The sequence below is a fragment of the Jaculus jaculus genome, chromosome 5 (assembly GCF_020740685.1).
Source record: "Jaculus jaculus isolate mJacJac1 chromosome 5, mJacJac1.mat.Y.cur, whole genome shotgun sequence".
Lineage (NCBI taxonomy): Eukaryota > Metazoa > Chordata > Mammalia > Rodentia > Dipodidae > Jaculus > Jaculus jaculus.
In genome coordinates, this window is record NC_059106.1 from 140,317,009 (window position 1) to 140,389,097 (window position 72,089).

At 39.2% G+C, this 72,089-nt stretch overlaps 1 protein-coding gene and 1 non-coding gene across 6 annotated transcripts; one reads left to right on the forward strand and one right to left on the reverse strand.

Moving 5' to 3' along the window:
- Positions 1-340: 340 nt before the first annotated feature.
- Positions 341-16,803, forward strand: Rbm11 (RNA binding motif protein 11). Of its 5 annotated transcripts, none has more exons than XM_045148717.1 (7): positions 342-469; positions 660-948; positions 3,557-3,719; positions 7,518-7,590; positions 11,530-11,626; positions 13,821-14,064; positions 15,825-16,803. In XM_045148717.1, the coding sequence occupies exons 2-7, from the start codon at positions 913-915 to the stop codon at positions 16,004-16,006; spliced, it is 795 nt and encodes a 264-aa protein (XP_045004652.1). In that variant the 5' UTR covers positions 342-469; positions 660-912; the 3' UTR covers positions 16,007-16,803. The 5 variants fall into 5 exon arrangements, with proteins under 5 accessions (XP_045004653.1, XP_045004652.1, XP_045004649.1 ...); XM_045148714.1 differs by having other exon boundaries at positions 3,589-3,719; XM_045148718.1 differs by lacking the exon at positions 660-948 and having other exon boundaries at positions 341-406.
- On the reverse strand, positions 10,772-10,900 carry LOC123461356. Its single transcript, XR_006637641.1, has one exon. It is a non-coding gene; the product is annotated as a small nucleolar RNA SNORA40 (small nucleolar RNA).
- Positions 16,804-72,089: the final 55,286 nt, after the last annotated feature.

The following is a 72,089-nucleotide window of genomic DNA, read 5'->3' on the forward strand; positions in this document are numbered from 1 at the left end:
TTTGTCTTCTATGAGCCTATAGGAGCTTAAGTGGTAACTAAATCTTAAATCTGTATTCACTTTATTTCAAATGTTGGTTGACTAAATCTAACACCAAACAACTGCGCTGGAGGCAACCCATGGACACCTGCCAGTGCAAACCTGCATTACAGCTTGAGTCTCAGCACTTCCGGTCTCCCAGTCTTCAGCCGGATAGGGAGGGGCAGTAGCGTGGTGGGCGGGTCCAAGGGCTGGGGGCGTGGTCTCACGGCCCTTCCCCCTAATGCGCATGCGCCCGCCCGTCGGCCCCGCCTCCCTCGCGGGTGCTGCGCTGAAGGCCGGGCGAGGGGGCGGGGCCTCGGGGCCTCCTCCATCCGAGGTGCGGCGCGCAGGCATGTTCCCTGCTCAGGAGGAGGCCGACAGGACGGTATTTGTGGGGAATTTAGAGGCCCGAGTGCGGGAAGAGATTCTTTACGAGCTGTTCCTCCAGGTAGCGTCCGCGGGGGAAGGACGGGGACGGGCGGAAGTGCCTCCGCGGGGACCCCGGATCCTCCAGGGTGGGCAGTGCCTGTCCCCGTCCCCAGCCTGGCAACCCCCGGGCCGGGCCTCCCCGGGCTCAGCGGGCCTGGGCGGTGCTCCCGAGGACTGGAACAGCCCTGTCACTCCCTGTGTTCCTTCAGGATGGAGCATCCTGGTGCTTAACGTCCTGCAGAACCGGGGGTCCAGCTCTGTCACGATGCCGCGGACAGCACTCCCTTCCCCAGTCCTTTGATGCAGGCCAAGTGGGGTTGAGATGGTGGGCATCATGACTGTCACTAGTTCATTCCATACCCAGAAGACCTTCGGGAACTTTCTGATACCCGGTGACTCCTGTGAGCACACTCACCTGTTGTATACACCTGCCATTCATCTAATGTATAGTGACCCTGAATTATGGTGCAAACGCGAAATAGGGTGCTGGGCACACAGGTATGAGAGACACGGTGTCAAAACTTGTTCCCCATGATTAATGATAATCTGCAAAAGAGATGGGTAAGTCGTACAGAAAAGGGGTTGAAAGTGAGCTCTGCAGTCATCAGTGATTAGATCCAGTAAGTGACCATCTCAGTGTCTTTAAATGTCCAACGGGAGGAGGAGTGCTTATAACAGTGTGATTGTGCAGAATCAACAAAGTAGTTAAACAGCTACAGTCGTCACTCTTGGCTGCTGCTGCTTAATAGTGTGATTAGGACTAGTGCTACTAGTAAAACTATTAGCATGTCCAGACAAATGAGTGCCTTTGCTCTCATACAAGCGACTAATCTGTAAGAGGCAGTAGCAGAGTGGAATGGCCGACTGGATTAAGTGTAAGTACCCGAGAGGAAAATGATTTAAAAAAAGTTTAAATGACTTACGTTTGTCTCTAAATTGAACTGAAGCATAGACACACACTACTTGGTAGGAAGCAAGGAGTCTCTCCAGAAATAAAGAGTTCCCTCCTAGATGTAAAACTTTTATTTGAGGAATATTGTTAATTAAATTTTTTTTTTACCCTTTTAATTTTCTGTAAGTTTTCTCTTATAAATCCCCCACTTTTTTTTAATATTTATTTTTATTTATTTAGTAGAGACAGAGGGAGAGAAAAAGAGTGAGAATGGGCATGCCAGGGCCTCTACCCACTGCAAACAAACTTCAGAAGCAAGTGCCACTATGTGCATCTGGCTTATGTGGGACCTGGAAAATCGAACCTGGGTCCTTAGGCTTCGCAGGCAAGCACCTTAACTGCTACGCCATTTCTCCATCCCCCCACTGTCTTTTTTATTAGTCAATATGATTTTAAACTTATCATGAAGGAGGGGGAGTTACAGTTTCTCCAGAATTCTTCATTTTAGTACATATTATAAACTATAACACATGATATTTTAATCATTTAAATTTATGTTTAATTAAAATGTATATTTCATTTATCAAATCACAAAGTAAGCCTATGTTTTTACTTTTTCCCAGGGGGAGTTTGATATTTTATATGTGTATACACACATACACACGCACACACTTTTTTTTTTTTTTTTTTTTTTGGTTTTTCGAGGTAGGGTCTCATTCTAGCCCAGGCTGACCTGGAATTCACTATGAAGTCTCAGGGTGGCCTTGAACTCACAGCAATCCTCCTACCTCTGCCTCCCATGTGCTGGGATTAAAGAAAGGTGTGCACCACCACGCCCAGCCACATATATCTTTTTGAAAGACTCAGGATCAACAAAATTGGCAAAACTCAGAAAAACTAGACAGCTGCCACAAAAATGTTTATTTAAAAGACTGAAAAATGGCTTTACAAAAGACTACAAAATGATATGATTGTGGATATCAGAAAGTCTTGTTGAATTTTATCTTTAAGAATTCTTTAATGTGGGCTGGGGACATGGCTTAATGGGGCGGTGGGGGGGGGTGTCAGTGGGGAACAATGCTTGTTGCACAAGCCTGATGACCTGAGTTTGGATCTCCAGAACCAACAAAAAGTCAAATACAATAGGTGGGCATCATGCTTAGTGTAAGATTGGAGTTGGAGACCAGAGAATCCTCCAGAATGTCATGGGTCTGCTAGCCCTGCATAAGCAGCAGTGAACTACAAGAGACCCTACCCTCAAACTAGGTGAAAGATGAGGATCAACACCCTAGGTTGTCTTCTGACCACATGTGTGCTGTGTGGCATATGCACTCACATATACACTCACACATACACTCACACATGCACACAAAACACAATTTGTTTTAATGCTTTGGTGATTCTGGGATGTAGCTCAGTGACAGAGTGCTTGACTAGCATGTGTAATAGCTTAGTTTCAATCTCTAGCACTGGGGCAGAGGGAGCTTTGGCCTATGTGTGTTGGAAGATTGTATCTTCACATGCTCCCATATGTGTAATACTAGGGATATAAAAATGCACATTGGGCAAGGGCGATGGCTCAGTGGATAAAGAGCTCAGTGCCCCCACTGAGAACAACAGCAGAACAAGGTCCAGAGAGAAAAACCCTGCCTTAAAAAATGAAGTGGAAAGTCAAGGACTCACCCCAAAATTGTCCTCGAACCTGGTGTGTTGTGGCATGTGCACACACACATTCTCACTTGCATGCTAAACATTCACATTCACATGAACACAAAAAAGAAAAAAAAATGAAAATTGTAAATAACACAACATTCTTTAAATTACTATACTCACTACTTTGTTTCTTTCAAGTTTCTGAATATCAGAAAATTAAGCTTCTTATTGTGCATTTAATGAAAAAATAATAACATAGAGATTTATGGGAGCCAAGAAAATCAATTCAGGATGTCAACGTACTTCTAACTCAACATATTTGCAACTGAATTGATAAAAGATAATCTTTCTGTTTGAATATGTGTAACTTCTTTGTCCATAAATGTTTCTTTGATATGCCAGAAAATAAAAAGCATGAGTAATTGTCATTTATTAAGAAAATGCAATTTTAGCAGAACTATTGCTAATAGATATTTTAACTCAAAATTGAATTTATTTGATTTATCTCAGTTTAAAAAAGTCTTTGGATTTATGAGAAAATAATTTTAAAGTTTCTCATAGGCTGGGCCACTAACCAAAGTGACTATATGCAGAGACAGAGATGGAAAGCCGAAGTCCTTTGGGTTTGTCTGCTTTAAGCATCCAGAATCAGTGTCTTATGCCATAGCTTTGCTGAATGGAATTCGTTTATATGGAAGACCAATAAATGTGCAGTATCGATTTGGTAGGTCCTCTCACTAATGAATCTTCAAAGTGTCTTTTGTGTTGTTGCTATTCTGAGAGCCATAAGCATTTTGTTTTCCACATAATGTGGAATATAAAAAGTGTCTCTGTGGTTGCTGTGAAGTTTTAATATAGAACACATATCTAAATGTCTAATTATGTAATTAATTGGTATTTCATATTATAGTGCTAAATCTATATCATCTCTCTATTAAATTTAAAATGTTCTATTGAAAATCAGCCAAAAATAGCTATTATGGTTTTCATCAAATTGTAATTTTAGTAGTTCTACATGAGCTAGGAATAAGGCATTCTAGATCTGATTTCCATTCCATTATGTGCTCCTGAGCATATACTGTAAGGACTTCACATTCTACTCCACACTCTATTACAGAGATAATGGCACACCCATGTTTATTGCTGCTCTATTTACAATAGCTAAGAATTGGAATCAGCCTAGATGTCTATCAACAGATGAATGGATAATGAAAATGTGGTGTGTATGCACAATGGAATTCTCTTTAGCAATACAGAAAAATGAAATGATGAAGTTTGCAGGAAAATGTATGGGCCTGGAAAGAATTATTATGTAAAGTGACCCAGATGCAGAAATATCAAAACCACATATTCTGTCTGATATATAGACTGTAGGTGGTATCTATAAGTATGTATAAGGAGAGGGCAAATGTGGATAAACCTATAAAGGGAGAATGGTAGTCAAGAGTGGGTATAAAAAGAACAGGAAGAATGGTGAAGGAAGGGCAAAAAGATACATGTGACATGTAAACAGAATGAGGGAAGGAGAACTGGGGAGGGGGTGAGAATCAACTGAAACAAGTTGTATTTGAAATTGTAAGAATAAATGAAAACTTAATCTCTGTATGCTAACTAAAAAAATAAAAATTAACAAAAAATTTCAAGCAAAAACCTTCTTGAAGTTTAGATCTTTATAGCAAAGCTATTTGACTTTTTAAAAAAAGCTCTTGCAGTTTTTCATTTTTGTAACTTTCATACATGCATACAATTTATTTTTCTCTTATATCACCCCCAAATTACCTTCTCCTATCCCCATCTCCCTCTCATTCCCACTAAAACCCTTTTTTCCAGCTCCAGTGAATTTTCTTCCCACTTTCATACCTTTAAAAAAAGATTTCATTTATTTGCAAGGAGAGAGAGAAAAAGAGAGGTAAGATCAAGAGAGAATGAATATGGGCACAGCAGGGCCTCTTCGCTGCAAATGAACTCCAGATGAGTGTGCAGTTTGTGCATCTGGCTTAGCATGGGTACTGGGAAATCAAACCCAGGCTTGCAGACTTTGTAAGCAAGTGCTTTTAACTGCTGAGCCATCTCTGCAGCCCCACCCTTTATGTTTTTACCCAAAGACATACATAGATTTGCATGCATGGAGTTATTTACTGGAGAATGGGCAACTTTCCAGAAGCTATACCAGTGAAGAACATGATTCCCTCTCTCTAGCTACTATTAGCTACCATTAACTGCTCTGGGAGGTATGGTGTCATAGGAACCCTTTCCCATCCATGATGAGACATTGATGGACTCAGTTATGTGAAGGAAACCACAGCTGCCATGTGTTCAGGAGACGTAATGACCATATCATACACAGAAGACAGCATCCCACAGCCCTCCCAGTCATCTTCCTATTCTTTTCTTCTTTCTGCCCCCTCTTGCACAAGGTGTCTTGAGCCTTGGAGGGATGGTTAGTTGTCCTATTTAGGGTGAGCACACAACAGTCACTTATTATCAGCATTTTGGCAGCTATTCTTAACTTTGTTAACCTCTGTCCATTGCAGAAGGCAGCTTCTATGATCAAGGCTAAAAGCAGTACTAACCTATGGGGAAAAACTGGTACTTTGGGCTGAGGAGATGGCTTAGTGGTTAAGCACTTGCCTGTGAAGCCTAAGGACCCCATTTCGAGGCTGGATTCCCCAGGACCCACGTTAGCCAGATGCACAAGGGGGCATACGCGTCTGGAGTTCGTTTGCAGTGGCTGGAATCCCTGGCGCACCCATTCTCTCTCTCTCTCCCTCTTTCTCTGTTTGTCACTCTCCAATAAATGAATAATAAACAAAAAAATTAAAGAAAAAACTGGTACTTTGAAGGCAGTTTGAAAGCTGGGTGGGGTGGCACACCCTTTTAATCCCAGCATTCAGGAGGCAGAGGTAGGAGGATCATTGTCAGTTTGAGGCTAGCCTGAAACTACAGGGTGAGTTCCATATTAGCTTGAGCTAGAGTGAAACCCTACCTTAAAAAAACAAGCAACAAAAGGCAGTTTGACATACCATCAGGTTTAGCATAACCACAGTAGTATGATGATTTTGATGATGCTCATATAATATATCAAATACCTACTGTTTTGAAGTTAAGTTTTTCCATATCAGTCGTTCTTGGGAAAACATTGGAATTTAAGCCTTGTAAGAACAAAGCGGCCATAGATACTTCTGTACACATATCATGTACTAGTCACCTATAACTGCATGGCTGCAGCATGTTATATGGTAGGCAATCTAGCCCCCTCTTGTTTCTGAGGTCTCCAAGAGGTCCTCTGCATAGTTTTTACAGTCCTTCTCATGTCTCCTAATAATGTTTTGGGCTTAGTGACATAGCACTTTGTGTTTTCATTTCTCTTGACCCACTGTAAAAACAAACAAACAAACAACCCCCCTCCCAAAACCCAAAAAAATCCCTTGTCCTTTTGCAAGGAAAAGTTCTCTCCCCCCCCTTTTTTTTTGGTTTTTCAAGGTAGGGTCTCACTCTAGCCCAGGCTGACCTGGAATTCATGAGGGAGTCTCAGGGTGGCCTTGAACTCACAGCGATCTTCCTATCTCTGCCTTTGGAGTGCTGGGATTAAAGGTGTGTGCCACCATGCCTGGCTTCTTCCCTGCCTTCTTTACTTCTCTGCTTCTCTCCTTTCTGCACACCAACATTATGCTCTGTTAAGATTTATTATTTTAGGGTTGGAGAGATGGCTTAGTGGTTAAGGCACTTGCCTGATAATCCTCAGGACTCATGTTCAACTCTCCAGGTCCCATGTGATGCAAGCATGCAATGTCACACATGCACAAGGGAATGCACATGTCTGTAGTTGGGTAGAAGTGGCTGGATGCCCTGGTGTGCCAGTTCTTTCCATCTCTCTCCCTCTCTCATAAAAGGCCAGTCTGTTGGACTTCTTTATTATTTGAGGGGTGGGAGAGGCAGAGACAAAGAGAGAATGGGTGTGCCAGGGCGTCCAGTCACTGCAAAGGAATTCCAGACACATGCACCACCTTGTGCATTTGGCTTATGTAGGTACTGAGGAATCTAACATGGGTCCTTTGGCTTTGCAGGCAAGTGCCTTAATTTGCCATTTTCAGTTTATAGTTATGTCGAATCAAACAAAATTGTGTATCTTACATAGTCCCATGTCAGTCTAATTTTCATGTGTATGGAAAAATCACTTAAATTCAATCATTTATAATATACATATTATAAATATGATCTGAGATAATATAAAGATGCATGTGTTTTACATTATTAGGGAATTTTGACCCCTTACTATCCCCTTGAAGACCTAAGTGTTTTATTTGTTATTTTTCGAGGCAGGATCTCACTATATACTTCCAGGCTGTCCTTGAACTTTGGATCCTCTCTGCCTCAGCTTGCTGGCTGCTGTGATTAACCACCATACCCAGTTTAAAATTTTGGATTATTTTGTGCCTTCATGTTAAAATGTTGGAAATCCAAGCATCACACCATGAATTAATGTTACTTTCATTTTTCAATTCTATTCTATTTTTCAAAGGGAGTTCTCGCTCTTCTGAACCAGCTAACCAAAGTTTTGAGAGCTGTGTTAAGATAAACTCATATAACTACAGGTAATTAAAATATATTTCTCTTAGAAATAAAGCCAATAAATGTTTATATAATTTGTATTAAAAACTGATAGCAAATAAATATGTACCAGGAAGAATTTCCTTACATTCTGGGCTACTGAAAATCCATAGTTTTTAGGCATAAGGTAAAATTGAATTTACTTTTATTAATCTATGGCCACTGACTGAAATTATTTATATTTTAAGTACAATCTTAATATTGTCAGTAGTAAGAGGTAGAGTTTTATATTTGTAGTGTTTTTGTCTCTTGCATGGTTTTTTAGTTTTTAAATTATTTCAGTCTACCAGGTCTTACTGTGATAGATTACAAAATATTATTATCCATATCTTATTATTAGTATTTTGGTTTTTCAAGGTAGAGTTTCACTCTAGCCCAGGCTGATCTGGAATTCATTATGAAGTTTGAGAGTGTCCTCACACTCACGGTAATTCTTCTGCTTCTGCCTCCGGAATGCTGGGATTAAAGGTGTGTACCACCACGCCCGGCTCATATCTTATTTTTTAATAAAATCACACAATAGTTTTTAAGGTCACAGGATGATAAAGAAGTAATCTTAAAACTAGATATTTTTTTTGAGGTAGTTAGGAACTGAACTCGGGTCATTAAGCTTTGCAGGCAAGCACCTTAACTGCTGAACCATCTCTTCAGCCCCTAAAACTAGAGTTTTGACTTAACCCATTCAGTTATTTCACTCATTTGTAAAACTCTGATCTTTCAAAATATTCTAGAATTCTGGGTAGCTTGATTTCTTGATGCAAATGAAAACCTCCAAGTATGAGGTCAGAAAGGCTCCCAAGTCAAATTACAATGCACAAACTACACTGTGTCCCATCAGTTGAAAGTTACAGCAGGAAGCAAGAGGAAGATGTTGGATAGGTCATTGCACTTATGATAGGGTGTGAGGGCAAAAGTACCAAGTGGCAGAAGTCTGCTTATACTTATATTCATGTTTGTCTCTGCTGCACCAGTCTTTTTCATTGTAGTGTGGGAATGAGTGTTGAGGTATGACTAGGGGCATCAAACAAGATGAATATGACTCATGGTTGCTCAAAGAGATGCAAGCATAAACAGAACTGCTCACAAATGTCTACTCGTTTTAGTTGTGTTTCTCTCTCTTCTTTCTGTCTTTTTTCTTTTCTTGGTTTTCTTTCTTTCTTTCTTTTCTTTTTTTTGAGGTAGGGTCTCGCTGTAGCCCAGGCTGCCCTGGAATTCACTATGGAGTCTCAGGGTGGCCTCGAACTCATGGTGATCCTCCTACCTCTGCCTCCTAAGTGCTGGGACTAAAGGCGTGCACCACCAGGCCTATCTTTACTTGTGTTTCTTGCTCAGAGTAAAGGCAAGAAGAGAATGATAACTTTTAGTCTGGAGGTGGCTGTTAGGATCTGGTGTCTGTCTCTCTTTGGCATGTCTACAGGATGCTAACTTTTCCCACTATTTCATATGTATTAGAATTTTGCCTTAGTCTCAGAATTTTATTGTTTATTCTGTACTTAATGCAACTTTTATCATTAACTCATAAGCTTGCAGACTTATTCTACACTATTTTTTTTTAGTTTTATCTATCCTGTTCATTTTCTTGTCCTCTGTAGAACAACTGGGTATATTTAAGTAAACTAATAGAGGGTAAAATTCCTGTTAATTATCTTAGTCTTCTGAGGTACAGGGAATTGTCTCTTGGAATTTGAAAATATCTAGGGTCATACTTAGGAGACTTTCACCCCAAAGGAGCACTGAAGTGTTCTGTAGTGTCATTCCCAGCAGCATGTCCACATAGGAAAGTCAGGAGAAGAAAGCTGGTGATTTCACATTGCCCAAATTTAAATTCTGCCTCTGCTACTTCACACATAGCATGACTGCAGGTAAATTATTTCACCACTCTGTAACCCATTTCCAAAATGAAAATAATGCCATAAAATTTTACTCTAAGCCTGAGCCAGTCAACGTTCCTTTGTATTAGGGAAAGGGCTCTAAGACCCACATCTTTCAGAGCAGCTATTGGTAGAATGATTGCTGGGGGAAGGGAGCCATGTTTTTCAGTGGTGTAGCCACTGATAAGTTCCCCATACTATAGAAAATGACCCTTGTCCCAGGCTCATCTAGGCACTGATTTAAATCAAGTGAGTCACAAAAACACAATGATAAGAACAAAAAAAGTAGGTAGAAGATTAGTTGTGGTACAGGAGTTGGTGTGGGATAATGTGTTAGGAAATGAGTATGATAAAATATATTATATGCATATATGAAATTGCAGAAAATAAAAGGCAATTTTAAAAAGGAATAATAAGCAGTTTATGTACCATAACTCAAAATTGGCCAGCATTTTCTATTGTCACTCAAAAATAAGTATTCAAATATCTTTCGAATATTATTTTTAACTAATTTTGTAATAAATGAAAGATCCTTAAAATATTGGAAACATTGTATTTAACAGGTGTCAGCAAAGAGGATAATTTGGTTTTAATAGAAGAACCACGGTAGATTTATAGATTAAGCCTTCTGACTTTTTTTTGAGGTAGGGTGTTATTATAGCCCAAGCTGGTCTTGAATTTCCAGTGATCCTCATTCCTCTGCCTCCTGAGTGCTGGGACTAAAGGCATGTGCCACCATGCCCAGCTCACCTCTGCTTTTATACCAAATAGAATATGATACCTGGCTTTTCACAGGTATTGGGAAGGTAGTGGGAATGGGGTAAAGGGGGAATCAAACTAGACAGGAGTTGGGGGATTGAAGTAAAGCTCTTCTATTCCTAGAGTTGATGTGTAGTTTCTAAATCACCACAGATTCTAGGGTAGAAGATGAGTTGTTTGTATATTTCATGATGTTACATTTCATTGGTAGCACCTTGTTCTTCCAGAATCTGTAAGAAAGGAATAGGTCACTGCACCCTGTAAGTGCTGTGCAGAGAAAAACGGTTCCCTTGTTATCTCCAGTCTTTGATTAGTCACCCTTGTCAGTGAGTTTGTGTGCTGTTGATTGCCTCTTGTATCTTCTGCTGTCAGCGAATAGTTCCTGTGAGAGTGCTGTAGCAATACAATGAGCAGGGTGCTTGAACAACAAACACAGATCCTCCAGCCACTGGAAAAAAACTCCAGAGGCATGTGCCACCTTGGGCATCTGATTTACCTGGGTTCTGGGGAATCAAACCTGGGTCTCCTCCAGCCCCTTATTCCTTCTTATATGCATCAAAACTCATACTTAAAAATGAGCTCTGAGTCACAAAAGAGGATTTATTTTTGCACCTGACTTTATAAGTCTTTGTCCATCAGTCCAACAAAGACATATGCAAGTGCTACAGTTGAGTTTTTAACCTTCCTCCACAGTGTACTGTCTGTGCAAAGGGTTAGTAGTATTAGTATTTAAGTCATGCTGTACTATAGAATAACCGAGCTGGCATTTGTTAATGTCTCTATTAAAGCCAGTTTCACACAAATGAAAGTTTAGATGCTACAGGTTTCAAAATTGCAGACTATTATAATTTTACTTTATAGTATTGAGAGCATAAATTTTAGTTAAATAGTAATGATAACTTTAAAAATAAATTGATGAAAAATTCTGTCATTTACTTGTGTATCTATAGAGAAGTTAACATGCACTCACTCTTAGTGATTATACATGACTTGCTTGTGTTATGTTAATGCCCGAGTTCATTTTTATGTTTCCTCAAATATAAAATTATCTAATATTACTATCAGAAAGCCAAATGTGACTTTAACTATCGAGATTTTAGTACTTTATAATGAAATAATTAATGTATTGCTATATCATATTACCAGAATAACTGATTGTTTTAGTTTATTCATCTTAACTGAAGGTTACTAGAGAAGCTCTTCTAATTATGGAAAGCTGTCAGTTTTTAAAAGAAAAGGACATTTTGTACCCACAAAATTTAAGATTTTATTGGTTCTTTTATTTCTCTAAAGGAATGAAGAAGTGGTGACCAGATCTTCATTTCCCATGAATTTTTTCCCAACTAATAATACTGCTTTACCTCAAGAATATTTTTTCTTTCAGAATATGGTAAGTTTGGTATATATTTGGCTCAATTTATTACATATAAAACATAAAAACACAAAAGCATTCTAAATATTTGGTATTCAGATCTAAATGGGGTATCAATACAGCATATGCCCCAGCATGGTTCTGCTCTGACAGGGTCAGTGGACATCATGCAGAAGACCTCAGCAAGCAGCTAGTTCAGTAAAGGGACATGGTAGTGATGACAGGATTATCCAAGTGAAGTTCAAGTACCAAATTCTCACTGAAGTATTGTTTGTTTCAAGAGGTGTTCCTAGAATTGAAAAATTTCATGTGTTGTATAGTATTTTTATGTAATGCCATCAGTCACAAATAGATTGTTTTGGAAGAAGATTTATAATAATTTTTTTTAAATTAAAACAATATTTATTTATTTATTTGAGAGAGGAGGAGGCAGATAGAGAGAAAGAAAATGGGCACTCCAGGGCCTCCAGCCATTGCAGATGAACTCCAGATGCATGTGCCATCTTGTGCATCTGGTTTTATGTGGGTACTGGGGAATTGAACTCAGGTCCTTAGGCTTTGCAGGGAAGTACCTTAGCTGCTGAGCCAACCCTCCAATTCTAGAATTTTTTTTTTTTTTTTTGAGGTAGGCTCTCATTCTAGCCCATGCTGACCTGGAGTTTCAAGGTGGCCTTGAACCCACAGCAACCCCATTACCTCTGCCTCCCAAGTGCTGGGAGTAAACACATGCACTACCATACTCTGCAGCAGCTCCACAATAATTTAAAGTTCTCAATTAGTAGAATAAACTATTTTATTTCCAAACACTCCAACAATCACTTCTAACCTAAAAATGTAATTATGGTATTAAAAATACTTTTCCCTTTCAACTCTTCAGTTTGTTGGTAATAAAATGTGAGTCAACAGGTATAAGTCCACAAACCCAAGATTATAAGCTTTTAGGACAGTTATGGGACTCATGTAGGTCTTCTTATTCAGGGGCTGTTATTTTCTCAGGTACCAAACAAATGAAAGACTTAGAATTTTGAAATATCCGTTACTAACTCACAAGCTGCAGGACAGTTTCCTGTAAAATTATGCTTTACCTTTTGGATAGAACTTTTCTTAATTACAGCTAAATATTAATGAACCAATTCTTACCCCAAACTATTAAAGTCTTATCCCAGCATTTTTTAATCTTTTGGTAGAGGTGAGGGTACATTGCACAAGCTCATGGTAGCACCATTTCTCTTACCTGATTAGAGTAGTGAGAAATTTGAGTTCTTCTTTCTATCTTAAAAGTGATCACTGTGCTATACAACTAGTAGCCATTGGCTTCTTCTCTACCTACAAAGCTTTGAATCTTAGTTAAATTAAAATTTTAAATCCACACTTTAATCAGTTGTTGGGAATGTTTGTGTATATTTTAAACAGCTTAAGCATGTTAATATGTTTTAGCTATAAATTATATGTAAATAAATAAAAGCAAATAATTTCACTGAAAACTTAGCATCCAAGGTAGGATTTCTAAATATTCCCTATAAAAATAAAATGGCTGAGGATGTAGCTCAGTGGTAGAGTGTGATTGCCTAGCAAATGAGGTACCTGGGGCTGGAGGCCCTGGTGCGCCCGTCCTCTCTCTTTCTTCTCTATCTCTGTCAGCTTGCAAATAAATAAAAATATAAAAATTAAATGAGTTTGCTTATTGAAAAACAGAGGTCCAAGGTTCAATCCTCCAGCACCACACAAAGAAGGAGAAAAAGAAAAGGAAAAGAGAAGAGATACAGAGACAGAGACAGAGACAGAGAGAGAGAGAGAGAGAGAGAGGGAGGGGAAGACAGAAATTAAGAAAGACAAAAGAGGAAAGGGAAGGATGAAGAAATGAAGGATGGGGAAAGAAAGGACGAAAGAATATTTCAGCAATATTTTGGATATATGTTGCAATTATGTAGTGATTTAATTTTCTTTTTATCTTGGGGCTACTGGAAGATTTGAACTGCCCACATGTTATATTCTGCATTTTATTTTTTTGGGCACTGGAGTAAATGAGGGATTGATTGAACCTTTGTGCTTTGTGTTAACCATTTAAGGCAACTCCTATACCCCTTCAATAAAATGTCATTATGTTTGTGACAACAGAATGCAGTTTGGCTCCCGTTATGGTGGTTTGCACATGCATATAAACCATTAGCTCCTCCGGTGTGTTGGATAGATGAATGTCTTTCTTTCACAGCAGTGGTATGGCCAGGGCCCAGTGCTACAGCTTCCTTTCTACGAGGCGGCAGCCCCACTTCCTCACAGTTCTCCTGGCTCTTCCTCCATGAGTCATGCTCCAGGCCTAGAGGCTGGACCCAGCTCCTATGAGTGGACTCACCAGCCGCCAAGCGACCCTGAGCCTTATCATGTGAGCAAACATAAGAGGCAAAGGCAAGCCAGTGACAGCGATAGTAGCACAGAGAACAACAGAGAAAGTGAAGGTAACCAAAAATTCCAAAAGCGTAAGAAGAAGAAAAGATATTAGTATTACCTTCAAGTGAAATGTATCCACATGGGTCTTAATTCTCTTTAAAGTGAATCTGTATGGTATCAAATGACCAACTTCTTGGCTGTCTTGTCTTTTTGAAATATGTAAGTATATGACTACGATTTGCTATTCATTTTTTTTGCCTTGAATCACAAAGCTTTTAAAAATCATAAATGTACAACTTTTATACTTGCTAAGAAATTTTTGACCCATTGACAACAAGCAATATAGTTTGTATCATTTTATTTTAGTATTGGGGATGAAATTTCAGTACATTACTAAATACCACTTGCAATTAAAGCCCCAATGCTCTCTGTAGACTCTCACCTCTGACTATCAGCTCCAAATAAGCTGAGGTTGGAATTGAAGTAGTGGATTGTTGAGAAAAACAATGCAAATATTTAGGATTTTCTGTTCCTAATGAAAATTATGGAGTAAACAGGCTTTTCGTCTTTTGGTTACTAACACTATTTTTTACCTCTAAGTCTGATATTCTGAGCACCACTCTCCTTTGGGCTGATCTCATAATAGTGATAGCCAAGAAAAGATAATGACCTTGGGCCTAGCTCTCACCATTGCCTTTTAATTTCCTTGCATTTGTAGTTTGTTATGAAACCCAGTTAATGATGTCAGTATTTATTATCTCCCTCTTTTGCCAGCAAGGTTTGAGAGGATATAGTTAATGTGATGATGAGCAAACAAGCATGTAAAATGAAAACATATGATATTTAATACCTATTGTCCAAAATATATTTGCTATGTTTTATTCATTTATTTTGGAAGATAAGTAGATGGCAGGTAAAATAAATGATTTGTTTTAACATTTTAATTAATTTTATAGCTCGCTATGAACTAGGATGATGATGAAAATCAGGTATTTGTTAAAGCTAGCTGAAAGAGTCATGCAAGTCCACTGGGAGTTAACCACCTAGTCCAGTAGGATAAACCTTGCTTGAGTGGTTTTGTTTTGGATGTTGCATAGCACTTTATAGATTGTTATTTATTTTAAAAAATAAAAATGTTTTAAACACAAAGAGTAACTGATAAATATGAAATAGAGGGGTTAAATGTTCTCCTGTTTTCATCTAATCAAAATGAAAAACAAAATTCTGATTTATACAGCTTTCTGTTTTTGTATTCTTAAATATTCAATCTAGAATGGATTTTTAAATTTTTCTTTATTATTTGGGGTGAGGGTTGAAGTAGAGTCTCTCTCTAGCCCAGGCTGACCTGGAACTCACTCTGTAGCCCTAGGTTGACCTCCAACTCACAGAGATCCTCCTACCTCTGCCTCCAGAGTGCTGGGATTAAAGGCATGTGCCACCACACCCTGCTATTTTTTTCTCTCTATATATTCACATGCGACTGTCATTTTCTCTCCAGATACTTATCTTTTGCCCAGTTTTGTCTGAGTTCTGCTCCTGATCAGTTTCTCATGGCTCACAATGGGGTGCTTGCTTCAGAAAACTATCTCAGCCCCCTCTGCCTGCTGCAAAAGGGTCGAAACACTCTTTCTTGATGGCAAGCACCCAGCACAGTGAAAGCAGGCCCATTTATTGAGAATATGAATATATAATGCAAAGATGAAAATCACACAATTTGCTCAGTTTCTTGTCCTTTTAAATATTTGAGTGGTAGGCATATTCTTTATGGTGGGCTTGGCTCAGGGAACTGTGGTTAACATAGCTGTTACTCTGTGGTTTGGCTGCGCAGGTCCTGTCCTTCCTGTCCCTGAGAAGGAAAGCAGGAGAGTACCATGCGTTCAGAAGATAACTGAAACCAGTTGCAACTGCTATGGTCCTTTACATTGTCCACAGCCACACCCATTTTTATCCATAAAATATTTTGAATCAGTAGTGTTGATCATTCCCACTCACTTATTATTTGGGTCCTAATAATGTTTTTGGTTCTACTTCCATATTAAAAAAAGTAATATCCTGGCTAGACCATAGCCTTCATCCCAGCAATCTACTTCAGGATAACAATGTCTTATTAATTGTATTCTAAGCTTAAAGATCACTCACAAGGTGTGCATTGCTAATTGTCCTGTTTACAAACCAGAACCCTAAGAGTTATTGTAATTTCCCACTACGGCATTTCCAAGTGTCCCTGTAACCTTGTTTGCCTTCCATATTTCCTGCTTGGAATCAGTCACTTAATGAATGTCATCCTAAGCATGAGTCTGGTACTGAGGCTACGTCATTGATAAAGTATGATCCTGAAACTCAAGAAGCTCAGAAAGCACAAGGGGAATTCATATGTCCCTTAAGGAAACAAACCCTAGGAGGAGGAGAAGGAATAGCTTAACTACTCAGAATAGAAGGGGTGTTTTAGAAGTTCTGTAGATTTCTATACTTTTACCTGTTCCCACATTGTCAGCTCTGCCTTACACCCCTTATTGGAGAGGTGGTTCTGAGTGCTAAGTCTCTGAAGGTCTAACAACCTGTGACAGTTAACTTCTGGTCGTCAACTTGACAATTTATAATCACTGTGGAAACATGTTGCTGGCCATGTCTGTGAGGGCTTTTATACAGGTTAACTGTAGCAGGAGGACCCTCCCTAATTGTAGGTGGCACTATCCCATGGGCTGGAGTCCTAGACTGTATAAAAAGGAGAAAGCTGGCTGAGCTTCCAGTTCATTGCTGTGCTGCTGTGATGATGTGTGCCAGCCTCCTGCTTGTGACATGCTTTTCCTTCCATGGTGGACTGTACCGTTTGGGACTGTAAGCTGAAATAAACTGTTTCTTTCATTAATTACTTCTGGTAAGAGATTTTCCCCCAGCAATGAGAAAATAACTGGTACACAATCTGTTTCATTAAGCCTATGTCAGGGCTTGAGCTTTGGCTATAAAAGAAGTTGATAAGGGGCTGAGAAAATGGCTTGTTCAGTTAAAGTAGTGCTTGCCACAAAAGCATAGGATTTGAGTTCATTTCCTCAGAACTTACATAAAATCCAGGGTATGGTGGCACTTGGCTATAATACCAATGCTATGGAGGTGAGAAGGAAGATTCCCTAGGGCTTGATGGCTAGTATGTCTAACTAAATAGATGAGTTCTGGGCTCAGTGACAGTGAGACTCCATCTCATAAAAATAAGATAGAAAAAAAAAAGACAGAAATTGAGGAAGAAACCATTGCACTGTGGTCTCAACATGCATGCACATGCACCTATATACACATGTCCAACCCCATACATATGCAAACATGCAACACACAGTTACCTGCAAAGCTAAGTGAAGTAATAGAGGAAAATGATAAAAATACTGCTCTAGTAGAATTTCAATTCAAGAGGGAAGAATTAACATACAAATGCAAAAGTAGATTTTAATAAACATAAGTGCTGAGGAAAAAATTAAAGAAGAGTTTAGAAATGAAAGGGCCAATGCAGGAGAGAAAGTGAGGCAAGCCATGTGAGGGTACCCAAGGAAAGAACATCCCAAGCAAAGGAAACAGCAGGTGTATGGTCCATGGGAAGCTTTCTTGGGAGAGCCAAGATGCTAATGTGGCAGAGAAAGTTGGCTAATGGAGAGATGAAGTCAGAAGCTGATGGGTACCTTAGAAACACCATGCTGATGGTGTTTCATGTGTTGGAGAATAGGAAGTGAGTTATGTAAAGAATAGAAGTTGAGAATACTGAATTTACATAAGCAAAGGAAAATAGTTACTAGGATCTAAGGGGGAGAAAGAAAATGTAAAAAAAAAAAATCATGTTCTGGACATACCTTAAAGACAGAGCTGACAATACCCCAAGTATCCCAGTATTGGAAAAGAATGAGTTGAATCCACAGTGCCTCCACATCTTTCTGTCAGACTAATTCAAAGAATGAAGATATTTATCACAAAAAGTGGATTTCAATAATATCAGTAACAAAAGTTTTGGCATGCTAATTATGATTTGCATACAGATATAGGAGATACGGAGATGGTTGTACACACAATTTTGGAGTGTAGGGGGGAATCTAATTTGAATATTAGAATGGAAGTGTAAGTATATGACACCTACTTAAGAGGTTTGGTATTGGATAGGAGAACCTACCAAGCGAATGCAGAGATGACAAGATCCAACCATTGTGCATTGGGGTCTCCTCAGAGGCACAAGGAAACACCAGCAAAACAGCATCACCAGCAGCATGTGGTGTCTCGGAAGCCAAGGAAACAGAAATTCCAGTCCAGCCTGTGTACAAAGAGGCTTCAAGGCCAAACCAAGTACCTAGTGAAACTCTTGTTTCAAACAAACAAACAAAAATAAAACAATTGTATTAAATTTTTGTGATAGAGCATGTGCTGGCCTGTCCTGTGCCTTGTCCCAAAAGCTTTCTCCCAGTGGCACCTGAAAAAGCCAGTTCCCAGGCTTGACTCAGTTTTTTATTTCCCTTCGAAAGAATGGAGTGATGTTGCTCCCTGCTGGCCAGTGATGTGTGGCTGTATCATGGCAAGAGTAAAAAATTAAAAGGCTCGGGCTGCTTTACCAGCTCTCCTGAGACCCTGTAACCTAGATCTGTGGGATATGGAGCTTGGGTTTCTGTATAGTAAGTCACGTGAACACAGAGAGAGGCATTTACTGGCCATTACTTTTTTAATTTTGAAAATTTCTTTATTTGCACGTGTGTGTGTGTGTGTGTGTGTGTGTGTCAGGTGGGTGTGTCAAGGCCTCTTTCTTGACACTGCAAATGAGATCCAGATGCATGTACCACATTGGCATCGAGCTTTACGTTTGAAGCTGGGCCAGCAGGCTTTGCAAGGAAGCATGTATAACCACTGAGCAATCTCCCCAGCCCAAACATTACTTTAATGTAGTCATCTGAGTTTTGGCCTGATGCCACCTCCACCTTCTACCCACGGGCTAGCCAGCCTCGATGAAGATTCTTCCCCTGTCGTACCCATCGAAAGAAAACAGTCATTCTCACCCACTGTGCCCCAGAAGTAATTGGAACTCAGTGAAAGAATTTGTCAGGGTGCCACAATGTACTTTTCTGAAGAACACTGGAGATAAAGTTACTGAACTGCTTCAAACAACTAAAATTGTAAGCAATAGGAGAACATTAACCAAATTTCCTTTGTTACAGCTGAGGCTGTTTATTAGTTGACTTGAAGATAGTTGAATGAACAAATGAATAAATGTGTGGATAGAGGAATAACAGCAGCTGTAAGGAACTAATAATCAAAATTTACTGAGGCTACTACATACAGACATACAAGGTTTTGATGTCAGACCTGTGGTGGGTAGAGACAGGAATCACTGGGGTTTGCTGGTCAGTCATTCTGACTGAAAACAGCAGCTCTGGCTTCAATGAAAGGCCCCATCTCAAGGAAACAATGTAGAAGAGTGACAGAGGAGATCACCCAGCAGTCTTCTCTGCCTGAGTATGCATGTGCACAAGACACATCTGCACATCCATGCATGCACTATGAATGTACTGCACCACACTCACATGATACCACACGTTACATATTCTGAAAAATATAAACAAAAGACATTTGAAATCTGTGTGTGTGTGTGTTGTGTCTTTGAAAAGGCATCAATATCAAAAACAAAAAAAAAAAAGGAGAACAAACAAATAAATTTTTAAGTTCAAGATACTGTATCCTATAAAATAACTATAAGATAGGATGAAATGCCACAATCCTAACTGTCTCAAAATCATTCCCTGTTTGCTTCTGCTTGGTTGAAGTTTTATGTCTCTGATTTAATGAAACCTAAATTGTAGCATGATATTATTGAAGCTTGAAAGAAGGATAAAGTTTAAATCAGAGCTGCTGCTGAGAGAACTTGGCCAGCTGCAGAATGAGGGACCTTACATGGTAGGATTATTGAGACATGGTTCAACATCTCAGTTTTAAAGCTCATAAACCAGATTATATCTGCACACCTGTTATAGATTACCTCACACCCAGTAATCTCATCTGAAAACCAACCCTTGCCCACCACAATGCAAATTACAGCCATCATTTCAATGAAAATGGCAGTGTCCTCAGGTCACAGAAGTGAACCACTCCAAGTCTCTCTTGTCATTCTCTGCTTCTAACAAAATACCAGTTACCTTCTCATTTCTGGAACAAAATACCTGACCAGAGCTGGGTGTGGTGGCTCACACCTTTAATTCCAGCGCTAGGGAGGCAGAGATAGGAGGACTGCTGTAAGTTTGAAGCCACTTAGAGACTACATAGTGAATTCCAGGTCAGCCTGAACTAGAGCAAGACCTATCTCAAAAAACACACAAAACAACCCCCCCCCCCAAACCCCAACAATAACAACGATAATCCTGACCAGAAGCAGTTTAAGGCAGGAAGTGGTTTATTTGGGGTTTACTTTTTCAAGAGCAAGATTATGATGGGGAAAGCATGGCAGGAAGAGGAAACTGGCCTCCCATCATCACAGCAGGGAGGAAGTAGAGATGAATGCTGGTGCTCAGCTAGCTTTCTCCTTTTTAAAATTATTTATTTATTTATTTGAGAGCGACAGACACAGAGAGAAAGACAGATAGAGGGAGAGAGAGAGAATGGGCGCCGCAGGGCTTCCAGCCTCTGCAAACGAACTCCAGACGTGTGCGCCCCCTTGTGCATCTGGCTAACGTGGGACCTGGGGAACCGAGCCTCGAACCGGGATCCTTAGGCTTCTCAGGCAAGCGCTTAACCACTAAGCCATCTCTCCAGCCCTAGCTTTCTCCTTTTTATACAGTCCAGGACCTTAGCCCATGGAGTGGCACTGCCCACAGTTAGGATCGGCAGCTAATCTTACCTAGAAAATCTCTAAGACCTACAATGAGATTTGTTTGTTGATTCTAAATCCTGCCAAGTTGGCAACTAGAGATGAATCATCATGAGCACCCAACTCAAACTGGACCAACAGTTGTTGATTCTGTAGGAAAATGCAAAAAGGTAAGCGAATTGGTAGGTATATTGGGAAAATATAAATTCAAGCACTCTCCATAGCTCTATTTTTCATATTCTAGACCAGCAAAGTAGGTATTTCCTTTACAGAATAAATTACTATAGAAAAGTTGAGAAGACATATATAAAAATATAAGTTTTTTTTTAAGACCCGTAGGTCTCAACGCTTCTATAACAAATTCTCTCTTTTGCTTAGGCCTCTGATTTAGATTCTAAATGGAACATTCCTGAAACTGGAGACCTTTGTGAAGACCATAGGTCTTTCTGGTATTAATCTAACTCTATAGTTCTATATGAGATCTCTCCCTTCTGACCTGTCACTTCAGGTAAGCTGCTTATCCTTCCCTGGCTTGGTTTTTCTTCAGTGGAATAGATGACATTTTGCATTTCTTTTTTTCCCAGCTGTATATAATACAACACATTTCCCAACAACTTTACCTTCATTGGCTACTTTGTTTCTTTAATATTTGCTCAACATGAATGTAATAAGTAAGGTGTGTTATTTTATTGAGGTATCAATTTTCATATATTATTGATGAAATTTATAAGGAATAACTGCTGAAACCTTTTTCTTATTTATTGATCATTTGTTAATTCATGTATAAGAGGTTCTTTGTCCATTTGTTTATACTTGGAGGGTCATAATTTTGAGAGACTCTTACAAGAAGTAGTAAACTCTGTCATCAATAATTGCTATAAATTGACTTTTCTTTTTAAAAATATTTTTGTTTGGAGGGGAGTACAGGCATACCAGGGCCTCTAGATGCTGCAAATGAACTTCAGATGTTTTTCATTTTATTCCATTGAATTATCTGGCTTTACAATAATATTATATAGTTTTCATTTTTAGTTACTCTAGCTGACTTTTGTATCTTTATAAAACATTTAAACTAACAAACTTTATTGCAGTTAAAGTTTGTTTTTCTTGTTTTATTGACATAAAGTTTTTATGTTCAAGAACCACTTTTCAATATTTTTTATGTTTTTATTATTATTTATTTGCAGGAATAGAGAGAATTATATATAGAGAAAGAGACAGAGGGGGAGGGATGGAGAGAGAGAATCCATGCACCAGGGTCTCTTGCCACTGCAAACAAACTTCAGATGCAAGGGACACCTTGTATGTCTGATTCTACATGGGAACTGGGGAAAAGGACCCCAGAAGTCAGACTTTGCAAACAAGTGCCTTTAATTGTTGAATCATCTTTCCAGCACCTTCAGTAATTTTATTGTAGCTTGTTAAAATATCATTTTTATTTAATTATTTTATTTATTTGAGATAAACAGATGGGGAGAAAGAAAGAGGCAGATATTGAATGAATATGGGCATGCCAGGCCCCTCTGCTGCTGCAAATGAACACTAGATGCGTGTACTACTTTGTGCATCTGGCTTTATGTGGGTACTGGGGAATCAAACCCAGGTCATCAGGATTTGCAAGCAAGCACCTTTAACCACTGAGCCATTTCTCAGATGCAAGATAAAAATACCTTCAGAATTGTTTGAAGTCCTAGATTTTTTTAAAAACATGTATGAGTAGGCTCTTGTGACAATGTAATTTATACTTTTACCAATCAGACTAGGGTTAAGTTCATTTTATTCAGATGAAAGGGATAAAACAGAATCAAGATTTTGCAAAACATTTGCATCTATTATCTAAAAACAGTACCCACATAAAGCCAGATCCATAAAGTGAGACCATTTGCAGTGGCTGGAGGCCTTGGTATGCCCATTCTATCTGTGTGTCTCTCTTCTATTTCTCTCTGCTTGCAAATAAATAAGATAAAAATAGTTAAGAAAGAGAACAGTAAAGGAAAGTGAAAAATCTAAATGGCTTTGAAAAATATTTCCATCTCTAATTTTTGTTTACATTTTTTGATCCTACTTCTAGTGGAATTGGTACACAATATTCATAAAGGAACTTAACATCTCATAGTCTACAGATTTTTACACAGTGTATCATCATGTAAAGTGTTACTGTGGCCCTGTAGCGTCTATAAACCAGAAAAAGTGTACTCTGGAGTTTCTTAAGAGGAACTCTGATTCAAGGACAGAAGTATTGACTCATTAAAGAGGAGAGTGTACTGCTGCTATAGTTGGGAGTTAATGTCTTGTGCTCTTTGAATGTTTGTGTGAAAGCTACAGGATTTAAGACTGAAGATGAGATTATTGAGCTATACAGGGCAGTCATCTTTTCTCTCTAGTCTGCTGGGTAAACAGATACCAGAAACAACAAGAATAACTTCTACCAAGAAATATTCTGAGGAAGTTTTTTTTGTAATTTTTATTTTTAGATGAACAATTTAGAAGCAGGAAGGGTTTGTAGGCTTTCTATGAATTAAATTTTTGTGTGTTTCCCAAATTCATATATTGATGTATAATCCCTAATGGTATTTGGAGATGACTAAGTCATGAAGTTTGAGCCATCTGGGATAGCTTTACTGTCTACATGAGCAGAAACACAAGAGATCTTGTTTCCTCTCCCTTATCTCCTTCCCTGTGAAGGACAAGAAGAAAGCCATTTACTCACTGGATTCAAGGTCTTTCAGCATCTTGGTTGATCTCAGGCTTTCCAGGCTTTAGAACTGTAGGAATTAAATATTTATTGTTTTAGGCTCTCAGACTATGATATATTTGTGATAGTAGCCCTAACTGGCTAGGATGGGGTCAAAGCAATTCTATAATAAAGAAGAGACTAAAACCTAACTTTCCACATGTAAAATAGTATGTGCGGTGATGGTTGTGCTAACTGGCTTACTTATTTATTTTATTTAGTTATTACTCAGTGTAGTCATATATTAAAAAAAGTTGAAACCCAGTCACATAACAGCCGACCTACCCTTCAGAGATAAGCAGTTATCTATTTTTGAGGGTCAAGGCTCCATGAATTTCCATTCAGTTCTACCTCCAAAGATTCTATCAGCTCAGTATCATCACACTAAAGGCCAATCTTTTAGCTCTTGGACCTTTAGGGAAGCTACCATATCCAAGTTATTGCATATCTCCTCCACTTACACCTGACTCATCCCTTGAGTGCTGTATGGTAAGTAGAATATGACCAAAGTGTTATTATGCAAGTGTCTTGTCCCAAACATTAAATGACTAATGTTTGCATTTCCTATATCTTTGGAATCCTGAGTCTCCATGTTAGATGCAACCGTGTGCAAAAGCTGAGGGTACATGGAAAAGTGTGAAAGGCCCAGATGAACTCAAAGTCTTTTCTAAGACTGGGCATGTGAGTGAATCCATTTGGGACCTCATTATCAACCTTCCAGCTGAACATCATCACATGACCCCAAACCATCACAAAATGCAGAACCATGATATATAATAAATTATATTTTATTTCTAGCTACTTCTTTTTGGGGCAATTGACTGTTCCAAATAGAAAACTGAAATCACATTGTAATATAAAACATCCCAGCAGCCAATATATCGAAAGGGCCTCCTGATCATTTTATCATAGAAAAACAATAGTGCTGGGCTGGAGGGATGGCTTAGCAGTTAAGGCACTTGCCTGCAAAGCCAAATGACCCAGGTTCGACTTTCCAGGACCCATGTAAGCCATATGCACAAGGGGTGCACACATCTGGCGTTCGTTTGCAGTGGCTGGAGGCCCTGGTGCCCCCATTTTCTCTCTCTCTCTCTGTATCTCCTTCTGTATCTCTCTCTCTCTCAAATAAATAAATTTTTTAAAATATTTAAATAATACAAAATACTGCTATTTCCTCTGGCCTCCTGCGAGTGAGTTGTCTTCAACACATACATATTCTATGTTGCTTAAACCTTAAGTCCTATCAGCCCATTCTTGTTAGTATGCTTACTAAACTTTGGAATCCAATCATTAGAAACCATTTCAGTCTCAGACCCAAGCACGTCCTCTTCCCAGGCTTTATTTGTAATCATTGCCATGTTCTGGCTTCCTCTGTAATTTTGGCTTGTTTCTCCTCTCTTCACAACTCAGGTAGAGATGGGGGAGGAGAGGACATTTTTCATCTTGTTTTTGAATGTGTGTGTATGTGTGTGTGTGCATATATATATGTGTGAGCACACATGTATCCTGGTGCACATGTATGCACATATGTAAGGAGGGAAGAGATCAATGTCTGATATCTTTTTTAATTGTTCTTCACCTTTTGCGTGTGTGTGTGTGTGTGTGTGTGTGTGTTTGGGATAGTGTCTCTCACTGGACTCAGAACACGCCAGTTAGGCTAGACTAGCTAGTTAGCATGTCTCAGGGATGTTCCTGTCTCTACCTCCCCAGAGCTGCGATTTTAGACACATACCACCATACCTAGGTTTTGAGGGGATGCTGAGGACCTGAACTCAGGTCTCATGCTTATTAGGCAAGTACATCACCCACTGAGCAATCTCCCCAGCACTTCTTATTCTTTTAAACCACATCAATGGGTCGTATTTCTGTGAAGCCTAACTTCCAGAATTTGCATGCTATCCAACTGGCTTTTGTTGCTTTTATATGCGGATGAGATGGAAAGAAAAGAATTGAGTTATCTGTCATGTTCCATTAACTAACACAAATAATTTCCCATGTGTTCATTGAATAATTTAAATGAATTTCTGAGGCAGGGTCTTTCACTGTCTCATCATCAATCTCATCTGAGGCAGGGTCTCCTGATTTTTCAATGTCTCACCTGCCTCATCTGAGACAGGGTCTCTTGATCTTCACTGTCTAATCTTCCACTGCATCTGAGGCGAGGTATCTTGTTCTGAGACAATTGCCTCATATGAAGTGGAAGGTGAGATGTGACCCATTGAGAGGTCTACAGGTCACTAGAGTGCCTTCAATAGGGACATGAGACCCCGTGCTGCCTCATCATACCTCTAAAAGCAATGGGACCAACTTGTACTGAAACCACTAAATTTGTGAACTAAAATAAGCATTTTCTTTTTATATATGGAAAGCTGAAGAACACATCTGGTCTCTAATTCAATGTAGAGAACATTGAGTAGAAATATAGAGGTTCATATTACAAAATGATATATAAAAGGTACAGAAACAGCTGTCAGGATTTCTATATGATAAAGATTTAAAATTCAGAAGCAGTAAAAAACTAGGAGAAGATTGTGGGAAGGTGGCTTACTGTTTTTTTTCCACCTAAGTACATGACTTCTCACTTCCATCAGCCTTGCAAGCTATGTAAGAATTTTCCAGGTTCTGACAGCTTAATTCCCAAGGTGGTTGGAAGCTTTGTTTTCATGTGGTTCTACTGTTGATTATCTTAGAAGCTGAGTGAGCTAAATTAGCTGTAGTCATTTTCTTCAAAAGGCTAGCAGTCATTAATAAGCACATTTTATTTATGCAATATAAAAAAGTCAAAGTAAGCAGGTGTGGGAAAATAGCATGAAAGATTGATTTTGTTTTCAAATCCCCACTTCAAATTTAGAGTGCTGATATTTTCTGTCATTTAGGTTATCTTTTACTAGGAAAAACACTTAAATACATGCTAGTGCACAATTAATTTATACAGAAAGACCAGACACCTTATAAAAGTCATCTTAGTGGCACTGTTTTCTCTTGATGGCAGCTCATTTCCTGTATAAAAGCCTATCTGTTCTGCCATAGTAGTTTCAAAGGGAAATCTAGTAGATTGAATATTGATTTTTACCACTCATCTGAAGATAGTTTTATTAATACTGAGTGCTGAAGTCAGATGTGAGGTAGTAAGCAATTTCATTTCAAGAACACATGCATTTAAATAGACTTTATTTTTGCTTCTAAATGTTCAGAAAATGCTATGTCCTAGCTGTTTATGCCTTACATAAAAATCCATTTAACATTTTTTGAAAAGTGAGTATCTGAAATTTATAACAAATCTATGTTGAATGTAAAATCATGGACCACTGAAACCAGCACTAGTTCATATTCACAGTGGGAAATTACAATCTACTTTACATGTTAAGGATAAAGCAACTAAGATTGTCCTATGTTCCTTGTAAATGCTAAGTAAATACTATCTCTCCTGTGTCCAATGAAACACTTTTCTTTTTTTTTTTTTTGAGGCAAGCCAAACAGACTGGCCTTTTTTTTTTGAGAGAGAGAGAGATACAGAGGGGATGGGGGGGATGAGAATTGGTGTACCAAGGGCTCCAGCCACTGCAGTCAAACTCCAGATGCGTGCACCCCCTTGTGTGCACGTGCAGCCTTGCATACTTGCATTGTTTTGTGCATCTGGCTTACATGGGACCTGGAGTTGAACATGAGTCCTTAGGCTTTGCAGGCAAGTGCCTTAACCGCTAAGCCATCTCTCCAGGCCCCCATGAAATACTTTTAATGTGCCACCTTTTGCGATCATGAGATGGTACATGGAAATGGACCAACATTCTCTCAATATAAACCTTCCAAAGCAAAGCTGTATTCCTTGAGAATGAGGAAGCGCACCACTGTGAGGATGTGTGTGGCTGTGCTCACTTCTCCATCTTTGTGCCTGTTTACTCACATGTGTCTTTGACTAGGGTAGTCAGTACAAGGATGAATTTCATTTCTTTTTACCCTATGGAGAATGTGATGAGGAGAAGAGAGATGTATCTCATTCCCTCAATTGTTTACCCATTATCTAACTATTATATTCAGCTTGGAAGGCATTGCTACAGTGTGATACAACAGAAACAATGAGCTAACATTCCTCTTAGCAAATCCCAGATAAATATCTTTAAATCCCAGCATGCAGTGATGAGGTAAGTACATGACTAGATCATCCAAGTGCCTGAAAGTTCATTTTACATTATCCTGTTCTTTGCTGTACACAAAAATAAGATTAATGGGTTGACTCTTTGCTACCATGACAACTACAAAAATGCATAAAATACCCCCCAAATTACTTTTACAATGAGAAAGAAAGGAGAAAAGTACTTTATATATGCTTTATATGTTCAAACAAATCCAATAATAAATTTAGAATCATTACTCAAAACCATTAATCCTTACCAGATGGCAAAGGAAAACAAAGAAAATCATTTAAGTGCTATGTACTATGAAAGAAAATTAAATATGTATTCAGAAAATGAGATGCATCCATATTGAGTTTCCACCCATAGGTGCTTCTTTGAAGGGTTTGTAAATAAACATAAAGACAGGGTTTGGATATACCCATCCAATTATTATTAATTTTTTTAAGATTTAGAGAGACTTCATTAGATTAAGAGAAGGAAAGAAAGGAAGTACAGAGAGCTCCCGCCATGTGAAAGGCAGGAGGCAGTAGAGAGCTCAAGTCTGGCTGAGATGACAGGGCCTTACCAGAGCAGGAGCCTGGAAGTTCAGGAGAAGGGAACATCCAAGAAGAGCCGAGCCAAGTCTTGTATAGAAGATTTTTCTTTGCTATTGGAATTGTAAATCTAGCTATGGTAAAGACATGCTTACTATATATTAAGCAAAAATCAAATCTCACTGCTATAACCTTAATTCAAGAAGCTGTAGGTGTAGTAAGTGGCATGACAGCAGAACATTCAGCATGTGCTACGACTGACTAATAACTTTTCTAGACCCTTCGCTTTTTTCTCAGTGCGTCCTCTGACAAGAACATCTTATCCATCATCTCTATGCTATATTCTATACCTGAGCTTGCTAGGAATACCAGCCCCTCCAATGTGTGTTGCAATGTGCACATGTTTAATAGTGATTGCTTTCAATAACATAGGGGGGAAAGGAAAAAAAAATAGGAGTACATTCTAGGTTCCTCTCAGGTAGGGAACCTCTCTGAATAGGAATCACAAGGATGGCTTTGGATAAAATGATGATTTGGATCATACATCTAGTAAACATATGTGGTTAAAATTTGATTATTTTAAACAGAATAGATTATTTTGGCTTATATAATTCAATGAGTGAATAAATGAATAATGAAAGTCAGTCCTATTAAGTACAATTAATCAATAAAAATAGTATGGGTTTTAAAACTTTCTAATATTCATTATTGCAATCTCTCACACAAAACAGTGAATTTCTATGCAAATTGATCAAGTTAATCTATATACTGGGAGATATTTCTTTTGGATTTTTCCATCAAGATAATTTCCTTTTAGAAAAGCCAAATTTTGCCAAACAAGCTGGGAAAAATACTTAGTGTCTTCCCCAGGAATTTAAGTAAGTTTAAAAATTTGCAGATGACAGAATCTATGTAAGTGACCCAAACTACTGCAACAAAAACCTTCTAAAGGAGATAAATTCTTTCACTAAAGTGGCAGGATACAAAATCAACACACAAAGATCAATTCCTTTCCTCTATGCCAAAGATAAACATATGGAGAAAGATATAACAATGCTATCCCATTTTCCATAGCCATAAAAAATAATACCTTGGGATATCACTAACCGAGGAAGTGAAAGACCTAGACAAAGAAAAGATAAAAACACTGAAAAAATTGAGGACATGAGAATATGGAAAGACCTCCCATGCTTATGGATTAGAAGAATTAATATTGTGACAATGGCCACCCTACCAAAAGCATTATACAGATTCAATGCAATTTCACTGAAAATTCCAGCAATGTTCTTCAAAGAGATAGAAAAAATAGCCTAGGGCTAGATAGATGGCTCAGAAGTTACGGTACTTGCCTGCAAAGCCTAGCACCCTGGATTTAATTTCCCAGTACCCATATAAAGCCAGATGCACAGAGTGGCAAATGCAATTGGAGTTTGTTTGCAGTTTGCCCATCATCTCTCTCTGTCTTTCTTTGCAAATGAGTAAATAAAATATTGAAAACATAGTCTGAAAATTTATATGGAAGAGCAAAAAGCCTTGGATAGCCAAATATACCCTCAACAAAAGAAATACATCTGGAGATATCAACATACCTGAATTCAAAATATACTACAAAGCAATGGTAACTAAAGCAACTTGGTCCTGGCACAAAAACAGACACACAGATCAATGGAATAGAACAGAAGACCATCTCTAAATCCAAGCAACTATAGCTAACTTATCTTTGACAAAGGGGCAAAAATACACACTGGAGAAAAGAAAGCATCTTTAACAAATGGTGCTGGAGAAATTGGATGGCCACATGTAGAAGAATGAAATTAGATGCACTTCCCTTACCTTATACAAAAGTTTACTCTAGGGCTGGAGAGATGGCTCAGTGGCTAAGCATTTGCCTGCAAAGCCTAATGACCCAAGTTTGATTTTCGAGTACCCACATAAAGCCAGGTGCACAGTGAGGCACATGCATCTGGAGTTTGTTTGCAGTGGCTAGGGGCCCTGGCATGCCTATTCTTTCTCTCTTTGCATGCAAATAAATAAATAAAATATTTAGAAAAGTTCTGTAAAGACTCAACTCTAAATGGATTAAGGACCTCAATATACCTGAAACTAAAACAACCAGAAGAAAAATCTGGGAGAACAGTTCATGATATAGGCATAGGGAAAGTCTTCCTGAGTAAGACCTCATTAGCACAGGAAATCAGATCAACACTGAACCACTGGGACCTCATGAAACTAAAAATATACTGTTCAGACAAACAAATCATCAACAGAGACAATGGACTGCCCAAGAATGGAAGAAAATCTTCACCATTCATACCTCTGACAAAGCCCTAATATCTAGAACCTAAAAAGAACTCAAAAAAGTTAAACAATAAAGAACCAAACAAAAAATGGGATAGAGAATTGGACAAAGAATCCTAAGAGGAAGAAATACAAATTTATATTAAACACATAAAGAGATATTCAGCATCTTTAGTTATCAGAGAAATCCAAATCAAAACAATTCTGAGATTTCTTCTCACCCCAGTCTGGATGGCATTCATCAAAATGACAACAAATGCTGGTGAGGCTATGGGAAAAGAGACAGAGAAACCCTTATCCATGCTGATGGGAGTGAAAATAGGTACAAGCACTATGGAAATCAGTAGGGTGACTTTTGAAAAATATAAAAACATATCTACCATTTGACCTAGATATGACATTCCTGGGCATATACCCTAAAGGCTTCACTCTTTTACAGAGATTCTTGATCAGCTATGTTTATTGCTGCTCTATTCACCATATATAGGAACTGGAATCAGTAAAGATGCCAATTAACTTATGAGTAGATGATAAAGATGTGCTGCATATATATGTATGTATGTGTGTGTATCTATCCATCCATCCATCCATCCATCCATCCATCCATCCATCCATCCATCCCAACATCGTTTAAATGATGGTTAAATTTCAACACAGTCCTTGGAAGGGGATAAGCCATATCCAAGCCATGGCAGTCATTAAGGATAAGGTCACTTAGGAAACACTTCAAATTGGTTCACGGGTCTTTGAAAACCTCAGTTTCCCAGAGATAGAAAACCTGGTTCTTATTGTTGGCTTTGCATCATAGCCTTAGGCTGTATGTGAATTTAGGCAACCCACATGACTCCTCTTAGGGTCTTGCATCCTCATCCAAACAATGGAGCAGGTGGGTCAGACCAGTGACACTTAACCTGATGGGGTGGGTGACATGGTCTTCTGAGAATCACATCTACATATATATGCAATACATTATCATCATCTATTCATAACATATATTAATATATATTATTAATTAATATACATTTATATATACATATATATGATGGAATTCTAGTCAGTGGTAAGGAAAAATGAAATAGTGAAGCAGGAAAACGAATGGAGTTGAATAAATTTATTATAAGCAAGGTCACACAGGCAGAGAGAGATAAACACTGCATGTACTCTCTCATCTGTAGTTTCTAATTGGGATCAATGGGAGATGAGTGCAAATGGTGGTAATCAACAGGAATATTTCATAAAACTAGAACCTGACAAAACTGACATGTTTAGGGAGGGACAGAACAGGGGGGACCTTGGAGAAGGGTACTGGGTAGGGTAGTTGGGAAGGGAATTATACAAATGTATGCACTTGTGCAATAGTGTTACTCATTCTCTTTGGGTAACCAACTGTTCTCTGATTGGACATGTGGCCCACTCAGTGGGCAAGAACTCATATATGGCACTGGAAACCACGTCAGAATTCCATTGTCAGGAAACTCATAGACTTCAGAGAGAAATTCCCACTGCTATCTGGAGAAGAGTAGGTATGCCTGTATACCAAAAAACAAAAACAAACAAACAAAACCCTCTCTCAAATTTACATGCCCCTCTTTAACTCAAGCTGCTCTCACTCTTGTTTGGAGAATCTGATTTATATTACAATGGCAGAGAAGGCAGAGGAGAACCAGAATCCTTCAATAGACAAGAAGTTAGGCAACTTTCCACCATGAGACTTGCCACCTCCACCACATCTGTCATGGCCCAGGAGAAATTGCAGGGGAAGTAGCAACATGAACACTGCTCTTACTGCTAGTCTGACAACCAGCCCCAAGGTGTTGGTGACAAGCATGGTTATTAATTAAAACCTGTCAAAACAGGCATGCAGAGGCTATAGAGAACTCAACACCAAATCACATTGCCAACAAGCATACTGTGGCTCAGTAAACATCAGGGAAGAGGGGGCAGAACGATTGTAAAAACCACAAAGTGGGTAGGAACATCCTGAGGCACAGTCATGTACTACCCCACAGGAACTGACTGAGGCCTTCATGACCCCACACTGAATAGCATAGCCCGACTTAGGAGGGGCTTCAGGATAACAAGAGCTGGGGCAAGAAGATAAAAGAGAATAACCTGGTATAATTTATATAAAATAAAAATAAAAATAAAAAATAAATACCCAGGGGCTGGAGAGATGGCTTAGCAGTTAAGCACTTGCCTATGAAGCCTAAGGACCCCAGTTCAAGGATGGATTCCCCAGAACCCATGTTAGCCAGAGGCACAAGATGTGGTATATCTACACAATGAAATTCTACATAGCAGTAAGAAAAAAATGACACAATGAAATTTGAGGAAAAAATGGTTGAACCTGGAACAGATCATTCTCAGTGAACTTACCCAATCACAGAACAAAAATCGCCACATAGTCTCACTCATCTACAGCACCTAACCTGAATCTACCGAAGATGCCTTACATACGTAGCAAGCATCTCATGGACTAGACAATAGGATGGGTAGGGAGGGAGGGAAGGGCAATGGAGGGTGTGGGAAACACAAATCTAGACCCAAACGCCAATGGTACCATAAAATTCTACTTCCTAAAAGGCAGACAAAATGGCTGAACCTTCACCAGACCCTTAGAAGGAACACCTGAGTCACAAGACACTGGAGAGGGTATGATGAAGACTGACCTCAATCTTCTACAGTTTCTCTCTCTCTCTGACTCTTTTATATTAGTTATCTTTTTCTTCCTTTTCTTAGTGGGCACTGACCTGTAACTCCCAGTACCAATGAGCTTTTGATCAGAGAGACCTACAAGGTTTCCTAAAAGAAAGACAGATTTCTGTTAGAGTACTTGAGGACCTATCAAAGGTTAGTGGTAAGACCCTACTGCTGAAGACACCTTACGTGGTTGACACATAAAATGAAATGGCATGACTGGAAGCTGGAAGAGAGTCAGTCTGCAGATAGTGCATCTAGTGCAAGAAGGTGCTACTTGGGCAACTGGGGGCAAATGACCAATATCGGACCAAGCAACTCATGGTCTAACCTACTTAGCAGCAAATAACCTGTTGTGATGCTCACACAAGTGCAATAGCGGCACATGGCCATGGTGGGAAACCAACTGCTCTTGATTTGGCTAACTGATCCTCTCAGTGGTACGGGACCCATAGCTGGAGCTGGGAAACAAGTCAGAACCATATCTAAATATAAGCCTGCTCTCCCATTATCAAGCTACCACCAGTTGTGGGCTCCAAGAAGGCCTACACCTATTAAATTCTCTATAAAAAAGTAAGGGTTATCTCATTTGTCTGGTGCTAACTTACTCTCCGTTGGAGAATCTGCTTCTCTTTTTCAGATAGATATAGATCCTAAGGAGAGAGCCACCCCATCATACCTCAAAAGGGCCCCGGCTGAAACTAAGAACAATTGGTGAAACAAGCAAGAGTGCTGTTTTCTTGGTGAACTGGGTACCAGCACAAGGGTGAAGGAGATCAACACAGAGAAAAGTCAACACCTACCAAATCAGAGAGCCAGAGCCCCAGAGGTCCCCAACACCTCATCACTGAAGCAGACCAAAAATGAACCCAACATGGCTCAGGGAAATTTTGTGGAAGAGAGGGCAGAAAGAATGTCAGAGCCACATGTTGGGTCATGATATGCAGAGACATTTATTCTACCCATAACTGTGGGCTAACTCCAGAATGCACAACCCATATACCTCAACAAGGAGGGGCCAAGGGGAGGGGGTAGGTAGTGGATGAGCCTATAAAGGTACCAAATTGACTGTATTTGCTGAGCACAAAACTAATCAATAAAAAAAAAATCCTGCATGCATATATAATGGTGCTCCCAAAGGCCATAGGTTATTATAGAAAAATAACCAGGCCATTGCCACTGCTCTTGGTTGCCCATCAGAACTATATGGAAAAACCCTACTGCTGCAGACACCACTTGCTTCGGTTATAGGATGCTGGTAAGTAAGGCTGAATCTGAGCTGGAAACTTCATCCCTGTTGACCAGTTGTCATAGTGCTAAAAGACGCTATGGAGGCTGCTGGGGCCATGCTTGGTCTATACTTGCTCTGACATCACAAAATCATTGTGAGACGGGCACAAAGGCCATTTGCATAAGGCCTTGACTGTGCTCATGCAGAACAGTGTGAGGAACCAGTCTTCAATGAAGACCTGCTGCACTGAGGCATAACTAGCCTATTGGCTTGATTCTCTTGGTGATTTATGCAAGCTTTAGATTTTTGCTTGCTTTCACTTAGAAAATTTATTTAGTATTTATATCTGGTATTTATTTCCACAGTATGTATTCCTCTGAGTGAAGTGGCAAGAGAGTGGTTCTGAGACCTCTGAAATGTATCTGAAATGGAAAAGGAGTATGACTTGTTCGATGTATTTGGTAAAGGTGGTTTTGCACGGGTCTTGTTAGCCCACCATCACCTGACTAGACCCTTCATCATCACCAAAGGGTTGAAAAAGACAAGATCTCCCAAATTATTTGATCTGAAATCAACCAATAGAAAGCTTGAACCATCCCAGCATTTTTAAGTTATTTCAAGTCTTGGGAGAGCTTCTCCCATACTCCAAATACTGTGAAAGCCACCCTTGAATTTTATTACTTGACGGTTAGGATTTCAGCAGCTGAACTTAAACTCTAGTCCACTCTACCATGGAGTCTTACATCTCTTCTTTAATTCATTATCCTTGTATCTCACTCTAGTATGCTCCACTATGGAGTTTCACTTCTTTAATTCTTTTTTAAAAAATATTTTGTATTAATTAGTTTTGTACTAATACAGTCAGCAGTGAATACAGTTTGGTACCATTATTAGGCTCATCCATGACCTATCCCCTCCCCTAGACCCCTTCTTGTTGAGGTATATGGGCCATGTGTTCTGGAGTTAGCCCACAGTTATGGGTAGGATAAATGTCTCTGCATATCATGACCCAACAAGTGGCTCTGACATTCTTTCTGTCCCTCTTCTGCAAAATTTCCATGAGCCATGTTGGGTTCATTTTTGGTGTGTGTGTTGTGGGCCTCTGGGTCTCTGGATCTCTGATTTGGTAGGAGTTGATTTTTCTCTGTGTTGATCTCCTTCACCCTTGTGCTGGTACCCAGTTCACCAAGAAAACAGCACTCTTGCTTGTTTCACCAAATAATTCTTAGTTTCAGCTGGGGCCCTTTTGAGGTATGATGGGGTGGCTCTCTCCTTAGGATCTATATCTATCTGAAAAAGAGAAGCAGATTCTCCAATGGAGAGTAAGTTACCACCAGACAAATGAGATAACCCTTTTTTTTTTTTTATATAGAGAATAGGTGTAGGCCCTCTTGTAGCCCACGATTGATAGTAGTTTGATAATGGAGAGGGCTTATGTTTGGATATGGTTCTGACTTGTTTCCCAGCTCCAGCTATGGGTCCCATACCACTGGAGAGGATCAGTTAGCTGAATCAAGAGCAGTTGGTTCCCCACCGTGGCTATGTGCCACTATTGTACTTGTGTGGGCATCATGACAGGTTATTTGCTGCTAAGATCACTTCTTTAATTCTTTAAATCTCTTCTTTAATTCATTATCTTTGTATCGTTAGCATACTAATGATTTAACTTTCTATTCTACAAAGTTTCTTTAACTTTTTTTTGTAATTGCTCACACAAGCTCAGCCACATAATATCTACCTCAATATCTACTTTACAATGCAATGGAAATTCTGCTACCCAGTCACCACTTCCAGGCTATCTCACAGAGCACTGCCCATCTCCTCTCCTGATGATTTCATGATAGAATAATTATTTTGAATAGTTTTTTTTTTTGGCTAAACATATCACTCGTGTTTGTCATTATGATTTGTGGACTTAATTTTTGATATTTTTATATGTAAAATATTCAGTTTAATGTGCATACTGCACTTCTTAGTTTAAGAGATCAGGGTTCATGCCACAGTCAGGAGAGAGAAGTCAACTCTTGCTTCCTCTGCACTCATTTAAGAGACTCTGTGCTCCTCTTGCCTCCTTGGCTGCACTTAAAAGACATAGATGAAGGGAGAGAAACAGAAAGGTATGTATAATGATTACAGAATAAATACGATGCTAATTAATGGTATTATTATGATCCCAATATCTTGAAAATAAGTACTCCAAAATTTAGCTGAATAAACAGTAACTGTGACAAGCTATTTTTTAAAGTATTTTATTTTATTTATTTGAGAGAGAATGAGAAAGAGGAAGAGGGAGAAGAAGAGGGGGAGAGAGAGAGAGAGGGGGGGGGGGAGAGAGAGAGAGAGAGAGAGAGAGAGAGAGAGAGAGAGAGAGAGAATGGGCTCTGTGGAGTCTTCAGCTGCTTCAAATGAACTCCAGATGCATGCATCACCTAGTGCATCTGGCTTTACATGGGTACTGGGGAATTGAAAGTGGGTCCTTTGGCTTTGCATTCAAGCACCTTAACTGCTAAGCCATCTCTCTACCCCAGCAAGCTATTTATTTTAATGATTATCATAGGAAGTCAAGTAAGAGAGAAGGAAGGATCTAGAGATAAACACTGATGAAAACATTATGTACATCAAAAAATCACTCTGGTTTAATTGATATAATTCACTCTTCTGTGCTTGACAGAAAACATTCAATCATCAGCACCAGCCATCCATCATTTTGACATTGCCCTTTGGAGTGTAATTAACAGTATTAATTTATGTAATTCTTTTAGTTCACCAGGAGGGTTCAGAGCTCACATGTACTCCTAAGCATTATTGTATTCTAGTTTTACAGCTCTAAATGCATTTTCTTTACATTTTATGATAAGCAATATGACTAGTATAATATTTCAAGATATTAATGGCTTTCAAAATACATATGAAATTTTGTGTTGGTTTAACATATATTTCAAGATAATTTTATGATTTCAAATGAGGTGATTATTGTTCTTTGTTCTAAGGTAGTGTGGGTATAGCTATTGAAAGGAATGAAAAAGCATAAGCTTTTGGGAGATTATGTTCATGTGAAAAATTACTTGATGCTCTAGGTTAACATTGTTTAGTAGAAATGTAATGTGATTCATACATGTAATTTGAAGTCATTTATTAACCACATTAAATAATAAAAATGTAGAGTTATGTTATAGTTGTGGCATTGCAAAAATTTATTAGGTTTTTTTTCCTGATTCTTGACATAATAGTCCTTAATTTCTTAGAATAAGGGTGCTACTAGGAGCTTGTTTATTTCCAGGAGGACACTCATTGTTTCCTAGATTTGTTTAGGGATGGGCATGTGTGGTAGTTTGGATAAATGCACCCCCAGTAGGTTCTGGAGTTTATTAAAACTTCTTGGATTTCCAGCCACCTGGGTGGAGGTGTCCCTGAGTGGATTTTATGATCCAGCCCTAAGGCTTGGTGGTGGATTTGACATTCCAATCTAAAGATATGTAAAGTGCCTAGAGTTCTAAAGTGTGCTGTGTGGTGGTGTGGCTTTTTTTTTTTTTTTCTTTCTATCTCTCTTTAGACCTGTGAAAGCAGACCAGCTTCTTCTGCCATTATGGAACTTCCCCTGGATCTGTAAGCTTTAATAAATATCCCTTCTTCCATAAGTGTGCCTGGTTTGGAAGTTCATCTCCACAAACCTGAAGCTGTCTACTATGGCATGTATCATTGCCTAAGGATGGGGACTGAACAATCTCCAGGATGAGCAAATCAGAAGATGCTTGGAACTTTTAGCTGTATTCTTGGCAAACTCAGAGGTTCTAAGGAAGGGGCTAGAGAACAAAATCAAGCATTGATATCCATTTACATAATCCAGTATACCAAGATAACAGCCTCAAAGACAGATCTTTGGGAGTGACAGATAATTTAATTTAATTTAAATCAAACAATTAGACAATTTAGTTGAACTTGTTTAAGTTCACAAGATTCATAGCATATCTAACAAGTTTTAAAAACTGTCATAGAATAGGAAAATAAACATATCATAAGTCCCTCAGTGGTGCTTTATGCCTGTAATGCTTTAAATGTAAAATGTCACCACAGGCTCACATACTCCACCCCTCATTCCGCAGCTGGTAGTGACGCTTTAGGAGGTGACAGTACCCAAGCTAGCAGAGGGATGTTTTTAGGGACAGGCCCTGAGAGTAACAATTCTGACCTTCCTGCCAGCCCCACTTTTTCTTCTTCTCTTTTTTTCTTTTTTTGGTTTTTCAAGGTACGGTCTCACTCTAGCCCCGGCTGACTTGGAATTCACTACGGAGTCTAAGGGTGGCCTTGAATTCACGGCGATCCTCATACCTCTGCCTTCCGAGTGCTGGTATTAAAGGTGTGTGCCAACACGCCCAGCTAGCCCCACTTTTTCTTGATCCACCAAGATGAGAGGAGCCCTGTATACATGCCCCCACCACCATGGACTGACCTAGTCCCTGCACCATGTCTTCTCCATGATAAAGTGATGTTTCCTGAAATCACTAGTCAAAAGTAGTCCTTCCTCACTTACATTTCTTCCTTCAAGTATCTTGTCATAGAAAAAGTTTGAGGTCTGTGATCTCTTGGACCTGGTCTCAGCTGTGTTTTGCCTGTGGCTCAGTGGTCATAGTTAATTGCCTTTGCTCTACTACTGTACCCAGATGGGCATGTTATGGAGGACTCATTTGTTTCCCCTGGAACTTGGTTGCCAGATATTCCTATGCTCCCTTTCTGGGGCTGAGGTAATGCCCTAAATTGTCACTGGGAGCGGGCAGGGTGGTGAAGAGATGGTGGGTATTTTTGGGTTCCACAGACCAGACCAGGTTAGGGAGTTGGCTAGTGTAGGGGAGACAGGGGAGTGGGCCAATGGGTGCACACAAGGGCACCTTCAGGCATCACAGGGTGTGGAGGGGCTGTGAGCTGGGACAGCAAGACGGGCATGCAAGCCAAGGTCTCCTCTCTGTGGTGTCTTTGGGCCAGTGCACATGTGCATGTGGCTTGAGGGGTGCAGTCAAGAGATCCTGTTGGCAGTGCAGTGGTGAAACTTGTTGGTGAAACCAGGCTGTGTGGGCCAACTGAGATGAGATTTTAGGGGGGACCCAAGGGTCTAGTGGGCTACCTGAGAGTGTGGGAATCAGAAGGCACCTGACTGTGTCCCCACTCCCAGCCCCTATGCCCTGTTCCTATAGTGGAGCCTCACAATTCTTGCCTAATATTAATTACCCCAGGAGCTGAAGTGTGGTTACAAGGCCACCATCTTGACTGAAATTCTTGCTAAATCAACTTTTATGTTGTACATAAAAATTCTTTGTTTTCATGTATTTTCATTTTATTAAGCCACCTTAAGCATTCTAATAAATTTGTGATTCAGCCTGAAAATTTTTGCTTTTGAGAGGGAGAGAGAGAGAGCGAGAGAGAGAGACAGACAGAATTGGCCAGGGCCTCAGCCACTGCAATGGAACTCCAGACACTTGTGCCACGTAGTGGGCGTGTGTGACCTTGCTCTTGCCCCACATTTGTGCATCTGGCTTATGAGGGATCTGGAGTGTCAAACATGGGTCCTTAGGCTTCATAGGCCAGCACCTTAACCACTAAGCAATTTCTTCAGCCCCTGAAGATATTTCTTATAGACCCTGTTATTGTTTAAAAAGTAAACATTTGCCTTCACTTTTCAGAATTATAATTTATAAAAACTTTAGCTGCGGATATTCTGTCTTGTTTTTGGTGTTAGGTAAAGAATGTCATGTATTTCAGCCTTAAAAATAGGTTTATTGGGCTGGAGAGATGGCTTAGCAGTTAAGCGCTTGCCTGTGAAGCCTAAGAACTCCGGTTCAAGGCTCGGTTCCCCAGGTCCCACGTTAGCCAGATGCACAAGGGGGTGCACGCGTCTGGAGTTCGTTTGCAGAGGCTGGAAGCCCTGGCGTGCCCATTCTCTCTTTCTCCCTCTACCTGTCTTTCTCTCTGTGTCTGTCGCTCTCAAATAAATAAATAAAAAATTAAAAAAAATAGGTTTATTGAAGCTAGGTGTAGTGGCTCATACACACCTAGAATCTTAACATTCAGAATGCTGAGGTAGGAGGACTGCTATGAGTTTGAGGCCAGCCTGGGCTACAATGTGAGTTCCAGGTCAGACTAAGCTATAACAAGATCTTACCTTAAAAAAATTATAGGAAAGGGGCTGGAGAGATGGTCCATCCATTAAGGTGCTTGTCTGCCAAGTGGTGCATGCATCTGGAGTTGATTTACAGTGGCTGAAGGCCCTGGTGTGCCCATTCTCTCTATATGTCTCTCTTCTCTCTACTTATCCCTGTTTGAAAATAAATAAAATATTAAAAACATAACATAAAGGAAGAATGGATTGAACAAACACAGACAGACAATAGACTTATTGTTTGTTTCATAATCATAGTCATTACAATGAAAAGAATATAGTAATTTTTAATTAGAATGAAATTTTATATATTTTTAACATTTTATTTTTAATTTTGTGTATTTATTTATGATGGAGGGAGGGAAAGAGGCAGGGAGGAAGAGAGAGAGAGAGAGAGAGAGGGAGAGAGAGAGAATGAATGAATTGGCATGCCAAGGTGTCTTGCCACTGCAAACGAACTCCACAAGCGTGTACCACCATGTGCATGTGGCTTAGGTGGGTTTTGGGGAATTGAATGTGGGTCCTTAAGCTTTGCAGGCAAATTCCTTAACTGCTAAGTCATCTCTCAAGCCCATATTTTTTTTTAACTTTTACAAAATAAATAACATTTTATTTTCTCTATTGATATGACAACTTACCATAAGGACTATCATCATATATTTCTGAAATAAGCATTATTTGTGGCCTTGATAGATATTTGAGTTTCCTTTATTTCCAATCTGAATATGTTTCCTTTATAGGTTTAATTACTTTAATATGTTAGTAATAACTTCACATCTTACATTTGTAAGTGGATTTATATTTTTGGTTACTAGAGGCCACATTTATTATAGCAAATGTGTTAATTAGACAGTGACATCTGAATCACATTTTTCTAGGCAAGCATGGTCAGATTCCTTGAGACATGCATTACCCCAGAGTCTTCTCTATTTAAGGCACAGCCAAGTGCATGGATGAAAGTGCTGGATCTGACTGTAATTGTGTGACATATCTAAATCTTGAAAATTATGTGGTCTTGTGAGGAGAAAAGAATCTAAGCTGGAAACAGAACAGCCACTTTATGAATGTTTTAGTCAATTGACTAAAGTGCTCCATCACTATTACTGTGTTATAAATTTGTTCTTATAAACCAATTTTAAACAATTTTTTAAAATATTTTTTTTTGTTCATTTTTTATTTATTTATTTGAGAGCGACAGACACAGGGAGAAAGACAGATAGAGGGAGAGAGATAGAATGGGCGCGCCAGGGCTTCCAGCCACTGCAAACGAACTCCAGACGCGTGCGCCCCCTTGTGCATCTGGCTAACGTGGGACCTGGGGAACCGAGACTTGAACCGGGGTCCTTAGGCTTCACAGGCAAGCACTTAACCGCTAAGCCATCTCTCCAGCCTGATTTTAAACAATTTTAATGGGGAGAATCTTTGAGTACTAGCATTTCCCCATAATGATTGATCTAACATTCATTTTCTCCTAGAGTTTATGGTTTATTTATTTATTTTTGTTTTTTTGAGATAGGGTCTCACTCTAGCCCAGGCTGACCTTAAATTCACCATGTAGTCTCAGGGTGACCTTGAATTCATGGTGATCCTCCTATCTCTGCCTCTCAAGTGCTGGGATTAAAGGCATGTGCCACCATTCCTGACTGAGTTTATGGTTTTGATGGATATTTTTATTCTAGGAAATTGGTTCACATGCAATTCTATTATTGATTCAAGCAGAAATAACAAAATTAGAATAAATTGCACTATACTTATCCAAATATATACTTAATTGCAAATTTGTGTTCTACTGAAATGCTAGAATTACTTTTTAAATTACAAAGTTCATGTACTTTAGAATTTTGACATAAATAATACCTTCAAGGTTGTACATGGTTATTGTATATGCTCAATTACTATATCCTTAATAATATAACTAAGTAATTAAACACCTATCAAGCTTCAAGATTTTAATATTAGTTCTATCAGTGTTTTAAGTTAAATTATAGAAAAAAATTAAATATAGGTTATCATACTCTATCAATATATTTTGCAAGTAATATCTTTTTTTTCCAAAAGAAATTTCAGGTTTCATTGTTTAAGGATTTTCTCTTTAAATATAATATTTAATAGAGTCCAAAGACAAACATGGGGCTGGGGAGATAGCTCAGTGTTATAGCACTTGCTTGCAAAGCCTGATGATCTGGGATGGATTCTCCAGTACTAGGTAAATCCAGACATGGCACATGCATGTGGAATTCATTTGTAGTGGCAAGAGGTCCTGATATACCTCATAATCTCTCTCTCTCTCTGTCTCATCTTTCTTCTGTCTCTCTGTTAAATAGACAAAAATATTAAAAAAAATAAAGTAGATTAAAAATACAATATTTAGGATTGAACCTAGGCAGGGAGGTGAAGGACTTCGATCATTAAAACTTCAAGAGACTGAAGAAAGAAACCGAAGCTAATACTTCATGTGGGTAAGACTTCCCATGTAATTGATGGTAATAATTCATATTAAAATTGAGCCCTGCATCACTCAAGGAACTGAAAATGAAAGTTAATAGTTTTCTGGAGGAAGGAAGTCATTCTTTTCAGTGGTATAGGAACTGGTAAGTGGTGAGAAGAAGGGATTCAGTAGGAGTGTGAAGAAGTTGAGAGGGTATTTGGGGTACATATGATCTTAATACAATGAGTATGAAAGTATCAAAGAACAAATAAAATAATTTAAATGGCTGTATTACTAAGTATGAACTATGGATTCAATGCAAGTATAGCAGTTACTTTCTCATTTTGGCACAGAACACATGATCAGAAACAGCTTATGGAAGGAAAGGGTTATTTAAGCTTACAGTCAAGCATGGCCGGACAACTGAGCAGCACATCTCGTCCCATCGACTGAGCTCTGACCACCCACTGAGGCTAGCCTAATAAACTTCATGGTCCACCCCCAGTGACACAGCTTCTCCAGCAAGGCTCAGCCTCCTAAACATTGGGGATTAAGTATGAATCCTAATTACAAACCTGTGGGGCAATGGGGGACACTACAATAAAACCACCATAGCAAGTTCAAATGTACAATGACATTCTTCATATAGCTAGGAAAAAGAAACCCTAAAGCTTAGCCAAAGCAATACTAAGCAGAACAAATAATACTAGAGGTATCATAATACCTGATTTCAGATTGTTTTCAAGACCTATAGTGACAAGACCAGTATGGAACTTACACCAGATCAGACATGTAGACTTACGTAATAGAGGACACAAAAACAAACCCATAAAATTATAGTTACTTAACTTTTGACAATAGTGTCAAAAATGTATATAGGAAAAAAAAGTATCCTCTTTAGTAAATGGTGCTAGGAAAACTGGGTTAGCTATACTACATAGAGAAGAATGAGATTAAATCTATACCACTTACTCTGCACAAAAGGCAATTTAAGATAGATCAAAGGCCTTACTAAAAGACTGAAAGGAACTGGATGCAGTGGCACATGCCTTTATTCCCAGCACTTGGGGGACAGTGGTAAGTGGATTGCTGTGAGTTTGAGGCCAGCCTGGGACTACAGTGTGAGTTCCCTGTCAGCCTAGGCTACAGTGAAACCCTATCTAAAAAATAAAAAAATAAATTAAAAAGACTTAAGGAATGAAACTGCTAGACAAAAATGTAGGGAAACTACTTCGATATTATACATGCACAAGAACTTTCTGAGAAGGACTGTAATAGCACAGAAAATAAACATAAGAACTGGGATTAAATGGAATTAAAAAGCTTCACAACAAGAGCTGGGTGTTGTGTTGCATGTCTTTAATCTTAGCACTCAGGAGGCAGACGTAGGAGGATCGCTGCAATTTCGAGGCCACCCTGAGACTACAGAGACGACATAGTGAATTCTGCCTGGACTAGATTGAGGCCCTACCTCAAAAAACAAAAACAAAAAACAAACAAACAAAAATTCATAGCAAAGGAAACTATCAGCAGAGTGAACAGACTATCAAATGGGAAAAATTATAGAAAAATTTTTTCATCTATAGTTATATCTATACTATACAAAGATTTATAAAAAATAAACACCCGAGGGCTGGAGAGGTGGCTTAGCAGTTAAGGCACTTTCTGGCAAAGCCAAAGACCCAAGTTTGATTCCTCTATACTCATGTAAAGCCAGATACACAAGGTGGCTCATGTGTATGGAGTTTGTTTGCAGTAGCTAGAGGTCCTGGTGTGCCCATTCTCTATCTGCCTCTCTGTCAAATAAATAAATAAAATAAATAAATAAAATATTAAAAATATAAAAAAATTAAACATCCCAAATAAATTCTGCAATAAATAAATAGGCTAATGGACTGAATAGAAGCTTTCAAAAGAAGAAACATAAAATAATCAGTAAATATTTTAAACTATTTAATATCATTTTTCATCAGGAAAATGTAAATTAAAACTACATTGATTCCATCTCAACCTAGTCAGAATGTCTAACATCAAGAAAATAAGTGGTAATAAGTGCTGTCAAGAATGTGTGGAAGTCAGTATGGAGGTTTCTCCAAAAATTATAAGAATTATTGTATGACTCAGCTATGCCACTGCTGGTTATATACCCAGACATTCTAAGATATACCTGCTCATCCATTTTCTTGCCTCTATCATTATAATAACTAGAAAATTAAACCAGTTTATGTATCCGAAAGCAGATGATTAGATAAAGAAAGTGTGGCCCAAATGTACAAGGGAATTTTACTGAACCATAAAGAAAAATGAAACCATAACATACAGGAAAAGTGGGCGAAACTAGAAATTATTATATTGCTGTACTATAATAGCAAAATAAAACAGACCCAGAAAGACAAATCCCACCTATTTTGTTATGTGTATGTGTGTGTGTGAGAGAGAGAAAGGGAGGGGGGGGGGAGGGAGGGAGAGAGGGAGAGGGAGAGGGGGAAATTAGAGCATTAAAAGGGAATTCTTAAGCGGGGAGGAGGGACATAGAGTACATGTCACATAGATGCAAACGGTGGTTACTGGAGAAGGTGGGGACCAAGACCAGCTGGGGAGCGGTTGGGGAAAGAGAGTTAACAAGGAGAATCAGTAAGAAGAGTGTATAAAAATGTTACAAAATCCATTACTTTGTAGGCTCACTTTTCAAAACCCAATTAAAAACTGACACCTGGAGCTGGGTGTAGAGCGTATGTTCGTAATCCTGATACTCCTTGTGCCAGAGGCAAGACTGCCATGGTTCAGGCAAGCCTGAGCTACAGAGTGAAACCTTATTTCTAAAAGAAAAAAATTTAAATTTAAAATGCTCTTGAGACAACCTGGATTGAAATATTATCTCTTCTAATTTAAGCCAATTTAAACCACCAAGATACTTAGTGGAGAAGATGCAAGCCGTTTTGGCTGGCCATATGAATTCTGCCTTTTCTGAAGAACTTCAATGAAATGTGGAAGGCTCTGTGGTTAGGACCTTTGTGTCTTAAGGGGTAAAATAGACAAGTTCCCAAGAAAACGAAGAACTTCCTTCAAATTTATAGTTTTTCTCAAAGAAGAGAAATAGCATTGCTTACTTTAATTTCATTTCCTGTTTATTCTGTTCTCCTAGTTATTAATTCAACATATGATCCTTGATATAAATTTCCAAATTCAACTCCACAAAAGGAGCCAAGAGGTAGTTAGAATGTGGTTACACAAACATTGGCCGTATTAACAATAATGAATCTGTTCTGTTAAGAACAAAATGGCATAATTTTGTATATGACAAAATAACATATAAGTCAGGAGTGGAAATAATGTTCTCGGTTTGCTTGCACTGTCCAAAAGGAAGGGAAAGGTAAAACCACTTTTACATTTTGATTAGCTAAGTATATACACACTAATTTCTAAGGTAAATACTAAGACAATAGAAATGAGTTGAAACCTTTAATCAAGTAAAAGGGATATAAGAGTTGGGCGTGTTGGAGCAAGCCTTTAATTCCAGCACTTGGGAGGCAGAGGTAGGAGGATCGTGTGAGTTTGAGGCCACCCTGAGACTACATAATGAATCCCAGGTGAGCCTGGACTAGAGTGAGACCCTACCTTGAAAACCAACAAAAAAAAAAAAAAAAAAAAAAAAAAAAAGGAGACAAATGCAACAGATTTTGAAACATTCCAAAAAATGGCAGAAAGGAGGAAAAAAAGAAACACAGAGCAAAGGAAATTTAAAAGCACAAAATGATATTCAAAGCCAAGTACATAAATAGAAATATAAAATGTATAAATTATATATTATTTATTTCATTATTGTGCAGTGGATTTTTTTAGTCTCCATATTTCTATTTCTTTCTTTCTTTTCTTATTTTTTGTTTTTGTTTCTGAGGGTTTCACTCTAGCCCAAGCCTGGAATTCACTATGTAGTCTCAGGGTGGCCTTGATCTCACAGCGATCCTCTTACCTCTGCCTCCTGAGTGCTGGGATTAAAGGTGTGTATCACCACACCCAGCTCATATTTCTATTTCTTTTTTAAGCTTTTTATTAATACTTTGCATTCATAGACAATATATTCTGATCACAACCCTCTCCCACCACACCTATCCCCCAATCCTCCCTCCAGTAAGTACTTCTTTCCAATTAGAGTCTTCTGTTATGATGTCATCACTTTTCCCTATTATTATGCAGACTTGTGTAGGTAGTGGCAGCCACTGTGAGGTCGTGAATATCAAGGCCACTTTGTGTCTGGAAGACATCATTGTAAGTAGTCCTCCCCTTTCTTTGGCTCTTACATTCTTTTTGTTACCTCTTCAGCCATATTCCCTGAGCTTTAGAGGGTGATAGAGATGTCTCCCTGAGTGCTGAACACTCACTCCACTGTCCCTTCTCCTCAGCACTATGGTGAGTTTTGAGTAACCCCAGTGGTTACCACCATCTGAAAAGAAAAGCTTTTCTAACTGAAAGTGAGAGTAGCATTAATATGTGTGCATAAACATAAGTGTTTAGAGGGCAGTTTGGTGGCATTAGATATACATTTAGCCAGACAACAGTAGCAGTTTCCCTCCTAGGGCTTATGACCTCCCCAGACATAGGGTTTTCAGTACCAGGCATGCATTCCCTCCCATGGAGCAGGGGACTCCAGTCCAAGCAGAGAGCAGTTGGTTACTCCCATAACAAATATGTCATTATTGCACTAGTTGGCACATTTGTCCTTGCTGGCCAGACATAAGGCTTGCAGGATATATTGCTGGTTAAGACTATTGATGACTTCTCTTCCTCAAAAGGCTGCATGCAGCATAGCTCTTTTCCAGCATTGTGATAGCTAGTCAGCAAGGAGGAGGCTTCTAGCTGAGCTGCAGCTTGATTTCTCAGTGCCCTGCAGCCAAAGCATGTGAATTTTTCACTAATAGGGTCTCATTGTCTAGTTTTAGTGGGCAGTGAAGAGCCTTGACAATAACATACAATGTTTTCTGGACATCAAAGGCCTTTATGGCCAACAACTCACTGAAAGGTATCCCACTCCTGGCACTGAAATTTTTCTTATAAACATGTATAGCTTTTGAACATTTAATTATTATCCCCCACAGGATACTTCTACCCAAACTCTCTCTCTTTGTTTAAACATATATATTAGCTAGTGAAGAAGTAGGCTTTTATTTGGATTATACATAATATCTTAAATTTTGCTTAGCCCTCCTCCAACCATCCTCTCCTTCATTCTCTTACCTGAATCACTAGTAAATTCTTGATATTTTTATTGTTTCATATTATATTTAAAAAAACTCTGATTATATGCTATTTAGTTTTTGGTTTTCGAGGTAAGGTTTCATTCTAGTCTAGGCTGACCTGGAATTCACTTTGCATTTTCAGGGTGGCCTCAAACTCCAGTGATCCTCCTACCTCTGCCTCCCAAGTGCTGGGATTAAATGTGTGCCATGCCTGGTTTATATGCTATTTATAACAAATCAGTTAGTGAAAAAATAATGAAATGCTCTTAGTGATAGAAAAAGAAATTGGATATCAGGATATCATGCTACTAGAAACCAACCAAACACAAACACACACAAAAAATGTGATGGAACCTTCTCAACATCATGAAAGAGATTTCAATGCCAACATTATTATATGTGATAAAACCCTTGAAAATGTTCAAAGATTGAATCCACTAGTTTTGTATACACTTAATGTTGCATTCACTTAATGTCGTTTTCAAAGTGCACCTAACAAAACATTACCACGGACACATAAACAGACAAATTCACAACTTTAATGCAGATTTTTTTTGTTCATTTTATTTATTTATTTATTTGAGTGTGACAGAGAAAGACACACAAACACACACACACACACACACACACAGAAAGAGAGAGAGAGAGAGAATGGGTGCGCCAGGGCTTCCAGCCACTGCGAACGAACTCCAGACGCGTGCACCCCCTTGTGCATCTGGCTAGCGTGGGTCCTGGGGAACCGAGCCTTGAACCAGGGTCCTTAGGCTTCACAGGCAAGTGCTTAACCACTAAACCATTTCTCCAGCCCTTAATGAAGATTTTACATACATTATACCTAATAGGGCAGAGAGAGAGATAGTTCAGTAAAGAGTTTAAATAAACTGGACAATATAAATATCAAATTTTACTGTTTATCTCTACTTTTCCATCCATTGATCTACCATCACACACATAAAAAGAACAGACTAGAGAGGTAAGTTGTTAAAAATTGTAAAGATATAAATGACATGTACATAAGTACATGCATATGCACATATGTATGTGTATTTGTGTATGTATGTATGTGCATATGTAGTTAGTTAAATACTAATCACAGGCCTATCTTTAGGTTAATCCTTACTGTTATGACACAGCCGCCTTCCTTTCTTCATAAATGCTTATGGCTGCCTTCACACAACAATGGTAGAGTTCAGTATAGTATCAGAGATCTCATGAATCAACCACAGGATTTGGGTTTCTGTAAGTTTCATGATCTTAATTCCAAAGGACAGAACATATCCTCACACAAAACAGGATAATTCCACTAAAACCAAAAGCTGAGCCCACTTCTGAACCCTTGGAGCTTTCCATGCTTGTAAAACAGGCCCAGAATAGGACGATATTCTGGATCAACAATGGATTCTATGTAGAGGAAATAGATGACAGCTGTATAACTATACTCTGAAGCAGGTTTAGAATGCAAGAACATTCCCAAGTACCTCCTGGTTCCAAGTCCCGAGGTTTGGCTGTTATTCACAAGTTACCAGCAGATGGAGCCCAAGCAACGTGTACACTCAAGGAGGTCTCTTCCAAGCTGGGCTGACAGTAAGATTTTCACCTTGGAAAGCCAATTTGCCTTCCCAGTTCCTAGAGGCTCCCTGTCCATTGAAGTTGAATGCTATTATTTATTTTACTTTAGTGTTGAAGGACTAAAGTTCAGAATTTTATAGGCTTTACACAGTGTCGTGAACATGAGGACAATAATTTGTAATCATATGTCATACCTCTAAATCAAAAGTCAAACTTGAAAGCTTAATCTGTACTATGCACACTGTTTAATCCTAGGGTTAGCCTTCAATCCTAGAAACAAAAACACTTGTTAGGTCTTGATTAATGTATAGGGAATTCCCCATTAGGTGACATGTATGGTATTGATTTTATAAATTGTTTTTATTTAAATTCATAAACCTGTAGACAATCAAAACCCTTCTAACCAAAATTAATTAAAAATTAACATAAAAACATTTAGTTGTGTATGGCAAATTTGTCGAGACCATATTTTGAAGACAAACATCAAAGGTCCAAACACTCGTTCTGTGTAATTAGCTACAAAGTTCTTAGATATCCTAAGTCTCAGTTTCCTGAGCTATAAAATGGGGTTAGTAATATATCCTCACAGGTTTGTCTTGAGAAAGCATATATACAAATAAAACACTTAACAATAGGGCTAGTATATGGTAAGTGATAGGTAAATGCTCAGGACACTAATATTAATCTTTATGAATTCACTTCTAAAAATTCTAATATTATACTGTAAAGTTTGGGCCATATATCCTGGACACATTTTTTGTTTAAATATTTATGTAAATTAGCTTTTTAATAAAATGCAGTATTATCTTTTATTTATATAGTATGTCACTCATGGGATATTAAATTGAATTTAAATGGATTTCAATAAAATAAGGATTTAAATGATTAGTCAGATTTACTTTACTCATTTTTTTCTAAAAATAACACAATCTTATTCGATATACCATTATTTATATTCTTGATAATTAAAATAAAATTGTATATTTTGTATTTAAATATAATGAACATTTTGTAACCCACACAAAGTATCCAACTTAAGATATCTCAGTTGGATCTATACCTATAATCAGATAAGTGTTTTCTTCTAGTTATCAGAGTTTATGTGGTGAGCTTCTCTTTTCAAATGGTGGTGACATTAGGGTGACTCAGAAGACACCATACTGCTGAGACGAAGTGACAGAGGAGTGCCCAGCACTGAAACATCTCTATCACATCTTCCAAGGCTCAGGGTCCATTATAGAAGAGGTGGCAGAAAGAGTGTAAGAGTCAAAAGAAGGGTAGGACTCCTTACAATGCACTCTTCCAGACACAAAATGGCCTGGATATCCATGACTTCACAGTGCCTGATACTACTACACAAGACCATCATAATAGGAGGAACAAAATAAAAGAAATACTGACTGAGAGGGGAAGGGGATATGGTGGAGAGTGGAATTGCAAAGGGGAAAGGGAGGAGGGAATTATCATGGTTTATTGTATATAATTATGGAAGTTGGCAATATTTATAAGGTTTATGTGGTGGTTTGAATCAGATGTCCCCCACAAACTCATATGTTTGGAATGCTTGTCCCCAGCAGGTGGCAACTTAGGAGGTGGAGCCTTGAAAGAGGGGATGTGTTTCATAGGGGCAGGTTTAGTGGTGTTATAATCAGCTCCCCCTTTGTAGAGTTCAGGTCAATCTTCTATTGCTGTTTACCACCTGCTGTGGCAGAGGTGATGTCCAATCTCTGCTCATGCTTTGATTTCCTCTGTCTTTATAAAGGTTCCCCTTGAGACTGTTAATGAAAATACATCCTTTCCTCCAATCAGCTGCTTTTGGTCAGGTTTATTTTTATTTTTATTTTTTTATTTTTCAAGGTAGGGTCTCACTTTAGCTCAGGCACACCTGGAATTCACTCTGTAGTCTCAGGGTGGCCTCGAACTCATGGTTATCCTCCTACCTCTGCCTCCGAAATGCTGGGATTAAAGGTGTGTACCACAACACCCAGCCAGGTGTTTTTTTTAAAACATACTTTATTTATGAGAAAGAGAGAGAAAGTGAGAGAGAGAGGAGAAAGGAAGGGAGGGAGAGAGAGAGAGAGAGAGAGAGAGAGAGAACGAATACCAGGTGCAAACAAACTGCAGATGCATGTGCTACTTTGTGAATTTTTTTTTTTTTCAAAGTAGGGTCTCACGCTGGCCCAGGCTGATCTGGAATTCACTATGTAGTCTCAGGGTGGCCTCGAACTAATGGTGATCCTCCGACCTCTGCCTTCCAAGTGCTGGGATTAAAGTCGTGCTCCCCCATGCCCAGCTTTACTTTGTGAATCTGACTTCCCTTGAGCACTGGGGAATCAGACCCAGTCTAACAGGCATTGCAAACAAATGCCTTTACTGTTGAGCCATCTCCCCAACCTTGGTCAGGTGTTTTGTCCCAGCAAAGAGAAGGTAACTTCAACAGTTATTTTGAGCCAACTTTAAAGAAACCATTGAACATAACTCTTATTACCAGTTTCTTCAATGGAGATTGCTATACCTGTGATATATTGAAGCCATATCAGCAAACTTTAAAAGTTTGACTATATTGAAAATATCTCAGTTCTTTTTAAACATTTTATTTAATTCTTGTGTGTTTGTGTCTGCACACAAATGGGTGTAGTAGGGCAAATGAACATCAGATGCTTGTACCACTTTTTGTGTCCCGCTTATATGGGTTGCTTGAGAATTGAATCTGGTCCAGCAGGCTTTTCAAGCAAGCACTTTTGACTACTGAACTATCTTCCTAGCCCAATTAAAACTTTTTTATTAAAAGATATCAGTTATTCTGGAGAGATGGCTTACTGGTAAAGGCACTTACCTGCAAAGCTAAAGGACCTAGGTTTTATTCCCCAGGATCCATATAAGCCTGATGCACAAGGTGGCACATGTGTCTGGAGTTTGTTTGCAGTGCTGGAGGCCCTGGAACACCCATTATCTCTCTTCTTTATCTGCCTCTTTCTCTCTCAAATTAAAAAGAAAAAGAAAAAAGAAATCGATTATTCTAAAATTAATATTTTCACTTAACCAACCACATGCTGTATACTTATTTTGCAGCTAAACAAAATGATTTTAAACTTGCCTGATAAAGATAAATTTGCGGGGCTGAGGAGATGAATCAGAGGTTAAGAGCATTTGCTGCTTGCGCATGAGGTCCTTAGAGGCTGGAGACCCAAGAACCCATGCCAAAAAGCTGGGTGTGGCCATGCCTGCCAGTGACCCAATCCATAGGGACCAGAGAAATCCTAGGGCTTGCTGATGGACAGCAGCTCTATGTTAAAGGAGAGACCTGATTCAAGGAAGTACTGTGGATGAGTGAAAAGAGAAAGACACACAATATTCTCTTCTGGCCTCTACACTCATGCGCTCCATGGGGCATTATTCGCACACCACACACCATATTGTCTACACACACACACACACACACACACACACACACACACACACACTAAAATATAAAAAAATAAATTTACAAGTTTTTAAAGTAATATTGTAATACACAACACATCACACACACCATATAGTACACACAATAAAAAACAAATTTGTAAGACTATGAAATAATATTGTGAACAATGTAAGGAAAATAGTGTCTTTCAAAGAATGAAGTATATTTTAACACAATAATCATTAGAGTATTATGTATTGTATTGGCATACAATATACCGGTATAAAAAGGCTGAAGATCAGAAATATATGAATGGAATCCAGAGAGGACTTTCAGTCAAGATGGTGGCTGCCTAACCACTCCTCACCTCCTGTTGAAGGAAAGGCAAGACCTTTAGGGTTCATTGTGTTTTTTCGGGGTTTGCAGATCCTAAAAGACCTCCAGTGGGAGGGCATGGGGGAGCAAAGTAGGGAATATGCTGATTCCCACGCTCTCAGGTAGCCCACCAGGCCCCCAATCCACTCAAATAGCTGTCCTAGCCACAGTCCCAGCCTCAGGGGCTCCTTCCCTCTGAGTAGGCAGGTCCATTGCCATCAGAAACTGAGTCAAAATAAACATAAAAGGGAATAATCTGGGGTTGGAGGGATGGCTTAGCAGTTAAGGTATTAGTCTGCAAGGCTAAAGGACCCAGGTTCCATTCCCCAGGACCCACATAAGCCAGATGCACAAGGGGGCGCACACATCTGGAGTTTGTTTGTGGTGGCTAGAGTCCTGGCGTGCCCATTATCTCTCTCCCTCTTTCTCCCTGTCAAATAAATAAATAAAAATTATTTTAAAAAGTAATAATTACTGAAGACACTTCAAAGGTAGACTACAGCTTCCTTCTGAAGTAAATAAGATTCCTACACTGTGATGGGCAGACTGCAGCGCAAAAAGAATAACATGAAAAATCAAATGCAACTAAATCCAACAAGATTTCCCAGTCCCACAGTAGATGTTTCTAATCAAAACATAGAAGAGAAAATAGGATCAAAACACCTAAGTGAAGATACAAGCTATGCAACTCTGACCAAGCAAATAGCAGAACTTTCAGAAAATCAACAAAGGGCCAATAATTTTATGAATGCTGTCCTTGCTATATTAGACCTAATAGAAAAGAACCAGAAAGGGTTCCAAAGACAGTTAAATGATCAGAAGGGGAGTTAAAAAAAAAAAGGACCCCAATAACCAGCTGGCTAAGTTCAATGAAGACATAAATAAATGCAAGGATGAATTCCAAGAAGCATTAAGAAAATCGGAAAATGACATAAAAAGGGAACTGGACAGAGGGGTGGAAACCATACATAAAAAAGCAGTAGAAAATATAAAAAAAATTGAACAAGCCCAAAGCTCTATAGAAGCTCTTAAGAATAGAGTCAGCCATGTGGAGGAAGAAACCCAGAACTATAAGACTAAACAGAAGAAACAGTTCATGATTCCAAAAGTTTGAATAAGTTCAAAAATTTTTGTGAGCAGAACATGAGGGAACTTTGGGATACCCTTAAGTGTCCCAACATTCAGATCATGGGAATACCAGAAGGGGAAGAAGTTCAGACCAAAGGTATGGAGAACTTATTCAACAAAATTATCAAAGAAAACTTTCCCACTCACTCAAAAGAAAGTCCCATCAAGTTATAAGAAGCTAACAGAACTCCAGACTTTACCAAAAGAGAAATTCTCCAAGTCATATTATCATTAAGACTCTGAACATCAATAACAAAGATAAAGTCCTAAAAGCATCTAGGGAGAAACAACACATTACATATAAAGGTGAACTCATCAGAATTACTTTAGATTTCTCAATGGAAAACCTGACAGAAGAGCCTGGAATGGAATATTGCAATGTCTAAGAACTTACTGCTTTCAACCCAAATTACCCAGTAAAAGTATCCCTCATAATAGATGGTGAAAGAACAACTTTCCACGATAAAACTTTAAAACTATGTGGACACAAAGCCAAGCCTGCAAAGAGTAGTTCAGGGAATTATCCACACAGAAAAATCAAATGATCAACCTCAGTACCTAAAAGAAGCAAATCACAATAACCAAACTCAGAGAAGGCACAAAAAAACTTACAGAGTCTAAGAAAACATCAAACCACATAAACCACCACAATACGGCAGGGATTAAGTCAAACCTCACAGTTATTACCCTAAATATTAATGGCCTTAATTCACCCATCAGGAGACATAAGCTAACAGGGTGGATCAGAAAATTAGACCCCTCAATCTGTTGTCTTCAAGAAACCCACCTCACCACTAAAGATAGTCACTTCTTCAGGGTGAAAGGGTGGAAAATGGTATTCCAATCAAACAGAAATAAGAAACAAGCAAACATAGCTATATTAATATCTGATAAAATAGACTTTAAACCAAAAGTGATCAAAAAAGACAAGACCACTTCTTATCAAGGGAATGATACAACAAGAGGATATCACAATTATCAATCTTTATGTACCAAATACAGATGCACCACAATTCATAACACCTACTTGAAAACAATATAGCAATAGCCACCAACAGCATCATATTTGGTGACTTAAACATTGCACTATGAGCAATAGATCATCCAACCAGAAAATTAACAGGGAATTATGAGAGCTCAACAACAAAACCATAGATCAATTAGACCTAATGGATGTCTACAGAACATTCTACCCCAAATCCGCAGATTATACATTCTTTTCAGCAGCCCATGGAACCTTCTTTAAAATAGATCATATACTGGGTCATAAAGCCTGCCTCCATATATTTAGGAAGATTGACATAATTTCCTGTATGATATCAGATCACAATGCCATATCTAGAAATTAACAACAAAAGATGTGCCAGGAATCTCACCAGCTCCTGAAACTGAACAACACACTTTTATACAATAAATGGGTAGTGGATGAAATAAAAAAATGAAATTACAAAAGTTCTAGAAATGAATGACAATGAGAACACAACATACCAAAACTTATGTGACACAATGATGACAGTCCTCAGGAAAAATTCATAGCACCAAATGCCTTCGTAATAAAGATAGATCCCAAATCATTAACCTAATCATTCACCTAAAGGCACTGGAAAAACAAGAAGAATCCAACCCCCAAAGCTGTAGATGGAAATAAATAATTAAGATCTGAGTAGAAGTTAATGAATTGGAAACTAAGAAAACAATTAAGAAAATTGATGAAGCAAACAGCTGGTTCTTTGAAAACATAAACAAGATTGATAATCCCTTGGGTAATTTGATCAAGTAGAAAAAAGAGATGCTTCAAATTAACAAAATTAGAAATGAAAAAGAGATCACAACAGACATAGTGAAATTGGGAGAATCATCAGGACTTATTTTCAAAACCTCATCTCCACAAAACTGGATAATATGGAGGAAATGGATGAATTCCTGGATACATTCTACCTACCAAAGCTAAAATCAGAGCAGATTAATCTAAACAAACCTATCACACCCATCAGGTTTGAAAAGGTAATAAAAAACCTCCCGCAAAAGAAGAGTCCAGGACCAGATGGCTTCTCAGCTGAATTCTATCAAAACCTTCATGGAACAACTGAATCCAATTTGCCTCAAACTGTGATACATACTCAGAGAACAGAGAAAGCTCCCCAACTCCTTCTATGAAGCTAGTATTACCCTAATACCAAAACTAGGCAGAGATACCACAAGAAAAGAAAACTATAGGCCTATTTCCCTGATGAACTTAGATGTAAAGATCCTGAACAAAATATCTGCAAACTGAATTGAACAACACATTAACATCATTATCCACCTTGGTCAAGTAGGCTTCATCCCAGGAATGCAGGTGTGGTTCAACATATGGAAATTTGTCAATGTGACACGCCACATAAGTAAACTTAAATGCAAAAATCCTCATGATAGAGGTTTTTTTTTTTTTGATAGATGCAGAAAAAGCCTTTGACAAAATACAACATCACTTCATGATTAAATCATTGGAGAGAATAGGCATGGGTGGCTTATATATCACCATAACAAAGGCTATATATAAAGCTCCTAAAGCCCAAATAATACTTAATGGGGACAGGCTGAAGGAATTCCCAGGAGTAAGACAGGGTTGTACATTCTCACCTCTTCTCTTCAACATAGTACTGGAAGTCATAGCCCAAGCAATAAGACAGGAGAAAGAAAGAAGAGGGATAAAAATTGGAAAGGGAAGAAGTTAAGTTATCCCTATTCGCAGATGAGATGAGTGACCTGACAACCTCCATCTCAAACATGATTAATTCCTTCATCAAAGTAGCAGGATACAAAATCAACACACAAAAATCAATAGCCTTTCTATATGCAAAAGACAAAGATACAGAGCAAGAAATAACTGACACTGTCCCATTTTCAATAGCAACAACAACAAAATACCTTGGAATAACATTAACCAAGAATGTGAAAGACCCATAGAATGAAAACATAAAAACACTCAAAAAAATAAATTGAGGAGGACTTGAGAAAATGGAAAGACCTCCCATGCTCCTAGATAGGCAGAATTAACTTTGTGAAAAATGGCAATCTTACCAAAGGCAATATACAGATTTAATGCAATGCAAATAAAATTTCCAGCATTTTTCTTCACGGAGATAGAAAGAAAATCTCAAAATTCATATGGAATGGCAGAAGGCCTCAGATATCCAAACATATCTGCACCCCCCCCAAAAAAAACCCCACCTCTGGAGGCATCACCATACCTGATCTAAAGCTATATTACAAAGCCACAGTAATAAAAACAACATGGTACTGGAATAAAAACAGGGTTATAGACCAATGGAACAGAACAGAGGATCCAGACTTTGGGTCAAGTAACTACAGGTACTTGATATTGGACAAAGTCCTGTTAGGTACAATTATAGGCCCCAGGCTACTGGAGGCTGAAGTAGGCCTGAGCTGTCATGCATGCCTAAGGGCCCCAGGCTACAGGAGGTTGCAGCAGGCCTAGACCCCAATCATCTCACCTTGAGACTGGCAGGAGTGGGGCTGCTCCCTCCCTTTACACGGGGTACCAGGATGTCCTGATAAAACTTAGGTTTTGGTTTCCCCACGGCCATGTGACCTTTTACCATTCACCCAGAAGATTCCTATATGTTAATAAGTTATCAGCCAGTAGCCTTCACATAGCCAATCCTCCTGTGACCCATACCCTGTACTTTTTCTCAGCACTACATGAACACTTATAAGCCCATTTCACCAACAAATAAAGGAGCTGTACTCTGACATAGTCTCCTGGGTATTTCTTCCTGTTGCATTCATGGCCACTCAAGACCCTGCTCTGCAGTTGCCTGGACACCCCTGGGAAACTGATGCACAGCAGCTCCAGGGTGGCCAGGAACCACAAATGCCCTAACAATGTAGGCTGGAAAAAAAGACAGCATGTTCAACAAATGTTGCTGCACAAACTGAATAACCATATGCAGGAAAATGAAACTTGATTCATACATCTTTCCATGCACAAAAACCAAGTCCAAATGGATCAAAGACTTCAATGTAAGACTGGAAACTCTGCTAATACTGGAAGAAAAAAATAGGAGGAACTTTTCCTGACATAGGAGTGAGAAAAGACTTCCTGAACAAAACCCCAGTAGCTCAGGAACTTAATCACTCAACCATTGGGATCTCATGAAGCTTAAAAGTTTGTTCACAAACATACAATAATCAGAGACAATAGATTACCCACATAATGGGAGAAAAAATTTTGCCTGCTATACAACTGACAGAGGCCAAATTTCTAGAATCTACAAAGAACTCAAAAACCTCAACAATTGAACGTCAAACAACCCACTCACAAAATGGGGCACAGAACTGCACAGGGAATTATCAGAGGAAGAAATACAAATGGCAAACACACACTTAAGAAAATGTTCATCATCCCTAATCATCAGGGAAATGCAAATTAAAACAACTATGAGATTCCACCTTACCCCAGTAAGGATAGCAAACATTAAAAAATCTAATGACAACAAATGCTGGTGAGGTTGTGGAGAAACAGGAACCCTCATGTTGGTGGGAATGCAAGCTGATACAACCACTATGGAAAGCTGTGGGTTCCTCCCAATGGGACTGGATATGGTCCCCCCAAAGATGCCCTGGTGACTGGGATGGTGAGCGTGCAAAAGTAAAGACTTTCGGGAAACAGTTTACATGAACAGCTCTCCATTTATTGTCAGGGAAATGGATTTATAAGCAGTTGAGGGTCCTAAGGGGATTGAATGTACAAGGTTGCTTGCTGATGCCTAATTAGCATATGGAGACATTCATTCCAGCATGTGGGCAATGTCAGAAGGAAGGTATAGGGTACAGGGGGATGGGCTTTGCAATGGTTCTGGCTGATGCCATATAAGGAGTTTCCTTGGGAACTGGCCAAAGGTCACAGGGTTATGGGCAAAGCTTAAGTCTTATCTGAATGTCTAGGTATCCCATGCTTGGAGAGAGGGTGGTTTTACTTCCTCCTGATCTCAGGGTCCAATATTTTGTCTGGGGGTCCAGGCTATCTGCAACCCCCAAGAATGAGGGGGAGGATCCTGGCTCATTGCAACCCCTGATGATGGGGGGAGGAGCTCTCCTGCCAGTCTGGTCCCTGAGATATTATCGGTGGTTCAGGCTGCTGTGCCCCCTTCATAGCCTGGGGCCTTGGTGTCAGACAGTTTAGGTTTGCTTTAACCCAGGGTCCTGCCTATGTCTGACAGAAAGTAATTTGGAGACTTCTGAAAAGGATGACCAGTTATTCCCTTATTGGGCATTTATCCTAAAAGCTCAGAGATATTTGCTCAACCATGTTTATAGCTGTTCAACTCATAATAGCTAATAACTGGAATCAACCCAGATGTCCATCATTAGACAAATGGGTACCCAAGATGTTGTATATCTACATGATGGAATTCTACACAGCAGTTAGGAAAAATGACACAATGAAGTTTGAAGAAAAATAGTCAAACTTGGAACAGACCATTCTCAGTGAACTCACCCAATCACAGAAAGATAATTGTCACATGGTCTCACTCATCTGTGGCTCCTAACATGAATCTGGCAGAGATGCTGACATACCTAATAAGCATCTCAAGACCAGACAATAGGTAGGGTGGGGCAGGAGGGAAGGTTAAGGTTGTGTGTGTGGGACACAAAACTGGACCCAAATGGCAATGGTAACATAAAATTTTACATCCTGACAGATTAAATATTTGAACCTTCATCAGGGTCTTAGAGGGACCACCTGAATCACAGGGCCCTGGAGAGGGTATGAAAAAAGAATAACCTTAGTTGCCTGTTTTTTTCCTCTCTCTCCATCTTATCTCTATCTCCTTTATGTTACTTATCTTTTTTTTCCTTCTCTTCTTGGGTGCTGACCTGTAATTCCCAGTACCAGCATGTGGTTATTATCCACAATGAGCTGCTGATCAGAGAGACCTACAAGATTTCCGAAAAGAAAACAGATTGCTGTCAGAGTACTTGATGACCCACCAAAAGTTAATGGTCAGACCCTACTGCTGAAGACACCATATGCTGTTGGTAAAGAACATAGAGTGACCTGGTTGGAATCTGGGAGGGAGTCAGTCCCCAGACAGTTAGCTTGTCTAGTGCCAAAAGGTGCTACATGAGTGACTGGGGAAAATGACCAACATCTGTCCAAGCAACACATGGTCTAAGCTACTCAGCAGCAAACAACCTGATGTGATTCTCACACAAGTGCAGTAGTGGCACAGAGCCATGGTGGGTAACGAACTGCTCTTGGTTTGGTTAATGGATCCACTCAGTGGCATGGAACCCATAGCTGTTACTGGGAAACAAGTCAGAATCATATCCAGAATACAAGCCTGCTCTCCAATATCAAGCTCCCACCAATCATGGGCTACAAGAGGGCCGGCACCTATTAAATTCTCTCTAAACTAATTGTCATCCCATTTATCTGGTGGTGACCTCACTTTCCATTAGAGAATTTGCTTCTCTTTTTCAGATGGACACAGAACCTGAGGAGAGTATCAGCCCATTGCACTTCACCAAGGGCCCAGCTGAAACCAAGAGTAATTGGGGAAATGAGCAAGAGTACTGTTTCCTTCGTGAACCTGGTACCAGAATAATGGTGAAGGAGATAGACACAGAGAATACTCAACTCCTACCAAACCAGATATCCAGAGGCACAGAGGGCCCCAAGACCTCATCACTGAAGTAGACCTAAAACAAACCCAACATGGCTCAGGGAAATTCATGGAACTGGGGGGAGAAAGATTGTTAGTGCCACAAGTTGGTACATTATGTACAGAGACATTGCCTCTTCCCCATAGCTGATGGCTAACCCCATAATATACGACCCACAATCCCCACAAAGAGGGTCCTTTTGGAGGGGAGAGGACAGGCTAATGATGGTACCAACATGGCTGCATACACACTGTGCATATAACTATTAAAATAAGAAATATATGATTGATTATAGTAATTTAGAATAGTGAAGTATATATCACTAAATACTGGTAAACAGAACAGTTTAGGAAAGACTAGATGTGCATATTTTGCTATAAGTAGTGCAAGAAATGTGAGAGAGACATGCTGTCTCTTCTGTCACAGAATTACAAAGATAGAGAAACTTGATTTTGGAAGGATGCCATTCTGTGGGAAAGCTCTCTTTCCTGAGTCAGCTGTTCCTCAAGACCAAAAGAGTCAACAACCCTTAAAACAAAAGCTTTTATTTCTGTCTTTAGTAAGAGGTTTCCACATATTCCATTCCTTTAGGCTTACTCTAGAAACTTCATTGTTTTCATATTTTAGCCATGGATGTGAGGGTGATCTGGCTGTGAAATCTGTTACTCCATTGATCACCAGGGTTGATTTGGCTAATCTGGCTGGCTAGGCAGGTGTCTCCTTGCTTCCTCACCTCTTCATGTGTGTCCCTCCCAAAGCTTTGTCCTCAGTCAAAGAGGACGACCTTCCCTGAGTCGAGGGGGACTGGTCTTCAGTCAAGTGTACACGAGTAGCTGTGCTTCCTGCTAGAACCTCCAAACAAGCTCTCATACTTTAGCCAGTCATGTGATGGCCCTGAGGTCAACTTTGACTAGTCAGGATGAGACAGAGGACCCTCCCATTAGGAGATGAAAATGCCAGCTGACTGTGCTGGTGTGCTTTGCCTGTCTGAGCGCTTCATGGTCGTGCACCTTTCCACAGAAGTAAACACTACCTTGCCAACCTACTGTGGGTTGTGTGCTCATTCTCAGACCTCAGTTGTAGTTCTAACAGTGGGAATTAAATTCTGTTCTTAATTTTATGTTTTCAATCATTAGTTGGGGAGTTAATGAATTCAGGTGATTTACTCAATATATTTATGATTGTAATTACTATTTCCAAATATGAACATAAGTATTTGATTATGTAAACCAAAATAATGTGGCCTGGCGTGGTGGCACATGCCTTTAATCCCAGCACTCGGGAGGCAGAGGTAGGAGGATCACCATGAGTTCAAGGCTACCCTGAAAGTACAGAGTTAATTCCAGGTCAGCCTGGACCAGAGTGAGACCCTACCTCGAAAAACCAAAAAAATAAATAATAATGTGAACTTTAATTAATCACTTCAGCTGTTTTAACCAGAAAACTTCAACATATTAAGTAATGTTTGTAAGTTTTTCTTTGTTTTTGTCCAAGTTTATAAAAGAGGAATTTTTATTGAATTTTAAGTTCCAATTAATAATCATTTGGATAAACAATGTAAATATTTTAATAGAAATCTATTTCAATTGAAGATAGATAGTCCTATTAGTAGGATCTGAAGAATCTAAAGTCTTTTCTGATTTTGCTGTGATCATTACAGTGCCATGTTAAAACTCAGTTAATGAAACCTTTCCTTTAATTGTCTGTCCTTATTCCATAAATTCATCTTAGTTAATACTAAGGGAAAGATAATGACTATGTTTCTCTGCCATCATCTCCACCCTTTCCTTTATAGATGAAGATTAATGGCTAATCTAAATGTGAGTATTATCTAAGGAGAGGACAGAGGTGGGCTTATGTGAGCCTGTGGGCACATTTCAGATTTAAATCCTAATAGTCTCTGGTTTGCCTCCAACCATTCTTCTGGCTGGCTTTAGTTTTGTCATCATATAGTAATCTGTTCACTGAACCTCTCTCAGCTAATCTGGAGTGTAGCATCTCTCTTTATAGACTGCTCTCTAATGTTTTACCCTGATAATTTTCTTTGGAGCAAACATGTTTTATAGAGTTTTTCACTTTATCTTATTTATTTTTTGAGGTCGGGTCTTGCTGTAGCCCAGGCTGACCTGGAATTCACTATGTAGCCTCAGGGTGGTCTTGAACTCATGGTGATCCTTTGACCTCTGCCTCCTGAGTGCTGGGATTAAAGGCATGCACCACCATGCCAGGCTAATTTATCTTATTTTAAAATTTTATATGTGAACTTATTTTCCCCTGCTCTGAGTATATGTGTTCCTGTGTGTCAGCACTGTGGCATGTATGTATGTATGCAGAGGTCTCAGGACAAGCCCGAGTGTTGTTGCTCATGGCCCGCCTTGTTTGAGGCAGGATTTCTTGGGGACTCAAACACAGGTCATTATACTTGGGCCCCATGAATTTTATGCACAGATCAATTTCACCAGCCCTCTTTATTCCTTCCTGATATCTATTACTGGTATCTAATTTAATGAGGACAGGAATCAATCAATGTATTTACCCACCTATGAAAAGGCCTGACACACAGAAGTTCACATAATAGTTATTTAATATGTTATAAAACAGCATCCAGGAACTTGCTGTGCCATTTTGAATATATTCTTTGGAAAATATTTGGAAATTTCTTTTTTTTTTTTTGCTAAATCATGTACCTATTTTTTTGTTGTTCAAATTTATTGCCGGGCGTGGTGGTGCATGCCTTTAATCTCAGCACTTGGGAGGCAGAGGTAGGAGGATTGCTGTGAGGTCGAGGCCACCTGAAACTCCAAAGTGTATTCCAGGTCAGCCTGGGCTAGAGTGAGACCCTACCTCGAAAAACAAAACAAAACAAAACAAAAAATTATTACTCTTTGTTAAGATAAAAAAACTCTAGTGGAGTTGCAAAGACATAGTTACTTAGAGAAAGAAAGGCCTTGGGATCAATACTATAAAAACAACAACAACAAGGAGTTATGAGTCAAGAATTAGAATGTTTTGCTTGTTTTTGGGGGGGGGGGTTCGACGTAGGGTTTCACTGTAGGCCAGGCTGACCTGGAATTCACTATGTAGTCTCAGGGTGGCCCTGAATTTATGGCGATCCTCCTACCTCTGCCTCCCGAGTGCTGGGATTAAAGGCACGCCAGGCTTGCTTTTTTTTTTTTTTTGTTTTGTTTTTAAGTGTAGTGATGGAAAGGGCACTGAACTCTCTCTTGACTTGGTCTCATCTGTGATAAGAGATTTGGAATAAATCTTGAGAACCCATGGTTTCTTTCATTTATTCTTTGAAATTTTAGCAATGAAGCTTTCACTTGCTTCTCTAAATGGAATTATAGGTGACTGTGCACACTTGTTAATCTCCTACCCCAATTTGCCTGTCAGCTGTCACGCTAGAAGGAAGGGAAGGCGGCGTGAAGATTCGAGTTTCCCGGCATCGTCGGATGCTATGGTCTGAGCTTCACAAGGAGAAGCCTCTGCCCATTTCATAGCAATCGACCAAGAAGTTGTAGCTTTAAGGCATTGGATTCTCTCTGCTTCGGTGCTCTGAAATCTGTGCTTGACCTTTTGATCATTGTGCAACGTCTAAAGCGATTCATCTGTGTTCACTACTGGGAAAAATTATTATAACCATGTTCAACAGAGAATAAAGCTGACAGCCCCAAATTGCAGTCTTGCATGTAGGTTTCCCACAAGGCCTTCTTTATGCTCATAGCTGAAAGCCATGCCCACTTTGAGCAGGTGGCACTCTGTGTCACGTCAGGGCATACTTGAAGCTGCAATCTGGTGGCTGATTATTTAAATATTAGTCTTGAAGGATTATCCTTTGAGATGTTCAATACTTAGATGCTATGATCTCTACATTCCCTAAATCTCACCACTTGCTCTTTTTCTCCATCTACATTTTGTCCTCAGGAACATGCTCATGAGACCTCTTCATTCTTTCATCTTTTTGGAACGTCCACCTTGAGTAACTATAATCACTCCTCTCGCTAATTTGCTCCCATGTATGTAACAGCTGAAGGAATAGAGTCTCCAAGTGAAGCCCACTGGCTGTGTTTCACGTTTGACATTTTCAACTTCTGCTGGTCCTTAACATTTAGAGATTTCTACATGAGGCTATGATTATGATACCAATGTCAGTATTTGCTGAGTGTCTTCCACATGACAGAATGTTACATTCAGCATCCTGTTTTGTACTTTTGATGGCCTGGGAAATGGGAATGGGGGTGAGGAAACTAAAGCTAAAAAAATAAGAGATTAGGTAATTTGGCTACCGAATTCTAGCTTAGAGTCAGCCTCTAGGGCCAAGCCCCCAATTTTTCAACCAAGCCTGCACTCAGTGTCTCTCTTATGCTGAAACACTGTCAAAAGGTGGGGTTTGGGGCTGGAGAGATGGCTTAGCGGTTAAGCGCTTGCCTGTGAAGCCTAAGGACCCCGGTTCGAGGTTCGGTTCCCCAGGTCCCACGTTAGCCAGATGCACAAGGGGGCGCACGCGTCTGGAGTTCGTTTGCAGAGGCTGGAAGCCCTGGCGCGCCCATTCTCTCTCTCCCTCTATCTGTCTTTCTCTCTGTGTCTGTCGCTGTCAAATAAATAAATAAAAAAAAATTTTAAAAAAAGGTGGGGTTTGGAGATTCTGGCAAATGGTTTTTATAGGATATAATAACAATTTATATGTATTTTATATTTTAACTTTTATTGACAATTTTTGTACATGCACATATTATATTTTGATCAGACTATCTACCCACTACCTTCCTTTGTCCCCTTAAATCTTTCAGCCACTGAAAAGACTTCTTTCCAACTAGTTCCTCTTCTACTTGGGTGTCTTTTTTTTTTAAACTTTTTATTTTATTTAATTATTTATTTTAAAGAGAGAGAGAGTGAGAGAGAGAGAGAGAGAGGAGAGAGAAAGAAGCAGATAGAGAAAGAAGGAATGGGACTGTCAGGGCCTCCAGCCCTGCAAACAAAATCCAGCTGCATGCATCACCTTGTACATCTGGCTTATGTGGGTTCTGAACCTGAGTCCATTGGCTTTGCAGGCAAGCACCTTAACTGCTAAGCCATCTCTCCAGCCCGGGTGTCTTTTTTGCTCTCTACCATCCATAATGGAATGTTGATGGTCCCAATATTTGCAGGTTTGTATAGGTACCTACAGTTTCTGCGAGATCATGAATACATTGGCCACTTCATATCTGGAAGACTGCGTTCCACAGCACTTCTTGCCATGCTCGGGCAGTCTTCTGCATTGTTTGATGAACTTTGGAGGGAGTTGACTTAACCCTGAGCACTCAGTGACTTTTACAAGTTCTGGGTCTCCCCAGTACTCACTGCCATTTGCAAAAAGAAGCTTCTCTGACCAAAGGTGAGAGCAACACTAATGAATGAGTATAAATATAAATATTTAGAGGGTAATTTGATAGGTACAATATGTCTATTTAGTCAAACAGCAGTAGTAAGCTTCCCTTACATTACTTTCCCAGCTTTTGGCTAGGTTTTCAATACCAGGCATGAATCTTCTCTCATGGAGCAGGCTTCAAATCCAATCAGAGAGCAGTTGGTTTTTCACATAACAGTGATGCCACTATTGCACCAATGAGCATATCTGGCCATTAAATTGTATAGTGTTTAGTGTTCACTGCTAGATAAGAAGACTATTGATGATTTTTATCCCAAAGCACCTTTATAGCACCTTCAAAGACTATGACAGCTAACTTGTGAGAAGGCTTCCACTTAGTTCCTGAATGATTTCTCACTTCCCTGCAACCAAAGCATGTCATGTTTTTAGCAATAGAGTCTATTTCTAGTGGGAGCCACAGGAATCTCCCTTACCAAAAACTTATTGAGAGGTGTCCAATTTATGAGTTTATTTTAAATCACATCAGTCTAGTAGAGAAACTACATTTAATAAATTTTATTTCAAAGATAGACATATATTTGCTATGCAAAATTTAAAAAAATATGTTAATATGAAGAAAATAAAAACAATTCATAACTTTACTATCCAATGTGGAACACTATTCATATCTCATTAGATCTAATGTTAAGTAATTTTAAACAAAAATAAATTATTTGCATAGTTGATATATATGAAGGCTATATCTTCTTAAATATATCATTATACTGTTACTATGTGCAGATATTAACTCTTAACAATTTTAATAATTTTTTAATTTTATGAATTATATATAATATACAATTGTGTATATATAACAATATAAGGGTTTATTGCTTTACTTAAATATATTCAAAAATGTTTATCATTTAACTTTTAATTTCTAATATGGTAAATATAAATTTGGTTGACAAAGACTAAATTTATTTGGGTCTTTAGTAATTTTGAAGACTATAAAGTCATTCAGAGTCCAAAGTCCTTTAGGCTTCTGATCTAAAAGAAATGCACACAGTAATCTTCATAGCATGTCTTGCACAACAGTGACCATAGAGCTATACTACATGTTGATTGCAAGGAGGCTAGATGACTAATAATGGCAATAATAATTTTTTCAGCATTTACCACATGCCCCTGCTGTGTTGAATAATTTAGTTATTGCACAATTAGGTCACACAATATTCTTTTGTTTGTCTCAGGAAACAGAGTTCCCTTGGGGAGATGTGGACACACGCCTTTACCCAAAATAGGGCTCAGAGGGCAGTCCAAAGTACAAATACACCAAAATCAGCTCAGTGAACCAATGGCTTTACTGGGGGTTACTTGCAGCACAAATAGGAATGTGGGGCCCCCAGAGCAGCCACTTTGATGGAGATTCCTGTGTCAGAATTACTCCTTGCATGCTCCTCCCTCACTCTCAGGATGAGAGCTTACTTACTGAGCATCTGGACCCCAGAGCAGCTGCACAGTGGAGAAGCTGCTTCTAGAGGCTCCTTGTCCCTGTGGTCCTTGACCACAGAGCAGCACTTCAGTGAGGCTCACTATATTGGGGCCAAACCCTGTGGATTCTTCTCCCTCAGCCTGGGCTTACTTACAGAGTATGAGACCCCCCAAACAACACTACAGTGGGGACTGCTATATGGGACTACTCCTGTGGATGCTCCTCTCTCATCCTCAGGATGAGGGCTTACTTACATTGCATAAGACCCCCCTACTCCCCAAAGCAACACTATAGTGCTGCTCTTAATATAGGGATTATCCCTGTGGATGCTCCTCCCTCACCCTTGGGGTAAGAGCTTACTTACAGGGTATGAGACCCCAAAGCAACACTTCAATGGGGCTCACTATATTGGGATTACCCTTGTGGATGCTCCTCCCTCAGACTCAGGGTGAGAGATTACTTACAGAGCCTGGAGACTTCAGAGACATCAACTCAATGGAGCACATTGGAGCACGTCATTCTGAGATCTTTTCCTTTCTGCATACTGTTATCTTCCCACCTCAGATCATGAGGTCTTGTGTGTTATTGTATACAGTTAATGCAGGGGGTTCCTAAGTTGGTGGGAGATCTGATGACTGACCCCACACCATCTCTTGTGAGTTGACCTAGCTGCTTTTGACAAAGCTAGAAATAGTTGTTTACACCTTCCAAATGTGGAAGAAATTTGCCATATAACACCAGCCTGGCATGGAACTCATTCTGTAGCCCAAGGTGGTGTTGAATTCATAGCAATCATCTTGCCCCAGTCTCCCAGGTGCTAGGATTGATGGTGTGAGCCACCATGCCAATCCAAGTCTTGTAATCTTTAAGCAAACCTATGAGGATGTTACTATTACTTCTGTTATGTAGTTGAGAAGGTGAACTAAGGCGTGAATGACCTATTGATGAAGAATGGAAGCACAATTTAAACTTACAATCCCACCTTAGTGCCTATGCCCTTAATAACACTGCTCTTGTTATAGAAGTCCTTGTAGAACTCAGTATTTGCAGGAAGAACTGCATCTGCTAATAGTCTGGAACAAAGAGAACATAGCATAACCTGGATGCCTCCCTTAAAAGTAAACCTGAAATTAAAATATAGGAAGAGGCAGGCTTGAATATTTGAAATAAAGAGATAATGTATGAGCCCATGAATCATATAATATGCTTTTTAAAATGATTCTCCCCCTTAGGTTCACAATGCTTAAAGGAGGGGGAGTGATACAAATAAACCTCACAGGGAACATATTCAATAGGAGAAGTACCTTAGCCACATAGTCAATGCTTTTCAAAGTTATTAAAGTCCTGGTGTTCATTGGGATGGAAGCAGACCTCTGTGGAGGGTGAGGACTAACAAGTTAAAGACACACACTTTGTAAGAACTCTTAGGGAGAGGCTAGCATGACCCACACAACAGACATCTTTGATGGTGCATGAGGCCTCCAGAGTGGGAGTTATGTGTACTTCAGTGGGCCAGGCTTAGAGGTCAGCCATGTCACAGTCTTCAGAGCAGTTGCCGAAAGTGCAGCCTTGTCACAGTGTGATAAGGAGGCAGCTGACAGAATGCCGTCTGTCATGGTCTGAGTCTAGATGACTGTCAAACTCTCAATCTTATGTATATTGTGAAGTATAGTATTTGAGGCTAATGACTTCCACAGAGATATCTGATAAGATATGGTATCATATTCCCAAGAGAAGTAAGAATATAGTCCCAAGTTGTTACATACATAGCAAAACATATAACTATGTGTAGGTGACAAACTGTGTGAGCACTTTATAACAAAATGCATCTTTGTTACTGTTGTTGAAGCAAGCTCTGCACTCTGGATGAGCTCAGAATCCCTGAGCCTTGAGTCTTTATCCATGTTTAGCAAGGAATTGAGAGACATAGACCCAAAGAAGAGTAAATCATGAAAGATTTATTTTAGGACAAAGCAGAAACAAGAAGAAGAAAAAGCAGGAAATTTCCCAAGCCAAGACAAGCCTCTCAGACAGGCCAGGAAGAGGAGAGTAGCCAGGAAAAACCTCCCATGGAGGTTTGGCTCAGGTCCATTTATAATTAGGCATCTGATTAGGATGAGCTTTTTTTTTTTTTTTTCTTGCACAGTCCAAGTGTACATAAAGGATCTTGATTTGTTATTGTGCCCAGGAGGACCATTGACTCAGGCTGGGCCTGCCCTCAGTTGCTAAGCTGGTAAAGTTCAAGAAGAACCATCACTTGGGAAGGCCCAGGCAGCTGCTGCTTATCCCCATGTTGGATGAGACTGAATCAGAATGGAGTCCTAGTTTCACAGGGCAGGGTACCATCCCTGTTCTTTTGGTCCTGTGTTTCTAGCTAACTAACTACAAAAAGCTACCTTGCTCCTCATCTGTATCAGTATAAATATTACAAGCACATAAAGTAGCATCAGATTTTTTTCAAAGCTTATCATGTTTCTCAATAAGTGTATATGATTATGATTTGAATTGGAAAGACATTAGTTGAGTTCTGATGGAGTAAAATTGATTGGAAAATAAGTAGATGATGAAATGTAAGTAAAATAAAAATTTGAGGGCTGTTTACAAAAGAAAATGATAGTAGGCCATAAGCCGAATAGTTTATTTTATTTTTTTGGGTTTTCAAGGTAGGTCTCACTGTAGCCCAGGCTGACCTGGAATTCATTAAGTAGCATCACTCCTCCTACATTTATCTCTCAAGTGCTGTGATCAAAGATATGTGCCACCATGCCTTGTCTCTGAATAATATTTTCAACCTAAACTTTTAATGCATGGTTAACAGGGACAATGAAAATAACACCTATACAATCTCCTGCTTTAAGTAAAAAACATAACCTATAATTATTTTAATGAAGGGAATAGTCTTCTTTCCTTTCTTTTCTTTTCTTTTCTTTTCTTTTCTTTTCTTTTCTTTTCTTTTCTTTTCTTTTCTTTTCTTTTCTTTTCTTTTCTTTTCTTTTCCTTTCTTTTCCTTTCTTTTCCTTTCCTTTCCTTTCCTTTCCTTTCCTTTCCTTTCCTTTCTTTCTCCTTTCCTTCCCTTCCCTTCCCTTCCCTTCCCTTCCCTTCCCTTCCCTTCCCTTCCCTTCCCTTCCCTTCCCTTCCCTTCCCTTCCCTTCCCTTCCCTTCCCTTCCCTTCCCTTCCCTTCCCTTCCCTTCCCTTCCCTTCCCTTCCCTTCCCTTCCCTTCCCTTCCCTTCCCTTCCCTTCCCTTCCCTTCCCTTCCCTTCCCTTCCCTTCCCTTCCCTTCCCTTCCCTTCCCTTCCCTTCCCTTCCCTTCCCTTCCCTTCCCTTCCCTTCCCTTCCCTTCCCTTCCCTTCCCTTCCCTTCCCTTCCCTTCCCTTCCCTTCCCTTCCCTTCCCTTTCCTTTTTTCTTTTTTTTTGAGGTAGGGTCTCACTCTAGCTCAGACTGGCCTGGAATTCACTATGTAGTCTTTTAGTGGCCTTGAACTCATGGCGATCCTAGCTCTGGGATTAAAGGTGTGCCACCATGCCTGGCACACTTTTCCATAAAATAGAAAAGGAAGGAATAGTACCAAACTCCTTCTACAAAGTTAGCATCACCCTGATACCCAAACCAGACAAAAACAGGACAAAAAACAAAAAAAGAAAATTACAGGCCAGTCTCCCTCATGAATATAGATACAAAACTTCTTAACAAAATATTGGCAAACAGAGAAAAATCAACTCCTACCAAATCAGATATCCAGAGACCCAGAGGCCCCCAACACCTCATCACTGAAGCAGACCAAAAATGAACCCAACATGGCTCAGGGAAATTTTGCGGAAGAGGGGTCAGAAAGA

Coding starts and splice junctions, on each gene's coding strand:
- Rbm11 (XM_045148714.1), top strand. CDS start 773: ATGGTGGGCATCATGACTGTCACTAGTTCATTCCATACCCAGAAGACC. Junction 949..3,588: donor ATAGGGTGCTGGGCACACAG/GTATGAGAGACA, acceptor GACTATATGCAG/AGACAGAGATGGAAAGCCGA. Junction 11,627..13,820: donor ATTTTTTCTTTCAGAATATG/GTAAGTTTGGTA, acceptor TTTCTTTCACAG/CAGTGGTATGGCCAGGGCCC.